This window comes from Dendrobates tinctorius, unplaced genomic scaffold, assembly GCF_039654945.1.
Source record: "Dendrobates tinctorius isolate UK_male_01 unplaced genomic scaffold, ASM3965494v1 ptg000513l, whole genome shotgun sequence".
Classification (NCBI taxonomy): domain Eukaryota; kingdom Metazoa; phylum Chordata; class Amphibia; order Anura; family Dendrobatidae; genus Dendrobates; species Dendrobates tinctorius.
The window spans coordinates 277,525-349,613 of record NW_027362172.1 but is presented as its reverse complement, the minus strand read 5'-3'; the positions used below and the strand labels follow the sequence as shown (position 1 = coordinate 349,613).

General features: G+C 44.3%; 1 protein-coding gene across 1 annotated transcript; it reads right to left on the bottom strand.

Annotated features, from left to right (window-relative positions):
* Positions 1–58,850: 58,850 nt before the first annotated feature.
* Positions 58,851–66,245, bottom strand: LOC141078149 (uncharacterized). The gene is made up of 6 exons (XM_073564978.1): positions 65,894–66,245; positions 65,731–65,817; positions 65,406–65,601; positions 64,679–64,838; positions 64,106–64,568; positions 58,851–58,991 (listed from the first exon to the last, which is right to left on the bottom strand). Exons 1-6 carry the CDS (start codon positions 65,990–65,992, stop codon positions 58,851–58,853), a joined length of 1,146 nt encoding a protein of 381 aa, XP_073421079.1. The 5' UTR covers positions 65,993–66,245.
* Between the last annotated feature and the right edge of the window lie 5,844 nt (positions 66,246–72,089).

Sequence of the window (72,089 nt, the reverse complement as noted above, 5' to 3'; positions counted from 1 at the left end):
GCGGGGCCTCACCCATCGGGCCTGGTCACTGTGGCGAACACTGCCATTACAGCCCTGGCTGCACTCTGATGTCGTCTGGGTGCTGCATGTGACCTATATATGACTTATATGGGTGATTTTGATCCATGACCACTATAAGGCTGGAGTCACACTAGCATATAAAAAATCATCCTGATGTTAATCCAGAAGGAGTAGGAAGATTGATATGTGAGTACAATGTGATTTTTCTCACCTAGCATCCATATGACATCAGCATGACATGCGTATGCGGCACTTTTTTAACTTCAGCTTTTACATACTGTAATTCTCTGTCATTTAAAACTAGTTTACAAACTAATAAAGCAATCTTATATACAGATATAGATAGATAGATTTTAATGTCACAAGCCCCCTACATATAATAAATTATCAACCTTTTAGTGTCTTTCATTTGGCATTAAAGGGTGTTTTGCCTTATTTAACCTATTAAATAATTAATTAATTTAAAATAATGGCATGGTATCCCCTATTTTTAATAACCAGCTAAGGGAAATCAGACAGCTGTGAACTGGTGTTATTATTGTTTGAAGGCGGCAAAATGCATGGAGCTTTCCAACCTATTAATAACAGCTCACAGCTCTCTGCATAGCCTTTACTGGTTATTAAAAAGGAGGACCCCCCCAAAAAAAGACATGGGTCCCCCATGTCAGCTGCAGAGGACAGCGTGTGAGCCGGCCAGCTATGAACTGTTGCAATCTTACAGAGTTCACAGCTGGCAGCTAACACAGAGGTTAACATGAGAACTGATGGCTGTGACTTGTGGTAACCTTAATGACATCACCGCTCATCACTACCGCTGGTTCACAGGCTACTCTGTGTGTTCCGTCGGCCATGGTGAGTGTTGTCACGTTACTGATGTCACTGCTCATCACAGCCTGCGGATGCAGCAGAGTCGTGAGATGTCCATATTATGGATTTACGATGGACCTTGTGGATTTTTTTTTTTTTGCTAATAAATGGGTAAAAGAGGGTCATTGTCCTGGAGTGCTTTTTACAATTAAAGGACTTTTGTATGCATGCGTGTTTCTTTCTTTTGACTTAGAGACTAATAATGGGGGTGTCTGACAGGCACCTCTCCATTACTAATACCTGGGCTGGATGTCAGCTGACATCAACCCCAAAACCATTAGCCCGATTGCCACCGTACCAGGACAATCTGGAAGAGCCGAGGCTAATCACCAGAATTGATGTATCCAAAGGATGTTATTAATAGGCTGGGAAGTTCCATGGAAATTGGTACCTTCCCAGAATAATAACACCAGCTCCCAGCCGTCTGCTTTCACTCAGTTGGTTATTAAAAATACAGGGGAACCTCATGCCATTTTCGCTCAGCTGGTTATTAAAAATAAGGGGGGTCCCCTGACCATTTTTCTCATTTATTTATTCCATTATTAGCTAACAACAAGTACAGAAATCTACACACACAAAGCACTGAATATATGTATCTCACTGACATACAGTATTTCTATCTATTCTGACAGTTTGGGTTGTGAATTTATTACATGGCTGATGAAATGTTGGGTTTCCTTTGAGATGCGACGATAAAAATCATACGGCACAAGCATGGTCCGTGTGCTGTGTAAATTTTCTCTCTCACCCATTGACTTGCATTGGCGAGTGCGATCTGATTCTCATTCTGATTCTAATCACAACATTTTTTTTCTCAGTCCTATCCAAGCTCAGAAAAACTTGCAGATGAGCACCAACTCATTTACTAACATTGGTCACAGTGCAATGCAATGTTTTCTCGCATTCTACTTGTCCATTTTATTCGCCAGTTTGAGCGAACTCTAATAGGTACATGTTCCATTCTTGAAAATCATAGATAGAACGCATGCTTGAAAATGGTCTTAATGGGGCCTAATATAGCTTCTAAACAGTAAAGACTGCAGAAATGATATAATGACAGCAAGAACTGAAGGCAGACAGTAGTTTCATGGGAACAATTAAGCCAGAAGTCAAATTAGTAAGGTAGGTTAAGAAAACCAGATAATGGATGTTCATCTACAGCAGGTGGCAGCAGCAGATTTTGTCAAACGTTCGCAGCATTCTCGGACAGTGCATATACATAGGGTTGTTTCACATCGGCTGTAGTGCCAGAAGATGCTGATCCCTGAACTAGAAGGTGCCTGAGTCCTGACCTGGATGGGGGCAATCTAACACCTTCTAATAGAAAAATTGCAGTAGTAATAAATGTGTAAAGAAATGGGGGGGTAATAATGGTAGTATGAGTAGTAATTCTTGTGATCATTTTGACCCCATGGGGGGAGATCTTGCGTGGAGCCCCAGATCGAGGGAGATTATCAGTGGTCTTGTATGTCTTCCATTTTCTTATTATTGCTCCCACAGTTGATTTCACCACACCAAGCTGCTTGCCTATCGCAGATTCAGTCTTCTCAGCCTGGTGCAGGGCTACAATTTTGTTTCTGGTGTCCTTCAACAGCTCTTTGGTCTTCATCATAGTGGAGTTTGGAGTGTGACTGTTTGAGGTTGTTGACAGGTGTCTTTTATACTGATAACAAGTTCAAACAGGTGCCATTACTACAGGTAATGAGTGGAGGACAGAGGAGACTCTTAAAGAAGAAGTTACAGGTCTGTGAGAGCCAGAAATCTTGCATCTTTTTAGGTGACCAAATACTTGGTTTACACCATAATTTGCAAAATAAACCTTTCCAAATCAGACAAGGTGATTTTCTGGATTTGTTTTCTCATTTTGACTCTCATGGTTGTGGTCGACCTATGATGTCAATTACAGTCCTCTCTTATCTTTTTAAGTGGGAGAACTTGCACAATTGGTGGCTGACTAAATACTTTTTTCACCACTGTATGTCTTTAGTTTCAAAATAGTTTTATTGAAATGTATAACTTTAGAGAACAGTATACTTTAAGACGTATTCCCTAGCAGGGGAATTTTTAACTTATTATGACAAACCTATTTCCAATAAAGGGAAAAACAAGACAATTACAACAAGAGGGTAAAACAGTAGGGAAAGGAAGCATTAATTCCACAGTGTACCACTGTATGTCTTTAATCTGTGGCAGTACATTTCCTTGGCCCACCACTGCATCTATTGTCCCCAACTGTGACCATTTGTTGGTGCGTCTCCAAAAGCACTTGAACAGCGCATCCTTAAATCCAAGTCTGCTTTAAATCTTTTATACAAATCAGGTTTCACAATACAAATACACATAAATAATAATAATAGGGGTTAAACGCCAAAATTATAAATATCCATTTAAACCAAAGAGCATGAGAAAAAAACACGCCTAAACAAAAGAGTATATTATGCCCAAAATAACTTTATTGTATAAAATAGTATAATGACCTAAACATATTAATTTAAAAACATGATGCTGCCATGACATGTGGGGACATATAATCAAATACACCAAACAAGTCTTATGCAGGATGTACTAATATGAAGCAGAAGGGCAATGTGTGTTCCAAATAAATCAGAGATGATACTTCCCCAAAAGTTAAAGTGAACCAATTGCCTAAAGGGCTGATACTAAATATAAGGTAAAGCAATTATATACATTGCTGTAGGTATTAAGATATCCAACATGTTTCGCCCTTCTTCATCAGGGGGTGTGATGAAGAAGGGCGAAACGTGCATTGAGGAGCTGAACAATGCCAGTCATAAGTCTCTTACAAAGCCATTGGCTACATTTCTGTTCTTGAGAAACACCAATAAAGATACAATGGCCGATTCACAAACATTACTGCTAGAATGAGCCAAACAATAGAACAAACTGCTGTTTGGTAGCATTGCTTGATGTCACTGGGTTAAACGAGGTGGATATCATCAAATAGCTTAGGTCTTACTTCGGGCTTCTAAGGGTATGTTCACACTGAATTTTTTAATTGGATTTTGATATCAAAATGCACATCAAAAAGTATTTTAGAGAACATTGGAAGCAGTTTTTGATTTTTGAAATGGATTTCCTTAAAATATATGACAAAAAACTCAGTATGAACATGTCATAAATGTTTCTTTCTCCGGCCTAAGAGCAATGAAAAACAAGTATGTACTTGACTTTATGCTCACTAATGAGACAAACAGTACTACTCCCATTCTTTACCAACACAACAAACGTAGTCAGAGTAGAAACATTACATGCAGAAATGTTATTATATTCTAAACCATTTCTAAAATGAAATTAGAACCATGCGTCACATTTTCCTGGCTTTTTATGGCTTTGGGATGGATATACCCTGGACTGCATCAAACTGTAGCCAATGTAAATTGTGCAGAATTGCCTTTCTCTGCACAATACTCATGTGTGAATATGAGGAAAGGAATTCAATAATTGTCTGAGTGATTGTCTCAAACTGTAAACAATTATCAGAATGGAGCCAGAGAACACAACAATGAGTCTGCTTGTGAACCGAGCAGACAGGTTCCTGTGGATGGCACATTGTAACACACAGATGTTCGTTCACACAGACACGTTCCTGCATAAAAATGACATTGTCTAGACTTTTATACTTTGGTTTTTTGCTAGGGCAGCTGTTTGAGGGAAACCCGGCAAAAGCCAAAGCTGAGAGATCACTTCTTATTTCTGACCACCACAGCTGCAATGGAGAACACACTGGCTTAGTGTTTTTTTTTTTAATTTTGCTTCTGACCACAAAACGTACTAATAATAGGAGCTGACATCTGAGCAGGAGAAGTGCAGCTAAAATATGTTTTCGGATGTGAAAAAGCAGTGGCATAGCTAAAGGCCTCTGGATCTGGTTCAAAATCTGAATGAGACCTTTCCTCTCTAAACATTTCACATCCCTCACATCACACAGAAGATTTCTGAGTTGAATTTTGCAATTGCAGTCAACGTTAGACAAAGAGGGTTCTAAGCAACTGGAATATAGTCTCATTAATGGATTTATATTTCTCAGTTTTTTCTTCTCACTAAGGCTAGTTTCACACTAGCATTCGGCACGGCTGTGGAGGGCTGCGTACTTCCTCCTTTCTTCCTCCGTGAAGCCCCGCCCACTGCCACACCTCTTCCATTCAGCTCCGCCTACGTCGGCATGCGTCCTGCGTTCCTATCTTTAACTTTGGGTATGCAGGCCATGAGGATGTATGCGGCTGCCTGCGCATGGGTCGTTTTGACTCTGCGCCAATCACAACAAAATGCAACATGATGCATTCGGCGCAACTCAGAGCACCGTCAAAGCGACACATGCACAGGTATCCGCATACATTCGTATGGCCTGCGTACCCAATGTTAAAGATAGGTACGCAGGTCGCATGCCGACGTAGGCGGAGCTGAATGGAAGAGGTGTGGCAGTGGGCGGGGGTTTACAGAGGAAGAAAGGAGGAAGTACGCAGCCCTCTGCAAGCCTGCCGAACACTAGTGTGAAGCTAGCCTAACTTTCTCTTTCTTTGAAATGAATAATTAGGAGAAGGTGTTTGCAATGGCAAGAATGGCACATATACAAAAAGAATTATCCAACATATATGGTGAAGGTAATCCTCAAAGCCTTTGGTTCAGAAGAGCAGATGGAATGCAGCATAGACAGATGATGGATGGTGATACTGGGAGGTTAACCGGTGGGAGCAACCCATGTTGTAGAGGCTTGGAGACACAGTCAATATTGGAAGACCATTGAGGCAGAGTTGATTGACCAGCACAACAGAGATGTGGCAGAGCTGAAGAGATCAGGAAACTCACTGGTTTGGCATCATCACCATAGCGAGTCTCCTAATCTATTCAACTCCGCTATATCACTTCAGAATTCAATGTAGCAGAATTGGTTATATCAGGATGCACACTGTGGCAGTGTAGCTGAGCTCAGGAACATAGCAAAGCTTGGTAAGTCAGGAGCCACCACAGTATGGGTTAATGGAGATACTTAGGTGGCCTGAGTATTCAGGTAGCTGAGAGCCACGCCACTACTAAGCTAGCCATTAAGGCCTAGAAGTGTGATCTCAGAGGTGTGCACCAGGTTATCATGGTAACCCGACACGCACAGGAACAGAGAGACAAATGTTGGAGGAGGAACCATGAATGGCAGGTACTGGAGCTGTGATAGGTGAGTAACATTTACAAATACAAAAGAACCCCATTTAATAAATATGAAAATATATAGTAAAAAGTAAAATAATATAAAACAAAACAGGAATCATATTGTTGCAAGGAAGCTTTATCTATTAACTAGTACAGCAATGACCAAATTAAGACTGAACCTCATTTTAGAAATATTCATTGTAAAGGACAAAAAATAGAAGACAAAAAGGAAATGACTGGCTGCAATCACTTAAATCAGGAACACAACTTCACTGAAGACCCCAATAAGATCTTTGCAGCAGCACTGTTCATATGGTCTCCATGAGCGGCAATCCGACTTGTTGGTACTTAACAATAATATTAGATATTTGAGGTCCTGATTAAACAACTGCCTAGCCTAAAGCAGAGTTTATATGAGAGCTAAATATAACTAGTGCTAAGAAAAGTAAAATTACCGCACTATAAATGAAAGCTTGTTTTCAATTTACTTTTCAATTAATGTTTTCTGTAACATTTGGTATAAATTAATGCACAAAAAGTTCTCAGCATATTTGTATTTATTAACATGAACCAAAACTACAAGAGCTCAACTGCACTAGTAAAATGATCTGCAGAACAGCACATGGCTTATAGTCATGCCACACAGCTAGGTCAACCAATGTGTGGATGAAGGACCACCACATCAAATCCCTGTCATGTCCAGCCCAATCTCCAGATCTGAACCCCATTGAAAACCTCCGGAATGTGATCAAGAGGAAGATGGATACTCACAAGCCATCAAACAAAGAAGAACTGCTTACATTTTTGTACCAGGAGTGGCATAAGGTCACCCAAAAGCAGTGTGAAAGACTGGTGGAAAGCATGCCAAGACGCATTAAAGCTGGGATTAAAAACCATGGTTATTCCACAAAATATTGATTTCTGATCTCTTCCTGAGTTAAAACATTAGTATTGTTGTTTCTAAATGATTATGAACGTGTTTTCTTAGCATTATTTGAGGTCTGCAAGCACTGCATTTTTGTTATTTTGACCATTTCTCATTTTCTGAAAATAAATACAAAATTTAGTGCTTGGAAATTCAGACACATGTTGTCAGTAGTTTATAGAATAAAAGAACAATTTATGTTTTCCTCAAAAATCTAATATATAAAGCTCAATGTGGGTATGTATATATGTATGTCCGGGATTGGCATCCGCACCATCGCAGCTACAGCCACAAAATTTGGCACAGTCACACGTCTGGACCCCGAGAGCATCATAAGCTATGTTGTGAGGCAAAATTTTAACCCTGCATGCTCCAATTCACCAAACAATTTTGCCCATATCTACATAATGGGGAAAAAGTGTATGTGTCACGATCCATGCTGGATTGTGACAGATAAAAGCACATGTTACTTTTTTTTTTCCTTTAAGCTGTTTGCTTAAAGTTAGTTTTGCCCCCGGTGGCCATTAGGGTCATTACACAGTGGTGTCTTTAGTTCTAGTTTTGCCCCCCGGTGGTGGCTAGTATTATTACATGGGAATCACTAGCAGGTGTGATTGCTCTGGCTCTTGCCTATAAATGAGAGTCAGGTGGTCTCACTCACTGTTGGTGATATTGGTCATTTCCAACCATCCTTGGTGGAGGAAGGATCTAGAGAAGAGTTCCTTGCAGCTCAGTCAGAGTCCTAGTGTGGAAGAAGCTACAGTGAGAAGTTCCTTGCAGCTCTGACAAAGCTTTGGTGATGTAGCAGCTATTCAGGAGGAAAGCTGCACTCAGGTGCTGGACTCTGTTGCTGGGAGCAATAGCAACAGAGCAAGGCTAAGTGGTTTTTCCCTGTTTGTAACTTTCCTTATGTGTGTTTTAGTGGTGGGATTAGTTTCTGCACCGTCCAATTCATTAGAAAGGGATAGGTGCAGGGCGAGCTAGGGTTTTTAGGTATCCTGCTTGTCGCCAGGCGCGGAACCTGCCTAGGGACCGTCAGGAGTGTAGAGACACTGACTCAGGAGAGTGCAGGAGGTCTCCATGTCCCCGTTCCCTATTGCAGGGCCCTCCATTGTATCGGTTTCCCTGGTGTTTCCCTTATCTCTGTAAATTTGCCCTGCTGGAGGTGGAGGATCCAGATACACGTGTAAATATTGAAATTCGCCTGCTGGAGGCGGTGTATCCGGCTGCACGTTTCATTGTTTAAATTCGCCCTGCTGGAGGCGGTGTATCCAGGGTCATGGGTGTCATAGAAATTCGCCCTGCTGGAGGCGGAGTATCTTGTCACCCGTGACATCACAGTATGTATGTATTGACATCTGCACCGTCGTAGCTACAGCCAAAAAAATTTTGCACAGTCACACGTCTGGACCCTGAGAGCGTCATAAGCTATGTTGTGAGGCGAAATTTTAACCCCGCATGCTCCAATTCATCAAACAATTTTGCCCCTATCTACATAATGGGGGAAAAGTGAAAGGAAAAGTGTTGGAGGCAAATTGACAGCTGCCAGATGTGAACAAGGGGGACTTAAAGAATGAGAGCGATGGCGCCAAACAGTATATACCGTATAGTTGCTAAGGTGGGGCCCTGACATGGGATACTCACCACACACGGTGATATGAACACACACAAAATGCGCCACACACTACCATGTGCTTCAACACATATACCACCCTCAGCACACATTTCACCACACATACACCAACCTCGCCACATAAAAGTCGAAACCAAAAGTCGCCACTCAAAACTCGCCACGCTGTCCCAGAGCTGTTTAAAAGATGAAAAATGAGCTGTGGTTGGTTGCTATCAGCAACAGTTTTCTTTGTAGACAGTTGTGGTAATTGAGGCCTATTATTCTTATCATTTCTATGGTGTTATCGTCCTTCTGTAAAGTTGGAAATAACACAATTTATACAGGATAGGATTAGATACACGGCTCAGCAGTCAGTATCACAGAGGAGAGGATTAGACACATGGCTCAGCAGGCAGTACACAGGATAGGATTAGATACACAGCTCAGCAGACAGTATCACACAGGATAGGAATAGATACACGGCTCAGCAGTCAGTATCACACAGGATAGGATTAGATACACGGCTCAGCAGTCAGTATCACACAGGATAGGATTAGATGCACGGTTTTTATGTGCAATATAATCATTATAATTTGTTATAACTAACCACAGTTGGCTACTATGCCCAGGCAACACCGGGCTCTTCAGCTAGTATACTGTACCTATAAGGAGAAGAATCAGACAAACTGAAAATTTTGCAGTGGTTTCTTAGTTTTTGCCATATATATATATATATATACAGTCATGGCCAAAAGTATTGACACCCCTGCAATTCTGTCAGATAATATTCAGTTTCTTCCTGAAAATGATTGCAAACACAAATTCTTTGGTATTATTATCTTCATTTAATTTGTCTTAAATGAAAAAACACAAAAGAGAATGAAGCAAAAAGCAAAACATTGATCATTTTACACAAAACTCCAAAAATGGGCCGGACAAAAGTATTGGCACCCTCAGCCTAATACTTGGTTGCACAACCTTTAGCCAAAATAACTGCGACCAACCGCTTCCAGTAACCATCAATGAGTTTCTTACAATGCTCTGCTGGAATTTTAGACCATTCTTCTTTGGCAAACTACTCCAGGTCCCCGATATTTGAAGGGTGCCTTCTCCAAACTGCCATTTTTAGATTTCTCCACAGGTGTTCTATGGGATTCAGGTCTGGACTCATTGCTGGCCACCTTAGAAGTCTCCAGTGCTTTCTCTCAAACCATTTTCTAGTGCTTTTTGAAGTGTGTTTTGGGTCATTGTCCTGCTGGAAGACCCATGACCTCTGAGGGAGATCCAGCTTTCTCACACTGGGCCCTAAATTATGCTGCAAAATTTGTTGGTAGTCTTGACTTCATAATGCCATGCACACGGTCAAGCAGTCCAGTGCCAGAGGCAGCAAAGCAACCCCAAAACATCAGGGAACCTCCGCCATGTTTGACTGTAGGGACCGTGTACTTTTCTTTGAATGCCTCTTTTTTCTCCTGTAAACTCTATGTTGATGCTTTTGCCCTTAAAGCTCTACTTTTGTCTCATCTGACCAGAGAACATTCTTCCAAAATGTTTTAGGCTTTTTCAGGTAAGTTTTGCCAAACTCCAGCCTGGCTTTTTTATGTCTCGGGGTAAGAAGTGGGGTCTTCCTGGGTCTCCTACCATACAGTCACTTTTCATTCAGACGCCGACGGATAGCACGGGTTGACACCGTTGTACCCTCGGACTGCAGGGCAGCTTGAACTTGTTTGGATGTTAGTGGAGGTTCTTTATCCAACATCCGCACAATCTTGCGTTGAAATCTCTTGTCAGTTTTTCTTTTCCGGCCACATCTAGGGAGGTTAGCCACAGTGCCATGGGCTTTAAACTTCTTGATGACACTGCACACGGTAGACACAGGAACATTCAGGTCTTTGGAGATGGACTTGTAGCCTTGAGATTGCTCATGCTTCCTCACAATTTGGTTTCTCAAGTCCTCAGACAGTTCTTTGGTCTTCTTTCTTTTCTCCATGCTCAATGTGGTACACACAAGGACACAGGACAGAGGTTGAGTCAACTTTAATCCATGTCAACTGGCTGCAAGTGTGATTTAGTTATTGCCAACACCTGTTAGGTGCCACAGGTAAGTTACAGGTGATGTTAATTACACAAATTAGAGAAGCATCACATGATTTTTCGAACAGTGCCAATACTTTTGTCCACCCTCTTTGTTATGTTTGGTGTGGAATTATATCCAATTTTGGCTTTAGGACAATTCTTTGTGTTTTTTCATTTAAGACAAATTAATTGAAGATAATAATACCAAAGAATTTGTGTTTGCAATCATTTTCAGGAAGAAACTGAGTATTATCTGACAGAATTGCAGGGGTGTCAATACTTTTGGCCATGACTGTATATATATATATATATATATATATATATATATATCCACACACACACACATACATATATATGTACAGCTCTGGCAAAAATTGAAAAATTGAGAGACCACCACATCAAAACCCTATCATGGGCAGCCCAGCCCATTCTTCATACCTGAACCCCATTGAAAACCCCTGGAATGTAATCAAGAGGATGATGATTAATCTAAAGCCATCAAACAAAGAACTGCTTAAATTTTTGCACCATAATCAGTGTGAAAGACTGGTGGCAAGCATGCCAAGATGCATGAAAGCAGTTTTAAAAAATCATGGTTATTCCACAAATTATTGATTTCTGAACTCTTCCTGAGTTAAAACATTAGTATACTTGTTTCTAAATGTGATTGTGAACTTGTTTTCTTTGCATTATTTGCGGTCTGTCTTTTTAATTTTTTTAATTTTGGCTATTTTTCCTTTTCAAGAAAAAAAATGTATTGCTTGGAAATTCGGAGACATGTCAGACGTTTGTAGACTAAAAAAAATTTACATTTCACTCAAAAATATACCTATAAAGAGAAAAATCAGACAAACTGAACACTTGGAAGTGGTCTCTTAATTTTTGCCAGAGCTGTGTGTGTGTGTGTATATATATATATATATATATATATATATATATATATATATGTACAGCAGGTGACATAAGTATTGGACACTTCACCAATTTTCTAAGTAAATATATTTCTAAAGTTGCTATTGACATGAAATTCTCACCAGATGGGGTCCTGGATTCAAATCCCACCAAGGACAACATCTGCAAGGAGTTTGTATGTTCTCCCCATGTTTACGTGGGTTTCCTCTGGGTTCTCCGGTTTCCTCCTACATTTCAAAGACATAATGATAGGGAATCTAGATTGTGAGCCCCAGTGGGGACAATGTCAATAATGTTTGTAAAGCGCTGTGGAATTAATGGTGTTATATAAGTGAGTAAAATAAATAAATAAATAAAATAAAATGTGTAATAATGAGAAATGACACAGGAAAAATTACTGAACACATGAAGCAAGAGAGATGCAGAAAGTTATGGAAAGTCATGACACTAGCTGAAATCAATAATTAGAAGGCAATCCTCACACTCAGTGAAAAATAATATCAGCTGGCTTAACTGATGGCCTACAGAAAAGCGTCTCACAAGAAATATCTCATGATTAGAGATGGGTGAACCTGAACAGTAAAGTTCGGCATCTATAACGAATACCTAGGGCGGCTCACTAGTTAGCGCTGCAGCCTTGCAGTGCTGGGGTCCTGGGTTCGAATCCCACCAAGGACAACATCTGCAAGGAGTTTGTATGTTCTCCCCGTGTTTGTGTGGGTTTCCTCTGGGTACTCTGGTTTCCTCCCACATTCTAAAGACATACTAATAGGGAATTTAGATTGTGAGCCCCATCTGGAACAGCGATGATAATGTGTGCAAACTGTAAAGCGCTGCAGAATATGTTAGCGCTATATAAAAATAAAGATTATTAATACCTACTGTTTGAACATGGACTTCACCACAATGTCCGTGTTACTGTTTGAGTTCGGCGCATTTGTTGCAGCGCGGCAAGCACTGTTTCTGATCGTCGGTGAAATCATCCCTGCCGCTCAGAGCCGCGGTTCCCACGTTCTCAAAAAAACAGCATGAGCTCTCAGCTCAGTATAAAGTTTACCTCCGGTCACTGGTTTCAGCTGATGGAACTACAGCTCCCATCATCCGACACCTGCTGCCGCTAATAAAAGCAAGAGCAGGAACGGCAGCTGTTCCTGCGCTGTAAATAATTAATTTTTCTAAAAAAAAATCGGCTTGGGTTCCCCTGTATTTTTGATATAGGGGAACCCAAATAGCATACAATGAGGCTCTGCTGTATACATCTCATAGGAAATAGTGAGACTGTTGCAGGTACGGACTGGGGGTGAAATTCAGCCCTGGCATTTGAAATCACACAGGCCTATGCTGTCCCGGTCCCCAAGCACCAGATGGGATATTTCACTAATATTACCCTGGAAATGGAAAAAAAGGCACTACTGCAAACAAATGCACACCACAACATAAATTTAGTTAAAAAATTGTAATGATACAAGCTTTATTGGAACAAAAGGTATTAAAACACACTTAAAACCAAAAACCACATCTGCTCAGGAAAATGACTTTCCCTGATGAAGCCCTGCTTGTCAGGGCGATACGCGTGGGGCGACAGTCTCATTCTGCTCAGAGCTCTGATTCAAGGGGTCTGGGCCCTCTTTTTTACACGGCATGTTTGGCAACTAAACCTTTATTTCTTGCAGGCATCATGGGGCGGCTATTTTCCCTCTTTCATCTCCAGCTATTATGCTGGTATGTTGTTCTCTTTTTTGGGGGGGGTTTGCTCTTTTTTGTGAGGGGTTTCCCTGTTGATTATATGGATTAATCTAGATGTACTTTATATTACAATTTTCCTGTGTTTTGGACATATTATATGCCTCATGAGCCATTAGGTTTAGGATTTATTTCCCCTTGTGGGTATATGTCATGCATTTTGTATATATTGGGCCTTTTGCTATTTTCCTGAGCAGATGTGGTTTTTGGTTTTAAGTGTGTTTTAATACCTTTTGTGCCAATAAAGCTATCTTTACAATTTTTTAACTAAATTTATGTTGTGGTGTGCATTTGTTTGCAGTAGTGCCTTTTTTTCCAATACTATTATTCCTTTTACTACTGTATTGCAACCCAAGCTGTAGTATATAGCTGTGCGCCTAGTATTTTTTGTTTTGCATAATATTACCCTGGATGGAAGAAAGCAAGCTTTACTACAAGACCAATATTTATAATGATACCTGTGGCCTGCTGGGGTAAGTGACGGAGTCAGCGACTTCAAGCTCCGTCACAACTCTTAACAGTATGGGTGTCTTGATAACACCGATTCTATTTACTAAGTAGCAGACAAGGTGGGCCACGACCAGTCATGCCCTTCTGGCATTTGCTAGAATTGCCAGATGGTCTGTCTGGCGCTGGACTGTTGTGTACATCACATAGGATACTCTCAGACTGCACATCACATAGAGTACATTGGGGACAGAGGCCCCTAAACATGTATAGGAAATAATTGGCATTACACACTAAGGTACAGTGAAAGAATATTAGATACATATAAGACATGGGTGGACATAACGCCAGTTCATCCAGTGCGGCTGCACCGGGGCCCAGAGGCTCCAGGGGGCCCCTGCAGGGCGGGTAATAATGAGGGCAATCTGGCTGGTTTCTCCAGGCCCGAGGCGCCGGGGGGGCCCCTGGCCAGATTGCCCTCATGTGCGGTGGGCAGGAAGCAATCCCAGCAGCTCCGCTGCCTGTAAGAGAAAATAGCAGGAGCGGAGCTGCAAGGATCCATCCTGCTTCCTGACCAGCACCCGTGCTTCCTGTCTGACACAGAGAGCAGCGTCGCTGGATGACGTCATTCAGTGGCCAGCTAGCTTCTGTGCCAGATCGAGGAAGCGCACGCGCTAGTGATGCTGTGGCTGCGGACAGGTGAGAGGTGCTGTGTGTGTTTTGTATGTATGTATATGTGTGTGCGCTTTGTATGTATGTATGTATGTGCATGTGTTTTGTATGATGTATGTGTGTCTTGTACAGTGGGGGAAAAAAAGTATTTAGTCAGTCAGCAATAGTGCAAGTTCCACCACTTAAAAAGATGAGAGGCGTCTGTAATTTACATCATAGGTAGACCTCAACTATGGGAGACAAACTGAGAAAAAAAAATCCAGAAAATCACATTGTCTGTTTTTTTTCATTTTATTTGCATATTATGGTGGAAAATAAGTATTTGGTCAGAAACAAAATTTCATCTCAATACTTTGTGATATATCCTTTGTTGGCAATGACAGAGGTCAAACGTTTTCTGTAAGTCTTCACAAGGTTGCCACACACTGTTGTTGGTATGTTGGCCCATTCCTCCATGCAGATCTCCTCTAGAGCAGTGATGTTTTTGGCTTTTCGCTTGGCAACACGGACTTTCAACTCCCTCCAAAGGTTTTCTATAGGGTTGAGATCTGGAGACTGGCTAGGCCACTCCAGGACCTTGAAATGCTTCTTACGAAGCCACTCCTTCGTTGCCCTGGCGGTGTGCTTTGGATCATTGTCATGTTGAAAGACCCAGCCACGTTTCATCTTCAATGCCCTTGCTGATGGAAGGAGGTTTGCACTCAAAATCTCACGATACATGGCCCCATTCATTCTTTCATGTACCCGGATCAGTCGTCCTGGCCCCTTTGCAGAGAAACAGCCCCAAAGCATGATGTTTCCACCACCATGCTTTACAGTAGGTATGGTGTTTGATGGATGCAACTCAGTATTCTTTTTCCTCCAAACACGACAAGTTGTGTTTCTACCAAACAGTTCCAGTTTGGTTTCATCAGACCATAGGACATTCTCCCAAAACTCCTCTGGATCATCCAAATGCTCTCTAGCAAACTTCAGACGGGCCCGGACATGTACAGGCTTAAGCAGTGGGACACGTCTGGCACTGCAGGATCTGAGTCCATGGTGGCGTAGTGTGTTACTTATGGTAGGCCTTGTTACATTGGTCCCAGCTCTCTGCAGTTCATTCACTAGGTCCCCCCGCGTGGTTCTGGGATTTTTGCTCACCGTTCTTGTGATCATTCTGACCCCACGGGGTGGGATTTTGCGTGGAGCACCAGATCGAGGAAGATTATCAGTGGTCTTGTATGTCTTCCATTTTCTAATTATTGCTCCCACAGTTGATTTCTTCACTCCAAGCTGGTTGGCTATTGCAGATTCAGTCTTCCCAGCCTGGTGCAGGGCTTCAATTTTGTTTCTGGTGTCCTTTGACAGCTCTTTGGTCTTCACCATAGTGGAGTTTGGAGTCAGACTGTTTGAGGGTGTGCACAGGTGTCTTTTTATACTGATAACAAGTTTAAACAAGTGCCATTACTACAGGTAATGAGTGGAGGAAAGAGGAGGCTCTTAAAGAAGAAGTTACAGGTCTGTGAGAGCCAGAAATCTTGATTACTTGTTTCTGACCAAAGACTTATTTTCCACCATAATATGGAAATAAAATGAAAAAAAAAAACAGACAATGTGATTTTCTGGATTTTTTTTTCTCAGTTTGTCTCCCATAGTTGAGGTCTACCTATGATGTAAATTACAGACGCCTCTCATCTTTGTAAGTGGTGGAACTTGCACTATTGCTGACTGACTAAATACTTTTTTTCCCCACTGTATGTATGTACAGTGCATTGCAAAAGAATACGGCCCCCTGGAACTTTTCAACCTTTTCCCACATATCATGCTTCAAACATAAAGATACCAAATGTAAATTTTTGGTGAGTAATCAACAACAAGTGGGGCTCAATTGTGAAGTTGGACGAAATTTATAGCTTATTTCAAATGTTTGGGTAACTTCAAAAACTGAAAAGTGGGGCGTGCAATATTATTCGGCCCCTTTACTTTCAGTGCAGCAAACTCACTCCAGAAGTTCATTGTGGATCTCTGAATGATCCAAAGTTGTCCTAAGTGACTAATGATGATAAATATAATCCACCTGTGTGTAATCAAGTCTCTGTATAAATGCACTTGCTCTGTGATAGTCTCAGAGTTCTGTTTGAAGCACAGAGAGCATCATGAAGACCAAGGCACACCACAGGCAGGTCCGTGATACTGTTGTGGAGAAGTTTAGAGCCGGATTTGGATACAAAATGATCTCCCAAACTTTAAACACCCCAAGGAGCACTGTGCAAGCGATCATATTGAAATGGAAGGCGTATCATGCCACTGCAAATCTACCAAGACCCGGCCGTCCCTCTAAACTTTCATTTCAAACAAGGAGAAGACTGATCAGAGATGCAGCCAAGAGGCCCATGATCACTCTGGATGAACTGCAGAGATCTACAGCTGAGGTGGGACAGTCTGTCCATAGGACAACAATCAGTCATACACTGCACAAATCTGGCCTTTATGGAAGAGTGGGAAGAAGAAAGCCATTTCTCAAAGATATCCATAAAAAGTGTTGTTTAAAGTTTGCAACAAGCCACCTGGGAGACACACCAAACGTGGAAGAAGGTGCTCTGATCAGATGAAACCAAAATCGAACTTTTTGGCAACAATGCCAAATGATATATTTGGCATAAAGGCAACACAGCTCATCACTCTGAACACACCATCCCATCTGTCAAACATGGTGGTGGCAGCATCATGGTTTGGGCCTGCTTTTCCTCAGCAGGGACAGGGAAGATGGTTAAAATTGATGGGAAGGTGGATGGAGCCAAATACAGGATCATTTTTGAAGAAAACCTGTTGGAGTCTGCAAAAGACCTGAGACTGGGACCAAGATTTGTCTTCCAACAAGACAATGATCCCGAACATAAAGCAAAATCTACAATGGAATGGTTCACAAATAAACGTATCCAGGTGTTAGAATGGCCAAGGCAAAATCCAGATCTGAATCCAATCGAGAATCTGTGGAAAGAGCTGAAAACTGCTGTTCACAAACGGTCTCCATCAAACCTCAATGAGCTCGAGCTGTTTGCCAAGGAAGAATGAGCAAGAATTTCAGTCTCTCGATGTACAAAACTGATAGAGAAATACCCCAAGCGACTTGCAGCTGTAATCGCAGAAAAAGGTGGCGCAACAAAGTATTATGTTAAAGGGGCCGAATAATAATGCACACCCCACTTTTCAGTTTTTGAATTTAACCAAAAATTTAAAATAACCAATAAATTTCGTTCAACTTTAGAATCGTGTCCTACTTGTTGTTGATTCTTCACCAAAAATTTACATTTGGTATCTTTATGTTTGAAGCATGATATGTGGGAAAAGGTTGAAAAGTTCCAGGGGGCCGAATACTTTCGCAAGGCACTGTATGTATGTGTGTGTTTTGTATGTGTGTGTGTTTTGTATGTATGTATGCATGTGTGTGTGTAGAGATGAGCGGTGGTGTGTGTGTGTGCTTGCATGCATGCATAGCGCTGCGTTGGAATATGCAGAGAGGTCAATGGTGCTGTGTGTGTGTTTGTGCGTGTATGTGTAGGAGAGGGGAATGATGGGGGTGATGTGGAGAAGGCAATGATGGGAGTGATGGAGAAGGCAATGATGGGGGTGATGGGAAGAAGGCAATGATGGGAGTGATGGAGAGAAGGCAATGATGGGTGATGGAGACGGCAATGATGGGGTGGTAGGGGAGAAGGCAATGATGGAGGTGGTGTAAAGGGCAATGATGGGGTCGTGGGGAAAATAGAAATGATGATGGGATGGTGGGGGAGAATGCAATGATGGTGGTGGTGGAAAGGGCAATAATGGGGTGGTGGGGGAGGAGGAACTGATGGAGGTGGTGGAATGGGCAATGATGGGAGTGGTGGGGAGAAGGCAATGATGGAGGTGGTGAAGAGGGCAATGATGAGGTGGGGGAGAGGACAATAATGGTATGCGGGGGAGAAGGACAATGAGGGTGTGGGGGATTGGGATGGGAGGAAGGGGGACTTATAATGGCCTTGGGAACAGGTGGCGGTGGAGGAAGACATTATCGCTTATTATGTCTAACACAGTCCCTTAGTATATAGTGTACTCACTTATTATGTCTAACACAGTCCCTTAGTATATAGTGTACGTACTTATTATGTATAACACAGTGCCTTAGCATATATTGTACTCACTAATTCTGTATAACACCATCCTTAGTTACATAGTTTCCTCTTTTATTATGTATAACGCCGTCCCTTATTACATACCATCCTCTCTAGTTATATATGGTGCAGTCCCTTATTATATAGCTTCCTCTGCTGTTATGTATAGTGCTGTCTCTTCCATAGTGTATTCTTGCTAATTTTGTTATTCACAGCGCCCTCTTTTATTACATAATCCCCTCTCTTTTTAGATATAAAATGACTGCTGATCGAGGAGCCTGTGACCAGACGACCAGTCCATCAGCTCCTCCACTAGAAAGGAAGCTTTCCCATGCTCCATTATCCATCATCGCATTATACAGCCAACAAGACAAGACGATATCTAATAAAAAACCAGGGCTCTATATAATCCAATATGTAAGGGATGGTACTGTACATAACAAGAGAGGGCACTGTAAAAGGGACAGCAATATACATAATAAAGGAGACTATGTAATATATACATGTATGTGTGGCTATATATATATATATATATATATATATATATATATATATGTGGCTTTGTCACCATAAAAGGAAGGGGGCCCAGACACATTTCTTGCACAGGGGCCCCAAGCTGTCAGTGTCCGCCCCGATATAAGGAATTAGAGTGGTTATGAAGAAAGACTAAACAAGTGACGTACGGGGGGGGGGGGCAAGATTTATTTGTACATACACATAAATGGCCCATACACTTAAGACGCATGTTCAAAAGCTGTTTCATGTGAAATCCCCTCCAAATACTATGGGGCATTCCCTCTGTCTAGACAAAGATAGGTTCAGTCTCCAGAGGAGGCAAGGCTTCTTTACCATAATAACTAATAATCTGTGGAATTGTCTCCCTCAAGGGCTGAATAGAAAAAATAAAGACGTGCACTCGTGCTGTAGGAGGAGGTGCTGACTGAACGTGGATATACCACAGGTAAAAGTCAACGGGTAGACAGTCGCACTCAAAATTGAATGTCACTTGCATCAGAGTCATTAAAGGAATTATTATGATTTTTATTAATTTTTTTTTTTTTCAATAAATCAAGAAAAGTGAAGAAACACCACAAACAGAGATCAGATTCCAAACATGAGTATTACACGGTTACGTTTCGACCTATACCTAGGTCTTTCTCAAACCATACTCAATAGGAGTGTCAAGGTATATGGAAAGAGGACAATTTTTCAGAGTCCCAAAGTAAGGGCTGTGGCAAGAGAGCGGCAGGGATCTGCAGTGTTGTCCCTCAAGGGCTGGTCACAATAGGAACCATTGATGGTTTAAAAAAACAAAAGCAAATGCTTAATTAGAAAAAAATGATTATGTGAAGTTCTTTTCTGAACGTTTAGTCCAGTGGATCGACAATTGATATCAGGAGGAAAAATTAGCTTTCTTAGGATAGACTGGACCATGCATTATGGCGGTACATAAATCCATCTCGTTTATTTCCCAACCCTAGGTTGCTTGAAGAACATGGTCTTTTTTTCAACTGTATTAACAATGTAAAGAGAATCCGTTGCTGTTTTAAGTCACATGTATGCCTAGTAATAATAAAATAACGCCTATCTATAATTTATGGGGAAAGTGCAGCACCAAAAGGATGTTGGTAAAATGAATGGACACGTTGGATTCTTTATAGACAGAATAACTATATGCAGCCTCTCTCAACCTCAGCTTATAGATTGAGGTCCTGAAAGGTAGGACATTGTTTCCATGAACATTATATTCTATATTAGGATGTTTGAAAATTTTTGTTTAAACCAGAAAACCTGCTCTGAAAGTATCAATGTATGTTAATTGATTTATTAATTAATTACCTTTTGATGGCATCACTTTGTAATGTCCGCAGTGATATGAGTGGGGATGGCTTTGATGTAGATGATAACATAATAGGATACACTGTGCTAAATCACATAGACTGGGCCAGTAACCTACACAGCATAAGTCTTCCCCAACTGTCTATTGTAGTGATGGGCAGTCCGGCTCTTCTTGGTGATCTGGCTCTCCTTGCTCTGCTCACCAAAAAGAACAGGCTCTTTTTGGATCCTAAAAGGATCCCTATTAAATATGCTTTCACAATAGGTGAACACATATTTAAGCAGACGTTAATGCGGCTGAAACCCCACCAACGTCCGAAACTCCGACCACTTGCTGGTATCAAATTAATTTGATGAGTGGGCGGAGTTATGTCTGCCGAACACCAGAACTTTACGCCCAGTGAGAACCATTCAGAGAACTGAGTCTATGGAAAGTGCTTTTTGTATGGTATAGCCAACAAAATCAGGCACCTTTATCAGGCAGAGCACATAGCCTGATAACATCATATCTGCTGTCAACATGCCATTATATTTTAAAGATTAAGGTGTTGGCAGTTTCACCAAAACTGTGTCCCTGTTGTAGGGTTCGAGCAGGCTCGCAGGATGCAGTGACGAAACACGAGACTGAATGTGGTGTGTGAAATAAACTTTTATAAATTTCAAGCCGCTGAGGCTAAACTGAATCAACAAAAGGGGTATCAACTATTTGTCCTCGCAGGGACTCAAAAACAATGTAACAATAAAATAATACTCTTATCTTAACTGGAAACAACCCGGCTAGTCTGGGTGTCAGAGACCACGATTGAACAAAATAGGAGTCCTTATTTTCTATAGCGCACTTAACCTTCCAGGCGTCGCTCGGGTTCGCAGATGCGACCGCTCAGGGATCGCTGATGTGGCTGCCTTGTAATCCTCGATTTCCCGGGTGGATTTGGGCTCGTCCGGCCCTGAAGAATCGGTGCAGGTGGGGCACAACAGGCCCTGAAGAACTGTGACGGTGGGGCGCAACAGGCCCTGTAGAAACTGGGATGGTGGGGCACCACAGACCCTGAAGAAACTGGGACGGTGGGGTGCAACAGGCCCTGAAGGCACTGGGACGGTGGGGCGCAACAGGCCCCGAAGAAACTGGAACGGTGGGGCACAGCAGGCCCTGAAGAAACTGGAACGGTGGGGCGCAACAGGCCCTGAAGAAACTGGAACAGTGGGGCACAGCAGGCCCTGAAGAAACTGGGACAGTGGGGCGCAACAGGCGTCCTTTTAGAGGCTCTCGTCCCTCAGCCTGGTCATGACGCAGTTCAAAAACATAACCGTTACCAGACTCCGCTCAGTGCCCCCTCAGTGACCGGGACGGGGGCTCTACGGCCGCCTATAGCGAGGTGGCGCTCCCTGTAGCCGGTGATGACAGGGCCGCAGCTGTGGGCGAAGGCCGGGGGGCAGTGTCCTGGCTGCTGTACCGAATTGAAGTTTCGTCGCAGCGGTCGCCTGAGGTCCCGGGCCTGTCACACCACAGAGAGAATCAGCAGGCGTCACCTTATCTGAATGTATGCGGGGAGGGACTGCCGGAGAGAGTCTTTTACGTGTCGCTTGTCGGTGAGTCTGAAGTTTTCCCTTCACAGTCTCCTGCCTGTCTCTCTTCAACACACCGTCAGTTACCTCAGTCCTCTCTCCGTCACACGGCTTCCTCTCTCCTGTCAGGCTCTCTGCCAACTGCCACCTGAGCGCGCCCCCTGCTCCTTTTGTCCTAGCCCCGCCCCTGTTGCCCTGACAACTTCAGTCGCATGTCTCCCTTTGTAATCCCCCTGGTGTGGTTCCTTCAATAACCCTGATGGCGGTCTCCTTGGTTCCGGCCCAATCACTATATGGGGGTCCTCCTCCCCACACTGTCACCATTTAATCACCAGGCTTCCTTGATGGTCCAGAACTTTATGCTATTAAGCTGCTTAGGTCTACAAGCTGCTTACAGATTTAAGCTTTGGAGAATATCCTATTTACAAGGGAGACCTAAGGACAGTGGTTGTTTTAATAGGTGAAATGTAGCTGATAGACATTTCTACTAGTGCTATTGGAGGGAAGAGAATAGAGCTCAATTCTCACTGGCAATAAAGTGCTCTTTCCTTAGTCATTATTTTTGGTGAATAATGTTGGAAAGGAGAACAGATTTCTATAATATCAGCACTGCAGTAACCTGGTTCCCATAAATGTATTGTGGTCATGCTGCGAAGATACATATAATGACGGCCTGCTCTGCTCTCACTGCAGAGTGATTACAAGTTCATGTGAGCACAATAGACATAAGTGTGATACTGACACCTTGGAGCTCTTATTTCCGAACAGGCAGTGTGGAGGAATGGGCAATATGGCAGAGATAACAGTGCTATGAGAGGATAGAAGAGTTTGTAATGTAACATAGCGATTCTCAGCTGCTCTTTGCCTCCCTCAACACTGACTGATGCAACCTTATCTAAAAGGTATTAGTCATCTGTGCTCTACTCCTAGCTCTTTCTAATTGGGCAGGTTAGAGCAGGAGATCACGGCTGCATTATTACATCTCACACACTGAGAAACCTGCTCTAAGTTATTGTGGGAATGAGTTCTTCTTTCTCCTGTGTGTTGCTGCCTGCTTATGATTGGACAATGTCATAGAGTGGGAAATAGTAAATGTCCCCAGTGAAAACCAGACTAAACTAAGACTATATACTCACAGATGTAATACTAATATGGTACCAACCAGCAAATATTTTAGCACCTACAGTTTAATAAATGAATTAAGTGCTATAGGTTTAGATAGTAAAGTCTGTAATTGTATCGAAAACTGGCTCAAAGATCGCACCCAGAGAGTTGTGGTGAAATATCGCTAACTCTCTAAACAACTCTCTGAATCTGTTGGCCCTCACTGAAACCTGGGTTCAGGATTCTGACACTGTCTCCCCTGCTGCCATTTCCCATGGTGCCAGCACACTCCTACCTAGCACACAGTCAGAAATCTACAAGCCATTAACCCTCAGACACTTTCAGACTGCTAATAATCTTCCCTGTCCCCAGTCTCCTCTTTTGCCTGTCCTGACCTGGCTGTTCATCACTACGACACTCTTAGAAGAACCCTTGACAAAGTAGCGCCCCTCACCCTCAGAACCTCCAAACACAGAGTAAAACAGCCCTGGCTCATATCGAAAACTCGACTTCTCCAGCAATGCTCTAGGAGTGCTGAACACCGATGGAGAAAAACCCGCACACCAGAAGACTTCATCCACTTCAAATTTATGTTATAAACCTATAACTCTGCCCTTCACCTCGCCAAACAGACCTACTTCACTACCCTGATCTCCTCACTAGCCAACAACCCCAATAAACTTTTTGACACCTTTCACTCCCTCCTCAGGCCAAAAGCACAAGCACCTATCACAGACATTTGTGCGGATGACCTGGCCTCCCACTTTATAGAGAAAATAGATAATATCTGTCAGGAAATCCACTCCCAACCACCAAGTGCTGTGACTTCCATCCCTCCTTGCATTTCCCCTGGCTCACTTTCCACATTTGATCCCATCACAGAAGAAGAAGTCTCCAGACTCCTCTCTTATTCTCGCCAAAAGACGAAAAGGGACCAGCATCCACTCCAGGTGAAGAGGTGAATATCTTTTATTCTTTTTGGCAGAATAAAAGATATTCACCTCTTCACCTGGAGTGGATGCTGTTCCCTTTTCGTTTTTTGGCTATACGTTGGTTCCTTTGGGTCCTGGGACCTTTTGAACGTGCATCCTTCTCAATTCGTGTGCTGTTGGCTGTTTCTTTTTTCCTCTCTTCTTCTCGTCTGACTACATGCACTACTGACCCCATTCACTCACATCTCCTCCAGTCATCACAACTCACCTAACTACAATCTTTAATCTCTCCCTCTCCTCAGGCATTTTTACATCCTCCTTCTAACACTATTGTTACTCCATTACTAAAGAAACCTGCTCTCGACCCATCCTGCACAAACTACAGACCAGTCTCCAATCTCCCCTTCATCTCTAAACTTTTGGAGCGCCTAGTCTACTCCCGCCTTACCCGTTACCTCTCCATTCCCTCCCTCCTAGACCCTTTGCAGTACAGCTTCCGCCCCGTACTTTCGACTGAAACTGCACTCAAAGTTACCAATGACCTTCTGACAGCAAAATGTAATGGTGACCACTCTCTGCTCATTCTTCTCGACCTTTCTGCAGCTTTCAACACTGTTGATCACTGTCTCCTACTCTCTAGGCTCCAGTCACTAGGCATTAAGGACACCGCTCTCTCCTGGTTCTCTTCCTATCTTTCTGACCGCTCCTTCAGTGTTTTGTTCGCTGGCTCCATGTCACATCCTCTTCTCCTCGCTGTCGGGGTACCTCATGGCTCAGTCCTTGGCCCCCTTCTCTTCTCTCTCTACGCGGCCCCAATTGAACAGACCATCAGCAGATTTGGCTTTCAGTACCATCTTTATGCTGATGACACAACTATATATGTCATCCCCCGACCTTACCCCTGCGGTACTACAGAACGCCAGTGACTGTCCGCAGTCTCCAACATCATTTCTGCTCTCTATCTGATAAACCAAAAACACCGTATGCACTACTTGGAAGGGTGCACAAGTAGGTATCAACACCTTGTGTAAAATATAAAGAAACTTGGCACTCAATTTCTGAACAAATGCTGATATATTTAATGCAGCCAAAATTAACAAACAAACCAAAATAAACAAACCACTATACGATCACGGCCTTGATCGTATAGTGGTTTGTTTATTTTGGATGCATTAAATATACCAGCATTTGTTCAGAAGTTGAGTGCCAAGTTTCTTTCTATTTAACTCTCTATCTGAAACTTAACCTCTTAAAAACTAAACTTCTTCTGCTCCCACCCTCTACTAACCTCCCTAAATCTGACATTTCCCTCTCCGTGGGTGGCACCATAATAACGCCCCAGCAGCAGGCGCGCTGACTGGGTGTTATGTTTGAGACCAATCTCTCTTTCACATCCCATATACAATCGCTTGCCCGCTCTTGCCGCTTACACCTAAAGAACATCTCTAGAATCCACCCTTTTCTCACCATGGAAACAACAAAAACCCTCACTGTTGCATTGATCCACTCCCGCCTGGACTACTGCAACGCTCTATTAATTGGCCTCCTCGTTATTCGACTTTCCCCTCTCAGTCCATACTTAATGCAGCAGCCACGGTCATTCATCTGGCTAATCAGTACTTGGACGCGTCCGCTCTTCGCCAGTCCTTACACTGGCTGCCCATTCATTATAGGATCCAATTCAAAGTACTTGTTCTCACCCACAAAGCTCTCCACAGTGCGGAACCTCCGTACATCTCCTCCCTCATTTCTATCAGCCTAACCAACCGCTGCCCTCTGCAAACGACTTTCGACTAACCTCTGTACTAATCCGCACCTCCCACTCCCAACTCCAAGACTTCTCCCGCGCTGCACCAATCCTCTGGAATGCTGTACCCCAAGAAATTAGGACTATCCACAATTTGCACAGTTTTAGGTGCTCCCTCAAAACGCATTTATTCGGAGTGTTTCCCCTCTCCATTCCATACTTATTGCAGCAGCCATGGTCATCCATCTGGCTAATCGGTACTCGGACGCGTCCGCTCTTTGCCAATCGATACACTGGCTGCCCATTCCTTATAGGATCCAATTCAAAGTACTTGTTCTCACCCACAAAGCTCTCCACAGTGCAGCACCCCCCTACATCTCCTCCCTCATTTCTGTCCATCGGCCTAACCGACCGCTGCGCTCTGCAAACAACTTTCGACTAACCTCTGCACTAATCCGTACCTCCCACTCCCGACTCCAAGACTTCTCCCACGCTGCGCCAATCCTCTGGAATGCTCCACCCCAAGAAATTAGGACTATGCACAATTTGCACAGTTTTAGGCGCTCCCTCAAAACGCATTTGCTCAGAGTGGCCTATCGCGTTCACTAATCAAAGTCATTTTATGGGTAAGTGTGGGTGTGTAGCCCATTCACTCTCTCCATCTATCCCTCACTCCCTCAAGATGGCTGGACCATCATTGTAAATGCACACCTGTACTTTGTATCTCCCCCACCTCATTGTAGTTTGTAAGCTCTCACGTGCATGGTCGACTTATTTTGCTTTAATTATTGTATTGTTAACGTTGTTACTTATGACTTGTGTTTTGAAACTGTTAAACTGTAAAGCACTGCGGAATATATTGGCGCTATATAAAGATTATTATTATTATCATTATTATTATTACACTAAATGGTCTCCAGATCTAAGTGGTGTACCCAGAGGTTAAGTGCTGGGTCCACTATTATTCAATTTGTTGATTAAAGATAAAGAAGACTGGATTAATAGTTTAGTTCTATTTTTCTACCTGACACCTAGCTATGTAGTATAGAGCAGACTATGGAAGATGTTCATAAGTTACAAGTTAATGTGGACAAATTGAGTGTTTGGGGATTCACTTGGCAAATGAGGTTCAATGTGGATAAATGAAGAGTTATTCATTCGGGGTACTTATAATTTATATAGGCGTCACACATTCTAGGGGGAAATAAAACTAGGAGAGTCACTTGTAGAGAAGAATTGCGGTATATTTGTAGATCACAGTCTAAACAAGAGCAATCAATGTCAATCAGACGCTTCTAAGGCCAGCACTGTATTGTAATGTATTAAATGAGTTATGGACCCAGGGAACTGGGACCAAATACTAACACTTTACACAACCTTAGTGCAACTCCATCTGGTATTTGCAATTCTGTTTTGGACACAAGTTCAGAGACAGAATGTACTGGTCCTAGAAAAGGTAAGAATAACCACCAAACTGATAAATGGTATGGAGGATTTTGGTTATTAGGAATAATAAATTACATTTATTTAGTTAGATATGTTCAATCTCCAGAGGAGTCAAGGCTTCTTTACGATATAGTTTATTTTTTTCCATCCCTCAGTTGCTTGATGGACATTAGTCTTTTTTCAGCCGTGTTAGATTCAATTCCCCACCTCGCCCCACATCTGTTTATATCATGTTGCTTCCCAATAGAAAATGTCATCTATATCTTTACTGATGCAATCTCTTGCTGCCTAAGGGTACTGTTACACATAACGATGTCCCAGCAATCCCACCAACGATCCGACGTGGATGGGATCGCTGGGACATTGTTAGCTGATCGCAGGTGAGCTGTCACATAGACAGCCCCTCCAGCAATCAGGACCAGCGAACACGCTGGTTACCAACGTAAGCATCGGATTTCTAAGGGCTGCGGGGCCCTTAGAAACCCGATGTTTACCCTAGATACCAGCGTGCACTGCAGGCAGGGCGGGAAGTGGAGGCAGAGCGGCGCAGACAGACCGGCGTAGCTCTGCTATCTGCTACTCTGGTCTGACAGACTGGAGTAGCAGATAGCAGAGCTACTCCGGTCTGTGTGCCTCCACCTCCCGCCCTGCCTGCAGTGCACGCTGGTATCTAGGGTAAACATCGGGTTTCTAAGGGCCCCGCAGCCCTTAGATACCCGATGTTTACGTTGGTAACCAGCGTGCAGCGTCGCTCATCGCTGGCTTCCGCTGCCACACACAGCGATGCGCGCTGGCCAGCGGGAGACCAGCGATGAAAAAACTTGCCAGGACGATCCAGCACGATCAGCAATACCCCGCGCGGGGGGGGGGGCGATCGCTGCTGGGTGTCACACACAGCGATCTTGCTGGACAGATTGCTGATGTGTCACAAAATCAGTGATCTCGCCAGCGAGATCGCTGTTTGTAATGGGCCCTTAACTGTAAAGGTACTGACACACTTAGCGATATACCAGCGATCCCGACAACGATATGACCCGGTCAGGATCACTGATGCATCGCTAAGTGGTCGCTAGTGAGCTGACACACAGGCAGATCTCACCAGCGACATAGCAGCGGTCGGCGGTCGCTACTTACCTGTCAGACGAGGCGATGAAGACGTCCTCCTGCCCGCGTCCACGCCCAGGCCGTTCTCGCGCGATCAGGGATAACCAGCGGGGGAGCCGGTCGGAGGTAAGTATCACACATAGCGATATCGCTAGCAATATCACTGCTGCGTCACAAAACCAGTGACGTTATAGTGATATTGCTAGCGATATCTCTTAGTGTGACAGGCCCTTTAGCCTCGGCCTCCCTAGCTCCATTCTCTGCCTATCCGCAGTTTTCTCAGATTGACAAACTGATAGTTTGGTCAAGCAGAGGAAGGTGGAGATGGCCCGGGAATAGAATCGGGGAGTCAAAGGCTTGAGATGCTCTTAGACACTCACAGAGCACTTAAGTCTCATTTGCATATGAATTAAAAATACAATGTTTCAATTAGGGAGCATCAGATTGCAACAGTAAAGGTATAGATCATAGATGGCATTTTACAGAGAGAAAAATGACCATACCATATACATTTTTTTTTTTGAGGGGTTAGCTGTGGATCAATTCAAACAACTACAAATCATGTGGGGGGCAACAAATCAAGAAATAGACAAAACTATTTTACTTTAAAGACAGAGGTGTTGTCACTTGTGTCATAGGTACTGCAGAATATTTGGTGCATGAATCGGTTATACTTCGGTTTGCTTTTCGTAACACTTTCAAAATGTTAGCGCACCCTTGTGGCTTTTTGTGGTATTAGAAAAAGAATACTACATAATTGTAATGACCAAGCTGAAAAAACAACAGAGTGTAGCAGCAATAGTATACACTGCATGGACAAAAGCATTGGGACACTTTCACATTACATATACATCTTTTATGACATTCCATTCTAAATCTATAGGCATTAAAGTGGTATTCCACTACTAGACAACCCAACTTAATCAATTTAGGACCCAAATTAATATAACAACCGTGTATATTCAACTCCTGTAGTGGTGCTGTTCCTGACACTCATCAGCTGCAACCTTTTCTATTTTGTCAAAGTAGACATCTGCCATAATGGAATGTGGATGAACTGCAGCTTATTGGATACTATCAGCTCATCTCACAATGTCACATCACCACTGTGATTGGCGCTGCTGCAGGTTGTTAGTATAAACTGGTTTTATTTTAATTCAAGTCCTTAATAAATTAAGCTGGGGATGTACAACCTCTTTAACCCCTTTCCGACATCGGGCATAACAGTACACTGATGTCGGACTCCCTCCTTTTAATGTGGGCTCCGGCGGTGAGCCCACATCTTTCCCGTGACATGTCAGCTGTTTTAAACAGCTGACATGTGCCTGCAATAGCCACGGGTGGAATCGCGATCCACCCGCGACTATTAACTAGTTAAATGCCGCTGTCAAACGCTGACAGCGTCATTTAAATGGCGCTTCCGGCAATAACGCCGGAAATACGCACACCGGTGACCAGCATCACGTGATCACGAGTCACCGGTGTATCGGCATTACAACCCGAGGTCTCCTGGAGACCTCTATGGTCGTCAGTGCCGAATTGCTGTGAGCGCCACCCAGTGGTCGGCGCTCATAGCAAGTCATCAATCCTATTGAAGTATGCCAAAATTAAAAAAAAAAAAAAGTGTTTAAAAATATAAAAAAAATAAAAAATATAAATGTTCAAATCACCCCCTTTTGCCCCATTCAAAATAAAACAAAAATAAAATCAAACATACAGATATTTGTTATCACCGCATTCAGAATTGCCCAATCAATAAAAAAAAGGATTAACCTGATTGCTGAATTACGTTTTTTTTGTTTGCCGCGACACCGCATTAAAATGCAATAACGGGCGATCAAAAGATCATATCTGCACCAAGTTTGTATAATTAAAAACATCAACCTTGCATGCAAAAAATATGCCCTCACCCAACCCGAGATCACGAAAAATGTAGATGCTACGAGTATCGGAATATGATGCCACTTTGTTTTTGCTTTTTTTTTTAGCAAAGTTTGGAATTTTATTTCACCTCTTAGATAAAATAGAACCTAGACATGTTTGGAACCTAGACATGAACTCGTAATGACCTGGAGAATCATAATGGCAGGTCAGTTTTAGCATTTGTTGAACCTAGCAAAAAAGCCAAACAAAAAACAAGTGTGGGATTGCACTTTGTTTGCAATTTCACCGCACTTGGAATTTTTTCGTTTTCTAGTACACGAAATGGTAAAACCAATGGTGTCATTCAAAAGTACAACTCGTCCAGCAAAAGATAAACCCTCACATGGCCATATTGACGGAAAAATAAAGTTATGGCTCTGGAAATGAGGGGAGTGAAAAATGAAAACGCAAAACCAAAAAAAGCTCCAGTCATGAAGGGGTTAAAGGGAATGTGTCACCAAATTAGTTTTTTTTTTTAATGCTTTGAGTTTAAAAAAATGTATTTATAAATCTATAAAATTAAATTATATAATTCTTTTTCTTTGTTTTTTTAACTTTTTAACTTTTTCACTGAGTTGCTGGGAGTTGCCAACTTTATTTGCTAGTGTGTGTCAGAGCACAATACCTATACACTGCAAATAAAGTAGTTCCAAGCGATAAGAGACTGAGGTTGGCATCTTACCCCATTCCCATACTGCGACCATCCGCTATGAACAATTCCCTATATTTTCCCTTGGTTTCCTGTAATTGCTTTGATCTGAGTGGAGCTATTGTTATTGCAATGCTCAAATTGTAGTAATGAGTGATAAGTGCTTACCAGGACCGGGCACTAGCACTGTGGCAATTTTATCCATTGACTTGTACTCTCCACTGCATAAGGTCACCTCCAACTCTTGGTGCCTGGACATGATGAGCACTCACCTGTAATGACTGATCTCAGCAGAGCAGTCATGTCATTGTGGTGCTCAGATCACAGTAATAACAAGTGAGTGCTCATCAGATCCAAAGTACCAGGACTGCGGCAGTGACATTATCCAACAGTGAGTACACGTCACTAGAAGACATCGCTGCCTCAGTGCTTGTGCCCGAACCTGTGCTTATCGGTAGTTACTCTGATCTGAGCACTGCAGCCTGAATTACAGCACTGTTCCACTAACATAATAGTAATTGTCACCTGAGCCGTGTAACTAATCCTAATGTGTGATACAGTCCTCTTAACCCCTTAATTTCCAACATCAGTTCCCACACCATGATGGCTATGCCCATCATGACTTTCAACTATGAATGCTCAAACACGCAATGACAGTTCAGTGCCGACAGTGGTTAGTGGCAACTGAGCAGCACGGGAAGAGGTACGCACCGACAAGAATAAAGTAATCCAATCACTTATACACTGCTCCAGGAATGGCGTAAAAAAATAAATAAAACCAATTCTTGACCTGCTGTTAAATTGTTCATTTTGCGTCCCAAAGATCATAGCAAGGCTTGGCTCGCATTTATCATGTGCTCTATGCTGAGCTCTTTACACTAGGGTTTCACTGTAAATCTCTGAAAAATGTGATTCAGACGGAATCCCCAGCGGAAGATTCCCTAAAATAAGGCAGATAGAGGTACTGTGGATACCGTCTGGCCTATTATCCGGCGGTGTCTGTCTTTTTAGGCATTCATAAAAGTGCAGTTTACCACAGTTTTGTGCACTTCTGAATAAAAGGACACTGCTGAACAGAGGCCAGAAAGAGTCCAGAGTAACCCTGATGCCTCATGGATCCCTCAGGGGTTTCATCTGAATCACATAGTTCGGAGATTTGGATGGAAACCCCAAATTTAAGTGCTCAACGTAGAGCGCAGGATAAATGTGATTCAAAGTGTTATGTAAAAGGTTTTCAACCAAAGCTCCAACTTGATCCACAAAAAAAGCATGCTTCACTCAGGTCTGTCGGTCTGTCATCTGTCAATGAAAATATAGGGGGCTTCCACGTTACTGAGAGTAAAAAAGGCTCTGGAAAAGTGCTATGGTTTCTTCGCCCTCTCAAAAGAAATTCAGCAAATTCTGCACTTGCAAATTGAAATGCCACCCTTCCTTTTGAGCCCAGTGTGCCTAAACCACATTTATAGTTCCACACGTTTGGCAGGGGTATAATTTCCAAAATGCGGTCACTTGAGGGTGGTAGTCTGCTCTTCTTACCCTATGGGAAAATCAGCGCTTAAGGAGGCAAACAGCGCTTCGTACCTCCCGAGTCTCGCCATATGGCTAATTGCCACGTGCAGCACAAATTGTGACAAATTTTGGTGCCATGTTTACCCATTTCCCTGTGTGAAAATGTAAAATCTGGAGCAAAATCAAAATTCGTGGTAAAAATGTAATTATTATTTTTTCACTGCCCAATGGTATAAAATTCTGCGACACACCTGTGGTGTAAATATGAACACTGAATCTCGAGATTAATTCATTGAGAGGTCTAGTTTGTAAAATGGGGGATTCTGTTGTTCAAAAAGAAACGCAAAGAATTAGTGCATATACACACAGCCTATACAGAAATTGAAAAAGGCTTTATTGAGACAAAAATGCCAAGCAGACAGACAATAAACAGTTTAAAACACAATTAAAATCATGTGCAAAAAACATGCAAGGACATTAATGAACAGACATATGAAAAAACTAATTCCATATGTATTCAATATTTAACAATACATACATGTGCATATAAATGGAAACACCACTGGATAGACATAATAAGAAAACTTGCAGCAGAGAATGGTGCACAAAAAATACTCATCAAAAATATGATGCAATGTAAAATACACAAATTGCAAACATCAAAAAAATAATTTATGTCTATGTATCAAGGATTCATGCATAGCATAAAGCAATCCAATTTCTCCTGGAAGTCATAATATATAAGGTCTCCAGAAGTGAGACATCCATGCGCTACAAAAGAAGCCCCAAGCTTGCTTATCAAAAATCACCAATACCGATAGTCAGGCATGAGGTCATAATTACCAGTGGTGATTCATACAGTCTCCTCTGTCCAGTCCAACGCGTGTCGCTGCCCTAATGACAGCTTCATCAGGGAAGTTTGTCATGGTACAGCCCACATCCCTATAAATAGCCCACAAGAGCTCTTGTGAATCACCCGGGAGGCGCCGTCACCTGTGTGCGGCACCCGCCGGGTATTTCCACTCTAGTGGAGCTCCAGAGGTCAAGGTAACTCAAGTATAATATTGTGCGTTCCACCCAAACAGGAAAAGACACATCTGCGTCTCAAATACAGGAAGTGATCTATCCCTGTGTTGGGTAATCACTATGCATGCGTGGGCCCCACCATGTGCGTTCCACAAGAGCAGATACAGCGCGCTTGTGTTTCAATGACAGGAAATGATGCCAGAGGTCCAGATAACTACTGCGCATGCACAAGTATAGTATTATGCGTTCCACCCAAACAAAAAAAGATGCGTCTGCGTCTCTTTAACGGGGTCTTCTGGGCTGTAATAGCTCTTACATTACCACCCCGTGTTTCAGGAGGTCCACTCTGCTTTTCCTCGCTTCTGAATGAAGGGTGCTGGCTCGAAAGGCTTTGTAACATGGGAACATATAAAAGACATTGCTACTCCATGTATTTCCAGTATGACAACATTTTACTCATTGGTCTCAGAATATATATACATACAGAGGGCAGGACAATCAATGTGTGTCGTGCCAGTAGATAACAGGCTCCAATTAAGATGCCAGACATACATTACAATAGCCGTTTGATTTACAAAGGTGGGGGGAGATCAGAAGTGGGATATCTTGTTTACCTCTGCCCAGGGGGTCGCAGCCGGTCAGTTGCTGCATTAAGGGCATGCATCTCCTATTCGGGGTGCTGGGGGAGTTCTGTAACACTGCTCCCCCTTTTCAGCAACGCGATCGGCATACACAGTCTGATCCTTAATGGATCGACTTGGGGATGACCGAAGTCTATGGGGTTGGTACAAGTTCCGTTTGTCGACTTAGTCCATCAGCAATACCATTTTGTTTGCCGGGTCTGTAGTGGATGGTGAAGTCTAGGGGTTGTAGGGCTAAACTCCACCGTTGTAATCTGACGTTGTCTCCAGAGACCCGATTAAGCCACACTAGGGGACTATGGTCCGTTAGGAGGGAAAACTGTCGTCCATACAAATATGGTTGTAACTTCTTGAGTACCCATACTACTGCCAGGCACTCCTTCTCGATGACCGCATAGCTTACTTCGCAGGGCAATAGTTTCTGACTCATGTAAGCTACTGGGTGGTCTTGACCGTCCGGCCCGACTTGGCTCAGCACTGCCCCCAATCCAAACATAGAAGCGTCTGTGTGAACCAGGAAACGTTTAGTTGGATCGGGTGTGGCCAATACCAGGGTATTTGTGAGGGCGTCCTTTAGCTGGCGGAAGGCTTTCTCACACTCGGGGGTCCAGGTTACCTAGCGGGGGAGGTTCTTACGGGTCAAATCAGTGAGTGGCTTGGCTACGCTGCTGTAATTGGGGACAAATTTCCTATAATACCCTGCTGTCCCTAGAAACGCCATGACCTGGGTTTTAGTGCGTGGGGTGGGCCATTTGGCTATAGCCTCAATCTTGGCTGGTTCTGGTCGTTGTTTCCCACTTCTCACCCAATGTCCTAAATACTGAACCTCTGCTTTGCCCACGTGACTCTTGTTTGGGTTCAAGGTGATTCTGGCCTTGTGGATCCTGTCCAATACGGTCTCTAGGTGATTTAGATGCTCATCCCATGTCGCGCTGTAGATGGCGATGTCATCCAGGTAGGCACAAGCATAGTCCTGGAGACCATCCAGAAGCCGGTCAGCCAGCCTCTGGAAGGTCGCAGGGGCATTCTTCATTCCGAATGGCATAACTCGAAACTGGAATAAGCCGAACGGGGTGACAAATGCAGACATGGGAATAGCATCAGGACTTAGGGGGATCTGCCAATAGCCTTTGCATAGATCGATGGTGGTCAAATACATTGCCCACGCCAGCCGGTCTAACAACTCATCCACACGCGGCATGGGATGCGCATCTGTCACCGTTTTCTCATTTAGCTTGCGATAGTCTACACAAAACCGGGTATGCACAACATAGAAAAAGATTTTCCAGCGTCTCCAGGAGATAAAATAACAATTGCTTTATTGAAAATATAAAATCTTCTTACCATCAAGTAAAAACAACATAAAGAGGCGTATGGAGGGGAGCACTTTCCTACGCGTTTCACCCTGAAAGGGCTTAATCATGGTTAAGCCCTTTCAGGGTGAAACGCGTAGGAAAGTGCTCCCCTCCATACGCCTCTTTATGTTGTTTTTACTTGATGGTAAGAAGATTTTATATTTTCAATAAAGCAATTGTTATTTTATCTCCTGGAGACGCTGGAAAATCTTTTTCTATGTTGTGCATGCACTATACATCCGGGTCAGGGTGTTTCCGTGCGTCGGAGGTGTGATAAGGAGTGAAGAGGGGTGAGCAGAAAATTTCCTTTTGTACACAAAACCGGGTAGTCCCATCCTTCTTGGGCACTAACACTACGGGGGATGCCCAGGGACTGACTCTTCAATGACCCCTAAACGCAACATCTCTTGTATCTCTTGTGGCATCCCTTCTCATACAGACTCAGGGACGCGGAAGGGGGGGGTCTGATCCTGGGTCTCAACCTTGTGTTGTGCCAGGCGGGTGTACCCCGGTCTCTCTGAAAACATCCTCTGTCGCTGCCTCAACAACGCCTCCGCCTGCTGTCTCTCCCGGGGCCCTAGGTTTTCTCCCAAGTGTACCTGGTCCCATGTTTTAGACTGAGTCCTCTCCCCTAAGACATCAGGCAAGGGGAGTCCTGCTAAATCCTCTGCTTCGGGTGCATAGATGGCCACTACCTTTTTAGGGCGCTCCTGGTAGGGCTTCAGCATATTCACGTGGAACATGCGGATAACCCTTTGGTCATCACAATCGGCGACATTGTAGGTGGTGTCAGCTATTTTCCCCACTACCTGGTAGGGCCCCTGCCATGCAGCGTTGAACTTGTTCTGCCTAGTTGGTTCTGACACCAGGACCTTCTGTCCTATCTCAAAGGTGCGTTCTCTGGCCCTCCGATCGTACCACACGCGCTGGCGCCGCTGGGCCACCTGCATGTTGCCACGTACAGCCTGAGTCAGCTCCTGTAGGCGATCCCGGAATTCCAGCACATAGGGCACAATAGGTATCCCTTCTATGGTTCCTTCCCCTTCCCAGTGTTCTCCCACTAAGTCTAGGGGTCCCCTTACTCGCCTCCCATATAACAGTTCGAACGGGGATTCTTGGGGCACCTCCCGATAGGCAAACAGGAGGTGTGGCAAGAATTTCTCCCAGTCCCTGTAGGTCCTGGTAAAAGTCCCAATGAGTTGTTTTAATGTTCCGTTAAGGGTATGTGCACACATAGTTTTTCGTCTCTGCAGATTTTGTAGAGAAAACCGCAGGTAAATCTCCAGGACAAAGACCTGCGGTTTATCTGCGGTTTTGCCCTGCGGTTTTACACCTCATAATGGATGAGGTGTAAAACTGCAGCGTTTCTGCACCAAACAATTGACATGCTGCGTTTTGAAAACCGCAGCAAAACCGAGCGGAAAAAACGCAGCATGTGCACAGCTTTTTTTTATTTCCATAGGAAATAAAGGTACTGTACAACGCAGCAGAATCTGCTGCGTTTCTGCAGAGCCAAAAACGCTGTGGAAACGCAGCAGAAACCGCAAAGTGTGCACATACCCTAAAATGTTAACACAACCCATTGGCTTGTGGGTGGTACGGGGCGCTACTAATGGACTTTACGCCGCACAGCTTCCACAGTTGGTCACCTCTGCTGTAAACTGGGTACCCTGGTCTGACATAACCTCCCGGGGAAATCGAACCCGTGAGAAAACCTGGAGCAGGGCAGCCGCCACTATCTCTGCTAGTATGTTAGGTAATGCAACCGCCTCTGGATACCGTGTGGCATAATCTACCACTGTCAATATATACTTTTTCCCTGACGGACTGGGTTTGGCTAACGGCCTTATCAGATCAACCGCTACTCGGCAAAATGGCTCCTCCACAATGGGGAGGGGGTATAGTTTGGCCTTGCAGTGATCTCCCCTCTTGCCAAAGCACTGTCAACTGTCACAAGTCTGGCAGTACTGACGAACATCATAGGTTACCCCCGGCCAAAAGAAGCTTTGTGTCAGACGGTGCCCGGTGCGACTGACGCGAGGTGCCCAGCCAAGGGTATGTCATGAGAGATTCGCAGTAGCTCCTGCCTATACTTCTTGGGAACTACCAGCTGTCGTTTTATAGTGAGGCTCGTCCCTGTGTGGCGCTGCTCTGTAACCCGGTAGAGGAGTCCCTGATGCCATACAAACTGTTCCCCTTCCAGTACTCCTCTCCCCTCCTGTGCCTTCCCACGATACCCCTGTAATGAGGGATCCTCAAGTACCTCCCTTTTACACTCAGCTGGGGTGGCCCAAGAAATGTGTCTGGCTATGGGGATACGTGTAGGGCTGGGGTGTCTTACCTGGGCCTCTTCTGAGTGTGATTCTGCCTCCGCAGCTCGAGCTTGTCTCCGGGTGGTCACAGGATAGATCTCAGCCAGAGGGGCGACTGAGAATGCACACAACATGGGCCCCAAGTAATTTCCCAGCAAGACGTCTGCAGGCAAATCCTCCATCAGGCCGACCTCAACAAGGCCAACACCGACTCCCCAGTTCAGGTGAATCCTGGCAGTGGGTAGTTGATGTATGGCTCCCCCTGCTACACGGACGGCCACTGTCCGGTCCGTCTTCTCTTGGTCACGGACGAGATGAGGCTTCACAAGGGTCAAAGTTGCTCTGAAATCTCTTAGTCCCTGCATACATTTCCCATTAACCCACACCGCCTGTCGATGCTGTTGTCGATTATCTGCCCAGGCTGCCTACACGGGGTCTACTTCATGAAGCACTTCCTCCATCTCTTTCATCCCCGGATTAGTCATAGCCCCCAATGCCGGGTCAGTTTTGCCCTGGTAGTAGTGTACAGCAGCCCGGTTGATGGTAGCCGTTCCTGTTATGAATGAGTCACCGTAGGAGGCAAAAACAGAAATACTAGCTAAGTCCAGAAAACCAGAGAAGTTGGCAGCTATCGGATTACAGACCCCTGAACCTATCAACAAAAACTAGCAGTAGCCGTGGGGGGTTCCTACGGTGCCCTAGACCCCTCGATCACAGCCGGAGAACTACATAGGCCTAAAGACAGAAAGTGAAATCTAAACTGCCCCAGAGCAGACCACAAAGCAATAGGCAGCCCCCAACATATAATGACGGTGAAGCAAGATGAAAAAACACTCACACAGATAGAAATATAGGCTGAGCAAATGATGGGGCCCAAGCTAACTACATAGGACAGGATAGAAAAGCTGCTGTCTGTAATCCGCCAAAACCCTATCAAAACAAGAGCCAACAGCTGATAGGGAAAAAAGCCCTGAAGACGCTAGGCTTCAAAAAGACTATATCAGCACTCAGGTATCTTCTGAAGACAGATCAAAAAGGAATTCAGCACACCCCAGCAGGGGATGGCAGAAATCCAGAAAAACAAGGAAAAACAAAACCAAAACACAAATGCAAAAGGCAGAGCAGAAAACTTAGCTTTTGAGGAGCAGGAATCAGATTGGTCTCCTAGAATCCCTGAGAGAGATCACCAGGAAGGCAGAAGGGCGTCGGCTGCCTTATATCCAGTCAGCAATTCCCGTCACCCAGTCATCATCATCCTGCCCAGATGCTTGGTAATCAGCCTCACTACCTTCCTTCACCAGAAGAGTGAGTTCATCAGCCCTCAATGGTGAAGGGGAAAATGAACTCACAACAGTACCTCCCCCTTGAGGAGGGGTCACCGAACCCTCATCCACGCCACCAGGGCGATCAGGGTGAGCCCGATGAAAGGCACACACCAATCTTTTGGCATGAATATCAGAGGCAGAGACCCAGGAATTATCCTCCTGACCATAACCCTTCCACTTAACCAAATACTGGAGTCTCCGTCTAGCCAGACGGGAATCCAGTATCTTCTCTACCTCATATTCCATGTTACCTTCAACCAATACAGGGTCCGGAGGTGCCACCCCAGGAACTACTGGTTCAACAAACCTCTTCAACAAGGACTTATGAAACACATTATGGATTTTAAATGTGACAGGAAGAGCCAAACGAAAACAGACCGGATTAATAATCTCCAAAATCTTGTAAGGTCCAATAAATCTAGGCTTAAACTTAAGAGAAGCCACCTTCATAGCGATATTTTTTGATGACAACCAAACCATATCACCAACCTTAAACTGGGGACCAATGGTCCTATGTCGGTTGGAAAACCGCTGGGCCTTTTCCTGGGAGAGAGATAACTTATCCACCACTTGGTCCCAGATCTGGTGCATTCTCTCCACCACAGTGTCAACACCTGGGCAGGCCGAAGGCTCCACCTGCCCTGAAGAAAATCGATGATGAAACCCAAAGTTACAAAAAAAAGGTGACATCAAAGTGGCAGAACTAGCTCTATTATTTAAAGCAAATTCAGCCAAGGGCAAAAATGAAACCCAATCATCCTGATCAGCAGAATTAAAACATCTCAAATACGACTCCAAGGTCTGGTTTGTTCTCTCCGTCTGCCCATTGGTCTGAGGGTGAAAAGCAGAGAAGGACAACAGAATTCCCAGCTTGGAACAGAAAGTCCTCCAAAATCTAGACACAAACTGAACTCCTCTGTCAGATACAATGTTCTCAGGAATCCCGTGCAAGCGAACCACCTGTTGCAAAAACTGGGGCACCAACTCAGAGGAAGATGGCAACTTAGGGAGTGGTACAAGATGAACCATCTTAGAGAACCTATCACAAATCACCCAAATAACAGTCATTCTCTGAGAGACAGGCATATCAGAGATGGAATCCATTGAAATATGGGTCCATGGCCTCCTGGGGACCGGCAAAGGCATCAACAACCCACTAGAGCGAGAACAAGGTTTAGACCGGGAGCAAGTCCCACAGGACTGCACAAAATTCCTGACATCACGAGACAAGGCGGGCCACCAAAAAGACCGACTCACCAGATCTCTAGTACCAAAAATACCTGGATGACCAGCCAATGCAGAGCAATGAACTTCAGACATCACTCTCTTCTTCCACTGGTCAGGCACATACAACTTCCCACTGGGACAACGCTCAGGTTTGTCCTCCTGGAACTCTTCCAGAGCACGTCTCAAATCGGGCGAGATGGCAGAAAGAACTACCCCTTCGCCTAATATGGTAGGAGGCTTGGTCACCACAGGAGAATCAGCAAAGAAGCTCCTAGAGAGAGCGTCAGCCTTGACATTCTTAGTGCCAGGAAGAAAAGAGACCACAAAATCAAAACGTGTAAAAAACAAGGCCCACCTAGCCTGTCTAGGGTTCAAGCGTTTGGCCGACTCCAGGTAAATCAAATTCTTGTGGTCAGTGAGGACCACGACTTGATGTTTAGCTCCCTCCAACCAATGTCTCCACTCCTCAAATGCCCATTTCATGGCTAACAGTTCCCGATTCCCCACATCATAGTTACGTTCAGATGGAGAGAACTTTCGGGAAAAGAAAGCACAGGGATTCATTTTAGATGTTACAGGATCCTTTTGGGACAAAACAGCTCCTGCACCAATCTCAGAAGCGTCCACCTCTACCTGGAACGGGAGTGAGACATCAGGTTGCCGCAAAACCGGGGCAGAAGTAAATCTTCACTTCAGCTCCTGAAAGGAAGAAACAGCCTCCGGAGACCAATTCAACACATCAGCACCCTTCTTAGTCAGATCAGTCAATGGCATGGCAATACTAGAAAATTTTGCTATAAATTTCCGATAGAAATTAGCAAAACCCAAAAACGTCTGGAGGGCCTTCAAAGAAGTGGGCTGAACCCAATCATAAATGGCCTGTACCTTGGCCGGGTCCATTTCAATAGTTGACGGAGACAAAATAAATCCCAAAAATTAAATCCTCTGTACCCCAAAAAGGCATTTCGATACTTTGACATACAGGGAATTCTCCCTCAAGATCCGGAACACAGTCCGAACATGTTCCACATGAGAATCCCAATCCTTGGAGAAGATCAAAATATCATCCAGATAGATAATCAAAAATTTATCCACAAAGTCTCGGAAAATGTCGTTCATGAAGCACTGGAAGACAGAAGTGGCATTAGTGAGCCCAAAAGGCATCACCAGGTACTCAAAATGTCCCTCCGGAGTATTAAACGCCGTCTTCCATTCATCCCCATGCTTAATGCGGATAAGATTATACGCCCCCTGAGGTCAAGCTTGGTAAACCAGCAAGCACCTTTAACTCTGGAGAATAGATCCGAAATCAGGGGTAACGGATACTGATATTTAATAGTAATTTTGTTGAGGGCACGATAATCAATACAAGGCCTTAATGAACCATCCTTTTTGGCCACGAAAAAAAAACCGGCACCTAAGGGTGAAGAGGATGGTCTAATATGACCCTTCTCCAATGCCTCCTTAATATAGGATCGCATAGCCTCGTGCTCGGGTACAGATAAATTGAAGAGCCGACCCTTGGGAAATTTACACCCTGGGCTCAGTTCAATTGCACAGTCATAACTCCTATGAGGAGGCAAAGACGCAGACTCATTCTCACTAAATACATCATAAAAATCCGCCAAATAGTCAGGAACATCATGCGACTGAGGTGAGGTGGAAAAAAACGGAGCCTCACTAAGGGCACACCGACAACCCCAACTCACCACAGACACAGATTTCCAATCCAAAACTGGATTATGAATTTGCAACTAGGGAAACCCCAGAACAATGGTATCATGCAAATTATGCAACCCCAAAAATCTACAATTTTCTTGATGGTCTGGGGGCGACTCGCTTTACCACCTGGGTCCAAAACTGAGGTTTATTTTTCGCCAAAGGAGTAGCATCAACCCCCCTCAAAGGGATAGGCGTCCGCAGAGGTGTCATCGGAAATCCACAACGTTTAGCAAAATCCAAGTCCATTAGGTTCAGGGCTGCTCCCGAATTCACAAAAGCCTTGGCGGAAAATGTGGACAGGGAGCAGATCAGAGTAATTGCCAGAAGAAACTTAGGTTGAACACCACCCACAGAAAACGTGTGTGCAAAACAGAAATAATATGCGAGGCATCTCCACAAAAAAAACACAGCTTATTACGCCTTCTGAACTCCTGACGTTGCTCCCTGGACAAAACTCTATCACATTGCATAGGTTCAGACACTTGTTCAACAGGTGGCAACACCTCTCGTGCAGTCCTGCGTTAACGTAAACGCAGATCAACCTGAATGGCTAATGGCATGGAATCGTCAAGACCAGAGGGAACAGGAAATCCCACCATAGTATCTTTTACGGCTTCTGACAAACCCTTCCGAAAGAGAGCTGCCAAGGCATTATCATTCCAGGTAGTAAGGACCGCCCACTTTCGGAATTTGACAGTACAATTCTGCAGAATCTCGACCCTGGCTCAATGCCAACAGGGTCTTTTCAGCCTGATCAATAGCATTAGGTTCGTCATACAACAACCCCAAGGCTTGAAAAAAATGCGTTCACATTAGTCAGAATAGGATCATCTGGTTTCAAAGAAAACGCCCAATCCTGGGGATCGCCACGCAGCAAAGAGATGACAATTTTAACCTGCTGCGCGGAGCTCCCTGACGAGTTAGGCTTCAAGGCAAAAAATAATTTACAATTATTTTTGAAATTCAAAAATTTAGACCGATCCCCAAAAAACACATCAGGAGTAGGGATCTTTGGTTCAGCAGCATGTGAATGAGCAAGGTAGGCGGAAATTCCCCGCACTTCTGCAGCGAGCTGCTCCACTCAGACAATTGCTTTATCTCCATTGAGAGAAAAAAAATTCCCCCTACGGCCTCAGAGATATAGAGGAAAAAATATACACACTTTTTTTTTACAATTCTTTCCTGCTATTGAGTACCCTAGGATCTGCGGTATGGCTGGTGATTCTGTTATGAATGAGTCACCGTAGGAGGCAAAAACAGAAATACTAGCTAAGTCCAGAAAACCAGAGAAGTTGGCAGCTATCGGATTACAGACCCCTGAACCTATCAATAACAACTAGCAGTAGCCGTGGGGGGTTCCTACAGTGCCCTAGACCCCTCAATCACAGCCGGAGAACTACATAGGCCTAAAGACAGAAAGGGAAATCTAAACTGCCCCAGAGCAGACCCCAAAGCAATAGGCAGCCCCCAACATATAATGACGGTGAAGCAAGATGAAAAAACACTCACACAGATAGAAAGATAGGCTGAGCAAAAGATGGGGCCCAAGCTAACTACATAGGACAGGATAGAAAAGCTGCTGTCTGTAATCCGCCAAAACCCTATCAAAACAAGAGCCAACAGCTGATAGGGAAAAAAGCCCTGAAGACGCTAGGCTTCAAAAAGACTATATCAGCACTCAGGTATCTTCTGAAGACAGAGCAAAAAGGAATTCAGCACACCCCAGCAGGGGATGGCAGAAATCCAGAAAAACAAAACCAAAACACAAATGCAAAAGGCAGAGCAGAAAACTTAGCTTTTGTGGAGCAGGAATCAGACTGGTCTCCTAGAATCCCTCAGAGAGATCACCAGCAAGGCAGAAGGGCGTCGGCTGCCTTATATCCAGTCAGCAATTCCCGTCACCCAGTCATCATCCTGCCCAGATGCTTGGTAATCAGCCTCACTACCTTCCTTCACCAGAAGAGGGAGTTCATAAGCCCTCAATGGTGAAGGGGAAACTGAACTCACAACACGTTCCCGCCTTTGGCCACTGGGTACGCTGAGTCCGGTTGGGACATTGTCTTTGCAGGTGGCCCAGCTGATGGCAGGTGTGGCATCGCACCCCAGGGGGACTCTGGTAAGCCAGGGTTTTAGCTGGTCCCCCGACAATCTTCTGTGGTTTAGGGGCCTCCAGACCCATGGGAGGGCCCCTAGTGACAGTCTTTGATCCTGACAACTGAGACCTCCTGGCATCATGATGTTCATCAGCCAGACAAGCGGCCTCCTGAAGAGTCATTGGCCATCTGTCCTGAAGCCATTCTTGTCTCGGGGTTTAGTCCAGGAAAGAATCGCTTTAACAAGAAGAGCTGGAGGACGTCCTCCTTAGTGGTTGCTTGGCTCCCTTGTACCCACTGTAGCAGTGACTGCCATAGTTTACAGGCCCATTCAGTGTGGGTATTTGTTACCTGTTTTATAAGTCCACTGAACTTTTGGCGGTATGCCTCTGGTGTCAGCGCATACCGGGCCAAGATCACTTCTTTGACCTGCTCATAGTCCATACAGTTCTCATCAGGTACCGTGCGATAGGCGTCCGCTGCCCGGCCTGTCAGCTTGCTGGCCAGAGCCTGAACCCAATCCTCTGGCTTCACTTGATGAAGGGCACACTGCCGCTCAAAGTCCTGCAGAAAGCCATCAATGTCTTCCTCTGCCTCCTCCAACTGTCGGAAGGCATTATACTGGATTTTTTTGTGGCTTACTGCTGACGGTACCTGGGCGGAGGCCAGAGCTCCCTGTTATGAATGAGTCACCGTAGGAGGCAAAAACAGAAATACTAGCTAAGTCCAGAAAACCAGAGAAGTTGGCAGCTATCAGATTGCAGACCCCCTGAACCTAACAACAACAACAACTAGCAGTAGCCGTGGGGGGTTCCTACGGTGCCCTAGACCCCTCGATCACAGCCGGAGAACTACATAGCCTAAAGACAGAAAGTGAAATCTAAACTGCCCCAGAGCAGACCCCAAAGCAATAGGCAGCCCCCAACATATAATGACGGTGAAGCAAGATGAAAAAACACTCACACAGATAGAAAGATAGGCTGAGCAAATGATGGGGCCCAAGCTAACTAAATGGGACAGAATAGAAAAGCTGCTGTCTGCAATCCGCCAAAACCCTCTCAAAAACAAGAGCCAACAGACTGATAGGGAAAAAAGCCCCGAAGACGCTAGGCTTCAAAAAGACTATATCAGTACTCAGGTATTTTCTGAAGACAGAGCAAAAAGGAATTCAGCTCACCCAGCAGGGGAAGGCAGAAATCCAGAAAAACAAGACAAAACAAAACCAAAACACAAAAGCAAAAAACAGAGTAGAAAACTTAGCTTTTGAGGAGCAGGAATCAGACTGGTCTCCTAGAATCCCTCAGAGAAATCACCCGCAAAGCAGAAGGGTGTCGTCTGCCTTATATCCAGTCAGCAATTCCAGTCACCCAGTCATCATCATTCTGCTCAGGTGCTTTGTAATCAGCCTCACTACCTTCCTTCACCAGAAGAGGGAGTTCATCAGACCTCAATGGTGAAGGGGGAAAATGAACTCACAACAGCTCCCCCTGCTCGATGACTCTCCTCTCTCCGCTCTGCCATCTCCATCTTGGCTAGCTCTACTTTGGTCCGCTCTGCCATCTCCATCTTGGCTAGCTCTATCCTGGTCCGCTCTGCCATCTTTTCCTTCAGATCAGTACGCACATCAGCCATCACCTCTCGTACGATCTCTACTGCAGGGTTTGGGCCATAGAACGCCAGTCTGCTCTTTACCTCCCTCTGGAATTCAGTCTCTTCCACGTTCACATCGGGAAGCGCTGCACTATCATGTTCTATGATGGCTGCTATCAAATCTGCTTTTGTTTTGTTGCTGGCGATTAATCCTCGAGCTTCCACCAGGTCTTATAATGTATTCCTCTTTAACTTCTGGTAGTTATTTTCCATTCAGTCCTTTACTCCTATAGACGGGGTATCATATCCCGCTGTCTGCCACCAGTGTAACGGGGTCTTCTGTGTTGTACACTCCCTGACAGAAGTTATGTCGCTTATCCATGTTATGTAAATAAAAGCTTATAACCTGACGTTAAATTCATCCATTGGTTGTATAAATTACTCTTTTGAAAGCTGAAACCCTCCGAAATGTGGTTTAGGTTAAGAAAATAAATTGGCATCAATGCAGAAATATTGATCATTTAATGAACACAGAATGGTCAGAATTTAGCAAGACAAAAGTTTTGTCGCCTGGTCATAATGCACCCAATCCTAGTTTCCATCCTCACCTGTGCTCAGTAAATGATCGGTTAATTAGTGGGTGTGTATAAAAAGAAACCTAGCACACGAGACCTTCAACTACAACTTGAGCTCAGATAACATGCCAAAAATCCACCCTGCGACCAAAGCCTGGATTATCAAGAGGCTGAAGACCAGATCCACTGCAGAGGTGGCTGGCACCTTTAATGTGTCTCAGCGTCAAGTACAAACATTTAAAAAAAGATTTGAAGAGACTGGAGATGTGTTTGACAAGCCCAGGTCCGGCAGACCCCGCAAGACAACTGCTCAGGAGGAACGTTTGTTGGTTAGAAAATCCAAAGCAAGCCCTTCTTCCACTGCAGCAGAGCTCCAACAAGCCTGGTCACCTCAAGTCCCTTTGTCAACTAGAACAGTTTCTAGGATTCTGTCTCAAAATGGCCTCCATCGTCGAATCAGTGCCCAGAAGCCATCACTAAACAAAAGGCAAATAAAAAACCGTGTGGCATTTGCAAAGTCCCACAGCCTGCTAAACAGATGGACGCTGGAAAAGTGGCAGAAGGTGGATTTCTCTGATGAATCTTCAGTAGAATTACACCACAGCCGCAGCAAATACTACTGGAGACCTACTGGAGCCCGTATGGATCCAAAATACACACAGAAAACAGTTAAACTTGGTGGTGGAAAGATCATTGTCTGGGGTTACATTCAGTATGGGGGTGTGCAAAACATTTGCAAGGTGGAAGGCAATATCAATAGCCTAAAATATCAAGAAGTATTAGCTACCTCTTATATTCCAAATCATAAAAGGGGTCAAATTCTGCAGCACGATGGTGCTCCATCTCATACATCCATCTCTACAACAAAGTTCCTCCAGGCAAAAAAGATCATGGTGCTCAAGGACTGGCCAGCCCAGTCACCAAACATGAACAGCATTGAGCATGTTTGGGGTAGGATGAAAGAGGAAGTTTGGAAGACAAAACCAAAGAATCTAGATGAACTCTGGGAGGCATGTAAGACTGCATTATTTGCTATTCCTGATGACTTTATTCGTAAATTGTATGAATCATTGTTGAACCGTATGGATGCAGTCCTTCAAGCTCATGGAAGTCACGCAAAATATTAAATATGACTCTAATAGCACCACAACTTCATTCACCAATGTTATGCAACATATAATGGTATTTTCAGTTAATTATTTGATTGAATATCACATTACTTTCTGTGGGCGACAAACATTTTGTCTAGCCAAAATCTGATCATTCTGTGTTCATTAAATGATCAATATTTCTGCATTGATGCCAATTTATTTTCTTAACCTAAACCACATTTTGGAGGGTTTCAGCTTTCAAAAGGAAAATTTATACAACCATTGGATGAATTTAACTTCAGGTTATAAGCTTTTATTTACATAACATGGATAAGCGACATAACTTCTGTCAGGGAGTGTAATACCTCTTACATTACCACCCCGTGTTTCAGGAGGTCCACTCTGCTTTTCCTCGCTTCTGAATGAAGGGTGCTGGCTCGAAAGGCTTTGTAACATCGAAAGACACTGCTACTCCATGTATTTCCAGTATGACAACATTTTACTCATTGGTCTCAGAATATATATACATACAGAGGGCAGGACAATCAATGTGTGTCGTGCCAGTAGTTAACAGGCTAAGACGCCAGACATACATTACAATGGCCGTGGGATTTACAAAGGTGGGGGGAGATCAGAAGTGGGATATCTTGTTTACCCTTGCCCAGGGGGTCACAGCTGGTCAGTTCCTGCATTAAGGGCATACATCTCCTATTCGGTGTGCTGGGGGTTCTATAAAAGTCTCAAATACAGGAAATACTCTAACCCTGTGTAGGGTAATCACAGCGCATGCGTGGGCCCATCATATGCATTCCATACGAATAAATGCAGCGTACTTGTGTTTGAATAACAGGAAATGATGCCTAATCCATAAGAGATGACAACCGTGCCTGAATGGTCCCTTCCATAAGCGTTGTAAACAATAACAGCTAACAGACCCACGGTATAATCAATCTAATGGGGCACCAAAAATCCTAATAGCTAATACGCATGCGCAAACATTCCACCTAAGCAGAAAAAAGACGCATCCGTGTCCTAAATGTAGGAAATAGTTTATTCCTGTGTGGGGTAATCAATATGCATGCATGGGTCCCAACATATACATTCAACACATTCAGACACAACACACTTACTGTACATTCCAATGCCAGGCAAAAATGCCTAATCACGTGAAAGATGACAACTGCTCCCAGATGGCACCTGCCATATGCATTTTTTGAAACAGTAAAGTCTAATAAGTTTGCATTCAAACTCAAGACAGTACATATCCAGTCAAAATCAAATCAAAACCAGTGGAGAAGCTGAAACATCAACCTCCAGTCTTGTGCTATATCAGACCAACAGGGGCCAAAATCTAAGCATATGAAACTGGCAAGGCATCCCACCTATTAAAATCATGTTCATAATGAAACTCATGTTTATCCACGTATATGAACTTATTTTTGCTGAATTCACAAACAATAAACCATTCGATCACACAAAGATACAATAAACATTGCCAAAAAATGACCAAAAACAGACCTAAGGGTATGTGCACACTAGGGTGACCGCAAAAAATCGATGTTGGAATTTTGTCCGTCTGGACCCCACAAAACGATTCCCCTTTCCAGATATTGAGATAGCCAAAATTTGAGCTCGATCAAACGACGTTAACCCGTGCCGCTCGTCGCTCAAAGTTTGAAAAAATCAAAATTGAGGTATTTTAAGATTTAGGTATTTTGCATAGTCTGTTAGACTATAAAGAATGTGACAACAACATTGCAGAAATAGCCCTGACCAAATTTTTGAACCATTTGTGGTATTTGAATGCAGAGTTGGTGGGATTATCGTTTTTTGATCCCACCATTACAGACAATGAAAAGTTGTTAATGGCTAATAAATTGCTCAGTAGCACAGATGAACCATCAGAGCACGCTAGGGTTGTAAATCCAAAAGTTAGGAAAGAAAAATTAAAAGAGGTAGGAAGTAACCGACTTTAACGACCTTCTGACAAAAGATGAAGAACAAAAGCAATATGTCCTGCAAGTTGTAAGCAAATGCCGAGCATTATATTCTGATGTTTCAAAAACTACTTTAACAAAAGCTCTAGAATAGATTAGATAACTATGTAAAATTATCAACTCATGTAGGTTAGCGTGCTCTGATGGTTCATCTGTGCTACTGAGCAATTTATTAGCCATTAACAACTTTTCATTGTCTGTAATGGTGGGATCAAAAAACGATAATCCCACCAACTCTGCATTCAAATACCACAAATGGTTCGTAAATTTGGTCAGGGCTATTTCTGCAATGTTGTTGTCACATTCTTTATAGTCTAACAGACTATGCAAAATACCTAAATCTTAAAATACCTCAATTTGGATTTTTTCAAACTTTGAGCGACGAGCGGCACAGGTTAACGTCGTTTGATCGAGCTCAAATTTTGGCTATCTCAATATCTGGAAAGGGGAATCGTTTTGTGGGGTCCAGACGAACAAGATTCTGACATTTTTTCCCCCCCATATGAGATCCGGTCACCCTAGTGCACACGCTGCGGATTCCGCTGCGGTTCCGCAGCGGTTTTGGCCGCTGCGGACCCGCAGCAGTTTTAGCTGCAGTGTACAGTACCATTCAAATGAATGGTAAACAAAAACCGCTGTGTAGACGGTGCGGATAAATCCGCACGGATTTCCTGCGGTTTTGAAACCGCAGAAAGAATTGACATGTCAATTCTTTCTGCGGAATCCGCAGCAAGTTCCTATCTCCACCATTGTGGAGATGGTGAATCCGCAGGACCAAACCGCATGCTAAACCGCAGATAATCCGCAGGTCTTTTGACCTACGGTTTTATCTGCGGTTTTTGCAAAATCTGTGCGGATTAATCCGCAGCGGATTCCGCAGCGTCTGCACACACCCTAAGTGGACCGCACAAAAGACCCAAACAATATAGGCTCAGACAAATGCGTGTAAACACAAGCCTATAATTGAATAACCCCAGGTCTTGAGAAAACACAGGAAGCTGTAAAATAAGGCATAAGAAACAAGAACATCATGTGGCAAGAGAAAAAAAAATAGATGAATACATTTCCTTCACAAAAAGGGGGAAACCTCAAGTCATGAGGAACCCTGCAAAGGATAAATCCTCATTGATCCCCGTTGGCCTAACTGAATTGAGCTTATAAGTTCATCTAGATTCCAGTCTCAGAAGTTCACCCTGCCGATCTAGGAATGGGCAGACAAGTGCATAAACATTCTGCGTCTTAAGGCCCCGTCACACTAAGCGACTTACCAGCGATCCCGACAACGATATCAACGTGTCAGGATCGCTGGTGAATCACTATGTGATCACTGGTGAGCTGTCAAACAGACAGCTTCACCAGCGATTAGCACAGCGACGCCGCGCGTGCGGCATCGCTGTGTTCAGCGCTGATTCATGTCAAAAATAGAATTAAAATAAAAAATATTGTTATTCTCACCTTCCGACGTCCCGCGCAGCATTCCCGCCTCTCTCCACGCTCCGGTCCCAGTAATCCTTTGCGAGAATTACCGCGATGACGTCCGTTCTCACGGGATCACGAAGTCTCGCGGTCATTCTTGCAAAGGATTACTGGGACCGGAGTGTGGAGAGAGGCGGGAATGCTGCGCGGGACGTCGGAAGGTGAGAATAGTAATATTTTTTTTTTTATTATCTTATCGCTGATTGCTGGTCTCCCGCCTGTCACACATAGCGATGCATGCTGGCCAGCAGGAGATCAGCGACGAAAGAAATGTCCAGAGATTTCCCAGAGCGATCAGCGATACCGGCAGGGGGACCGGTCGCTGATCGCTGTCACACACAGCGATCTCGCTGGTGAGATCGCTGTTGTGTCACAAAACTTGTGGCTCAGCAGCGATCTCGCTAGCGAGATCGCTATGTGTGACGGGGCCTTTACAGTTGTAGTCTTTCAACTTGTACAATCGAGAGTCCACTGTTTAGAAAAAGAATTAGTACGTTCCATGAAACCACATATGTTACATTCGCCACAAGGATATGATCCCTGTAGACGACAACCTGAGTTGGTCCTTGCAGTGGGTCGAACAAAGTGACTCTTCATGAGAGAGTCACAAAGGTTCGGCGCTCTCCTAGAGGTAAGTACAGGATGTTCCGGTAGCAGGTCCGAGATACGTGTGTCAGTTTTTAATATCTGCCAATGTTTTTGAAAAAGATTCCACAGCCTATTCCACTGATTGTGAAATGTGGTGATGAATCTAATCCCATCATCCGAGAAACGTGGACTAAGTTTTAAAAAATCATCAGTTCTCGACATCGTTTTACGATAAGCCTGAGTAATCACAGTTCTTGGATGCCCTAGAGTATATGTGGGTCAAACGTCACAAGAATTGTGTAAACGTATACAGCAACATACATCTAATATTAATCTGGCCAAGTCGGATTTAGTTAACGGCAAAACCTTATCCCCTGTGGCGTCCCATTTTCTAGAACACCATGCTGGGCATACCCGTGGGTTAGGTGTAGTTGGACTTTAAAAGATCAAACCGAATATCCGTAAAACGGATTGGCAGGGTGAACTGCTGAGACTGGAATCTAGATGGATTTATAAGCTCAATTCAGTTAGGCCGTCGGGGATCAATGAGGATTTATCCTTTGCAGGGTTCCTCATGACTTGAGGTTTCCCCCTTTTTGTGAAGGAAATTTATTCATCTATTTTTTTTTCCTCTTGCCACATGATGATCTTGTTTCTTATGCCTTATTTTACAGCTTCCTGTGTTTTCTCAAGACCTGGGGTTATTCAATTATAGGCTTGTAATTTAACACAATCCAACATATTTATAAGCATCAATCCACACTCTCCAGTGAGAGATGCCAAATTACATGGGAACACCAGGACAGCTCCCATTATGCATAATCCTACAGAGAAAAATGGAGTGTAACGTCCAAAGGAAAATTTTTGAGTACTAAATATTATAAAAATTATCAATCTTTATTAAATACAACAAGACACGTAATGCGACATTAATTTTAAAAAAATTCAGTAATGTTGATCATAGGATAGTGATGACACATAGAACACGGATAGCAGTAATGTATCAAGCTATAACAGCATAAAACAAATAAACTCCCATATACATATAGGATATACCCACTGTGACCTATCTGTTTTATCCTGTCATGATACAAGATACCAGCCGGGAAATGCCCGGAATCAATTCAAAAGTCACTGGTGCATAGTCAGTCAGAAACAGCAGGAACCAATATGTATGACAAAGAGTTAAATTGCTAAGTGCAAAAAAGTCAAATGTTAATAGCCTCACGCTTACCGATGTGGGACATCTGGTACTGCACACCAAGTCCCTAGCCCCAACGCACGTTTCGCGCTGGGCTTCGTCGGGGGGAATGTGTGGATTGCTGCATAGTGTGGGGTTTTAAATCCTTCTGCCACAGCTGCCTCTAATTACGGCCGTTCCATTTGGGCGTATAGGGGGCGGATCACTGAGCTGCAACATTATCACATCCGGCCGTCCCAGCATTTGGAGGAGGTCTGACGTCAGTGACCGGCTCCCAGCTGATTGGACGCCTTCTGTGACCTGTGCAGACATCAGGATCTACCGCCCATACACACACCGCGGCCACCATCTTGGATTTGGGCAAACATAAGGACAAAAGGAAATAAAGACAGTGCAGTGCCCTACCACAACAAAACTATAAACTGTGCCACAAAGTTGCTTCAGTTAATGAGTAGGAACACATCTATAGGGGCAAAGAGAGGTACTAAAAATCCAGTGCCCTAACTCAAAGACCTCATTGGCGGCGCCACATAATTAATGCCATTAATATATAAGAACATCACCAGTACAATAAATATGGACAAATAATGTAAATAATACAAAAATATAATATATAAAAGTACATTCAACAATATCATCCAGTTTGATGTCCTTTATGGTGATGCTGCCAGAAGAAACAGGAAAAGATGCCATGCCAAGATTCCTTAAGCATGATCCTCTCCACAATCCAAAATCCAATGATTAGCACATGAATATACACTAAAAGCAAAAAGGGGGATAAAAACAGCAATATTAAAACAAGGAAAAATAAACAAAGAAGGACAAAAAGGGGAACAGGGAGCGTGTCACAGCAAGAGAGCAAAAGAGAGCTTCTCATTTAACCCATCGGGTGCTATTGTCCCAAGGGTGACTATCCAGCGGCACTCAAGCTGGGATAGTGTCTTCAATACCCCGGACTATTGTTTGGGTCTTTTGTGTGGTTCACTTAGGTCTGTTTTTGGTCATTTTTTGGCAATGTTTATTGTATCTTTGTGTGATCAAATGGTTTATTGTTTGTGAATTCAGCAAAAATAAGTTCATATACGTGGATAAACGTGAGTTTCATTATGAACATGATTTTAATAGGTGGGATGCCTTGTCAGTTTCATATGCTTAGAGTTTGGCCCCTGTTGGTCTGATATAGCACATAACTGGAGGTTGATGTTTCAGCTTCTCCATTGGTTTTGATTTGATTATGATTGGATATGTGCTGTCTTGAGTTTGAATGCAAACTTATTAGACTATACTGTTTAAAAAAATGCATATGGCAGGTGCCATCTGTGCGCAGTTGTCATCTTTCACGTGATTAGGCATCTTTGCCTGGCATTGGAATGTAAGTGTGTTGTATCTGAATGTGTTGAATGTATATGTTGGGAAACATGCATGCATATTGATTACTCCTCATCTGGATTAGGCTTCAATTCCTGTAACTGAAACGCAAGCATGGTGCATTTGCTCGCGTGGAACACACATGGTGGGGCTCACGCATGCACAGTGATTACCCAACACAGAGATAGATCATTTCCTGTTTTTGAGACGCAGACGCGTCTTTTCCTGTTTGGGTGGAACGCACAATATTATACTTGCGCATGCGCAGTAGTTATCTTGACCTCTGGAGCTCCACTAGATCGGAAATACCCGGCGGGTGCCGCACACAGGTACCGGCGCCTCCCGGGTGATTCACAAGTGCACTTGCGGGCTATTTATAGGGACGTGGGCTGTACCATGACAAACTTCCCAGATGAAGCTGCCTTTAGGGCAGCGACATGCATTGGACTGGACAGAGCAGACTGTATGAATCACCACTGGTAACTATGACCTCATGCCTGATTATCGGTATTGGTGATTTTTGATAAACAGGCTTGGGGCTTCATTTGTAGTGCATGGATGTCTCACTTCTGGAGACCTTATATATTATGACTTCCAGGAGAAATTGGATTGCTTTATGCTATGCATGAATCCTTGATAAATAGAAATAAATTATTTTTTTAATATTTCAATGTGTATTTTACATTGCATCATATTTTTGATGAGTATTTTTGTGCACCATTCTCTGCTGCAAGTTTTCTTCATATTATGTCTATCCAGTGGTGTTTCCATTTATATGCACATGTATGTATTGTTAAATATTGAATACATATGGAATTAGTTTTTTCATATGTCTGTTCATTAATGTCCTTGCATGTTTTTTGCACATGATTTTAATGGTGTTTTAAACTGTTTATTGTCTGTCTGCTTGGCATTTTTGGCTCAATAAAGCCTTTTTCAATTTCTGTATAGGCTGTGTGTGCGCTAATTCTTTGCGTGTCTTTTTTTTGGTTCTGTTTCACAATATAGCTGGCACATGAGCTGCACCCAGCTTTAGTGCAATATTCTCTTATACTCTTGTGGTGCCCACCTTTACACATTTGTTGGATTCTGTTGTTCTGGCACCTCAGGGGCTCTCCCAGTGAGTCATGGCAGTGGCAAACCATAACAATAAAATCTGCACTATGATATGACACTCATTCCCTTCTGAGTTTTGCACTGTGCCAGAAAAGCTTTTCCCAACTACATGTAGGGTATTGGCACAATCAGGAGAAATTGCACAAGAAATTGAGAGGTATTTTATTTCCAATTAACCCTTACAAAAATTTGGGGCTATAACATTTTAACTGTAAAAATGTAATTATTCTTTTTTCACCGCCCAATCCAATGGTCTAAATTTCCAAGAGGCACATGTGGTGTCCACATGCTCACTGCACCTCTAGATGAATTAATTGAGAGGTGTAATTTGTAAAATGATGTCACTTATGGGGGGTGGGGGTGTTCTGCTACTTCAGGGGTTCTGCCAATGTGACATAGCACCCTCAACCCATTCCAGTAAAATCTAAACACCAATATGGTGCTTCTTTCCTTATCAGCTTTGCACTGTGCCTAAAAAGTAGTTTTCAACCAAATATGGGGTTATTGGCGCACTCAGAAGAAATTGCACAAAAGAAAATGTATTGTGCATTTTCTCCAGTTACCCTTGTAAAAATAAAAAAATTGGGGCTTAAAACATTTTTTGTGGAAAAACGTGATATTTTTTATTTTCACAGCTCTACCTTTTAAAGGGAATCTGTCACCCTTTTTTTCGACTATGAGCTGCCACCACTGACAACAGGGGCTTATCTACAGCATTCTGTAATGCTGTAGATACGCCCCCCGGTGTAACCTGAAAGATAAGAAAAAAGTTAGAATATACTCACCCCGGCGTCCGGCGCCTCCCATCTTCATACGATGCTGTCCTCTTCTTTTCTTCCTGTCGCGCCTCCTGCGCAGGCGCACTGCTCTGCCCTGTTGAGGGCAGAGCAGAGTCCTGCAGTGCGCAGGCGCCGGGAGAGGTCCGGCGCCTGGGCACTGCAGTATTCTGCTCTACCCTCAACAGGGCAGAGCAGTGCGCCTGCGCCGGAGCCACGACAGGAAGGAAGAGGACGTCACCGTTAGAAGATCGGAGACGCCGGACCGCAACAACCATCAGATCAAGACCTGACCGCCCCCCGATTAGTATAATCTAACTTTTTTCTTATCTTTCAGGTTACATCAGGGGCTTATCTACAGCATTACAGAAAGCTGTAGATAAGCCCCTGATGTCAATGGTGGCAGCTCATAGTAAAAAAAAAAAATAAAAAAAGGGTGAGATTCCCTTAAGGCTGTGTGCACACGCTGCGGATTTTGCTGCGGTTTTGGCCGCTGCGGACCCGCAGCAGTTTCTGCTGCGGTGTACAGTACCATGATTCCCTATGGGAATCAAAAACCGCAGTGCAGACGGTGCGGAATTTTCCGCACGGATTATCTGCGGTTTTCAATCCGCAGAAAGAATTGACATGTCAATTCTTTCTGCGGATTCTCCTGCGGTTTGCCATCTCCTCTATTGAGGAGATGATAAACCGCAGGGCAAAACCGCAGAGCAATCCGCAGGTAAAACCGCAGGTCTTTTGACCTGCGGTTTCACCTGCGGATTTTACAAAATCCGCGCGGATGAATCCGCACCTAATCCGCAGCGTGTGCACACAGCCTTAAACCTCTGTGAAGCACATGGGGGTTTCAAGGGGCTCACCACACATTTAGTTTCCAAAATGGGATCACTTGTAGGGGGCTTCCACTGTACAGGCACATCAGGGGCTCTACAAACGAGACATGGCATCTGCTTAGTCCAGCAAATTTCGACCTCCAAAAGTAAAATGGTGCTACTTTCTCTTCCAAGCCCTGCCGTGCGCACAAACAATAGTTTTCCCCCATATATATATGGGGTATCGGCGTACTCAGGAGAAATTGCACAATAAATTTTTAGGTCAATTTTCTCCTGTTGCCCTTATGAAAATAAAAATATGTTGGAAATTCACCAAAAAAACACCCAACTTAAATTTAGATATATTAAAATACAACTTTTTTTACTTAATTAAAATTGCACTTGAAGTGAATTTAACACATACCACCACCAAAGTATCATATAGACGGGGGGGCGTGGCTATGCCGTGAAGAGAGCTCCGCAACATCCTGGTAAATCCTGAGCCTGAGACCCTCTTCGTGTGGCTTACCTGCGCCTAGCTGGACCCTCTGAGACACCGAGACCCCCGAAGTACCCCGCGGCAGGTCTGGAGGCAGCCTGTGAGAGCGGGCGGCGGGGGAGACGGGAGCGGGCGGCCGGCTTCCCCACGAGGCGGCGGCCATCTTGGGCACGCGGCTCAGACACAGAGAGCTGCAGCGCCGGGTCACGTAGCTCCACCGCCGCCGGGCACTGAAGAAACCGGCAGACAACTGGAGGAAACGCGCAGTGAGTGCCCTGAAAAAGTGGGCCCTGCGCGATATTCCCTCCCTACACTCGCTCACTGCGCCGGCTGGCGCCATCACTAGGGAGGGCCCAGTGCACCCTCTCCTACTACAGCTGCTTTGGTGGGGCCCTCCTCTCTTTCCCCTGGCCATAAAGATTAGCGCTGTACCTAGCCGCTGTCCCCATATTCTCTGAGGCATCCTGCTACAGTCTGCTATATAATTGACTGTTTCCAGCCCTGCTGCACCATCTTTGGTGGGCGACACTTAGACCGCACATTTTGGCTGCTCCATCTGACTACGCTGCAGACAATCATGAGCTGACTAAAAGGGTCAGGAACGGCAGCGGAGAAATTAAAGTAGTTTGCTAGACCGGAAACTGCACAACATAATAGGAGCACCTCCTCTCAAGCTCAGCGCAAAAATTGCCATTCTGGGGGTGAGGAGGAGACGGAACAGGAGGAACTGACCCTTAAACAAGCGTCTGAGCAATTGATGCAGGCTATCACCTTGACTAGGACATCCCTGACGGAGAAAATTGAGGATGTTTATACGGAGGTGGGGAGACTTCGTCAGGATATGCAGGCCATGAAGGGGCGCATTACGGAGGTGGAGACAAGAGTGTCCAGGGTAGAAGATACCATTACACCCATGGAAGCTAAATTAACAAAGGTGGCGGGCTCCATGAATGCTTGGAAGCAAAAGGCGGATGATTTGGAAAACAGAATGCGCCGGAATAATATCCGTATCGTTGGTCTGCCTGAGCGCTCGGAAGGTCAGCATCATGAGCAGTTTTTGGAGGATTGGCTTAAGACCTCCCTGGGGGATGAGTTCTCCTCTATGTTCGCCGTTGAAAGCGCTCACAGGGTCCCTACAAGACCACTGCCTCCGGGGGCCCCACCTCGACCTTTCCTGGCACGCTTGCTCAATTGTAAGGACAGGGATACCATTCTGCGACTTGCACGGCAGAAAAGCCCTATTAAGTTTGATAGTGCTGTCATTTCCATCTTCCCGGATTTCTCCATGGAACTGCAGAAACAACAGGCACAATTCACCGAGGTCAAGAAACAGCTGAGAGACAGGAACATATACTCGATGATATATCCGGCCCGACTTCGGGTCGCTCATGAAGGTTCCTCTGTATTTTTTACAGATCCGGCAGAAGCGGCTGAGTGGCTGTAGTCTCACGGGGGTTTCCCTGCGAAAGAATCCTAATGTGGCGGTTGCTACTTCAGACCCACTCACTTAACGGTCTAATTGGAGCTCTCTCGGTGAGTTCCCAGATACCAACTGTACCGGACACTGAGCTCAGTGATGGTATCCCCTTGTTTATTTTTTGATGGGGGCATAAGACTGTACGCCTATGTTACTAGGTTCCTGTTTTGCCTTTTCTTTTTCAAAAGTTTTAATTTTTATAGTTGTTTAGTTGGAGGCCGCAGCCAACGTCAAATTCTGCTATCTGTGTGGGGTCTCTGCATCTGGATTGGGCACCTCTATGATTCATATCCAGACGGAAGGGAATTGGTTCTGAGCTGACTTGTATGACCTGGAATGTAAGAGGTATAAAAACCCCTCAAAAGAAAATTAAGGTGTTCTCACAAATTAGACATTACCGTCCTAACATTGTGGCTTTGGTAGAGACGCACCTGACCAGGGATACGGTTCGGTGGGTATAGAAACCGTGGGTGCAATGGTTTCTACATGCTTTTCACACCAGCTACTCAAGGGGAGTTTCACTGTTGATTCATAAAGATGTTCGGTGGGAGGTCAGGGCGGCCTGGAAGGACCCTGAGGGACAATTTGTATTCATACAAGCGCTGATTAACTCTCAGAAATATGTCATTCTTTGTATTTATAATCCCCCTCCGGCCAATATATCAATTATCCAGAAGGCATTGAGCTTTGCTTTAAATTACCCAGACGCACATGTCATCTGCATGGGAGATTTTAACTTGGTCATGAATGGCCATCTTGATAAATTGAGACTGGGCGATGGAATACAGGGTGGGGTCCCCCCATCGGGCACATCTCAACTGTCACAGTTCATGGCGGGTAGTGGGTGGCTAGATCTATGGAGGGTGCGCCATCCAGAGACGAGGGAATATACTTGCCACTCCTCCACTAAACGCTCTTTGTCTCGCATTGACTACATTTTTGGGTCCATTAGTTTGGCAGCATGGGTGGATGATATTAAACATGGAAGCAGGGGGATTTCAGATCATAGTCCAGTTATTCTCAAGCTTAAATATGGGCCACTGACTAATAGGATAGCATGGAAGCTGAACCCTTTTTGGTTGAAGTTGATAACATCCCCTGATAGAACGATAGATCAGTTACGTTGCTTCGTCTCGTCCCACCCCGAACCCTGAAATATCAATGTATTTTGGGATGCTCTTAAAGCCTATTTACGTGGTTGTCTATCCTCTACGATTTCTCACATTAAGCAGGTGACATCGGAAGAGGATGGCGAGATGGAGCGACGTCTGAAAGACTCGCAGGCAGCCTATATATCGGATCAAACTAACAGTAATAGGGTAGAATGGCTGACCGCTCAAAGGTTATATACTCAATACACTGACACCAAGACAAAACGTAAATTATTTTTTGCCCGGCAATCTTATTTTGAAATGGGGAATCAGGCAAGTAGATTTCTGGCCTACTTAGTACGACAGCATAATGCAACTAACACAATTTTGCAGATTCGTGATTCAGGAGGTACTTTGGTTTCCTCAACCGAGGAGATACTAAAATGCTTTTCTGACTATTATGGCTCAGTATACAATTCTAAGGCTAGTTTCACACTTGCTTTTTTTTGCAGCGCGTTTTTCCCGCAAAAAAACGCATTGAAAAAACGCATACAAATGCATACAAACGCTGCGTTTTTTTCAAGCATTTTTATGCGCATGCAGGAAAAAAACGCAGCGTTTTTGTGCGTTTGTATGCGTTTTTTGTGCGTTTGCGTTTTTTTACAGATTTTGGAAAAACCCCACAAAAAAGAAAAAACAACCATTCAACAACACACAAGACCAATGGGACTTCATTGTGGGTGTGGTATGTTAATATATAGACCCTGTCTACAGTATTCTTCACATTTGCTTGATTCTTCTCATGACCATGGATCTACGCTGGAAGAGTTTTCACTTCAACTTGGATTTGGACATCGCGATGGCTCAGGCGTATGCAGTTGCTTGCCATGAACAAAGGAAGAGAGAGAGGCAGCGAAGACGGCGGCGTATGTGGATACATCCGATTGTTGAACTCCGGGAGAGCCGTGGGGCATACCACACCCTCTACAGCGAGCTCCAGTCAAACCCGGAGAAATTTACAGATTATATCCGGATGTCCCACGAAAGTTTCATGGATTTGCTTGCTCGTGTCCAACAATCCATCCGGAGACAGGACACACAGCTCCGTCGTGCGATTCCTCCTGAGGAACGGCTACTGGTGACATTACGGTATGTTTTAAAAACCAAGGGGTGCGGTCTGATGGTTTTTTTTAAATTTAGTATTCAAAACCTTGGGTAATTAGTTTTCGTGAATGTACTAATATTTTATTTTATAGTTTTTTAAAATAATATACATAAATATTAATTTTACTTCTTTGTCTGTTCACAGATTCCTGGCGACTGGTGAAACCCTATCTTCACTACACTTCCAGTACCGTATTGGAATCTCTACCTTGTCTGGAATTGTTGCTGACACCTGCCGGGCTCTCTGGAATGTTCTTTGTCCAGAATTTATGCCCCTGCCCACCGCTGAAAAGTGGATGGAAATTGCTGACAAATTCTGGACAGTATGCAATTTTCCCAACTGTTTGGGAGCTGTTGATGGTAAACACATACGGATCATCAAACCCCAAAGAACGGGATCTGAGTACTATAATTACAAAAAGTACTTTTCAATAGTACTCATGGCCATTGCGGATGCCGGATGTATGTTTGTAGCAGTGGACATTGGAGCATTTGGCCGTGGTAATGACTCACAGGCTTTTAAAAACTCAGACATGGGCCGGAGGTTGTATGGCAACCAATTTAATTTCCCTATGCCACGGCCTCTTCCTCACACCGAAGCTCCGCCACTGCCCTTTGTAATGGTTGGCGATGAGGCTTTTCAAATGTGCGGAAACTTACTGAAACCCTACTCCAGCCGGGACTTGGACCACACCAAAAAAATATTTATTTACAGGCTGACCAGGGCCAGAAGAACTGTCGAGTGTGCTTTTGGGATTCTTGTCTCCAGATGGCGAATTCTGGGCACGGCCATTAATCTTAAACTTGAAACAGTCGATGAGGTGGTGAAGGCCTGTGTGGTTCTACATAACTTTGTGATGGCTAAAGAGCACCCGACCTTTGAACTGGACGATGATGCTCCTAACCCATTGCCTGAATTCACTCAGCACACTCTCAGGTCATCCGTTGAAGTTGGCCAAATGAGGGACCAATTTGCGGCCTACTTTATTTCTGATGTAGGACGGGTGCACTGGCAAGATGAAATGGTGTAATGTTTTTGTTTGTTTATGGTAATAAAAAACCTTATTTGATACCATTACTGAGTGCACTATATTTTTTAAACTCCAATTAAATAAAAAACTTCCCATGTATAACTGAATTTTTTGATGTTCACACACCTGGGCAGGTAAATACACATATGAGTTAAAATGCAGCATTGCTAGTCTGCGTGAAATATATTGGAACGAGCAAAGCTGCAGGCCATGAATCAGGAAACCAATTTTTTTCAAGAGAAAATTGTCCAACTAGTTGAAACCCAACCCCAATGAAAGTCCATGGGGAATACAAGTCAGCATTGAGTGGATGAATGTAATCTGCTCAATTCCAACTTACAAGTTATTACACTAGGCCTTGGAATGACTATACTAGGCCGTGGTATTTCAAATATGAGTATAGTAGGCCTTGGGGCTAGTAGTATAGTCATATGTGAAATACCACGGCCTAGTATAGTCATACCAAGGCCTACTCGATTTTTACCAACTAGGATCTTGTTTCACGAAAAACAAACTGGTGAAACTTGACAAGTTTCAACAGTTTGTTTTTCATGAAACCAGATTCTAGTTGGTAAAACTAGAGTTATTACACTAGGCCTTGGAATGACTACACTAGGCCGTGGTATTTCAAATATGAGTATAGTAGGCCTTGGGGCTAGTAGTATAGTCATATGTGAAATACCACGGCCTAGTATAGTCATACCAAGGCCTACTCGATTTTTACCAACTAGGATCTTGTTTCACGAAAAACAAACTGGTGAAACTTGACAAGTTTCAACAGTTTGTTTTTCATGAAACCAGATTCTAGTTGGTAAAACTAGAGTTATTACACTAGGCCTTGGAATGACTACACTAGGCCGTGGCATTTCAAATATGAGTATAGTAGGCCTTGGGGCTAGTAGTATAGTCATATGTGAAATACCACGGCCTAGTATAGTCATACCAAGGCCTACTCGATTTTTACCAACTAGGATCTTGTTTCACGAAAAACAAACTGGTGAAACTTGACAAGTTTCAACAGTTTGTTTTTCATGAAACCAGATCCAAGTTGGTAAAACTCGAGTTATTACACTAGGCCTTGGTATGACTATACTAGTCCGTGTTATTTCACATATGACTATACTAGGCCTTGGGTTGGTTTTTAACATGTATTTACCCATCAGTGTGTGTGAGCGGCGCAAACAACATTAATGAAACTTTGTAATGGTGAACCACAAATGTAAATTTATTTTTAATCACAAAAATAAACCAAAAAATTATTTTTTCCGGCGTTTGGGGGCAGATGGTTTCAATTTGGGGGTGTGCAGGGAATATGCAACACTTGCAGTTGAAGACGGTGTTTGAGGGGAAGGGGCAACAAAACTTGTGGGGGAAGGTAGTCCAGTTAAGGGAATTAAACAAGGAACACTTGGAGGAGAGGAAATCTGTTCAGGTACATTAGTTGTAATGGCATGTCGCCGTAGGCTTGTGTGCCTGGACCGACTTTGGCCCAATGCCCGCCTTGATAGATTTCGCCTTGAACTAGGGGCAAATATTGAGTGTAGGTCCCCCGTCTGCTGGTGTGGCTGCTGCTGCTGCTGAGGTGGCTGCTGCTGCTGCTGAGGTGGCGGCTGCTGCTGAGGTGGCTGCTGCTGCTGCTGAGGTGGCTGCTGCTGCTGCTGAGGTGGTTGCTGCTGCTGCTGAGGTGGCTGCTGCTGCTGCTGAGGTGGCTGCTGCTGCTGCTGAGGTGGCTGCTGCTGCTGCTCTTCGTTGGCAGTGCTCGTCCTTGCAGGAGGACTGGTGGCGGCAGTGATGGTCCAGGTTTGCGGAGTGGTGGTGGCAGAGCTACTACATGTTGTTGTAGCGGCAGGGCTGTTCCATGTTTGCCTAGTGGTGGCTGAGCTCCACGCATGCATGGGAGTGGCGGTGGTGCTCCAGACAAGAGCAGCGCTTGCCATGGTGGTGTCGGTGAAGTGACCAGCTGCACTCAGACTTGTGGTGGTGTAACGGTGGGTGTCCTGGCTTTGAATAGAGGTGTCCGTGCAGTGGTATGCAGCACAAGTCGGTAGTGAGGTGAAGCGAGTCAATGGTGGCACAGGTGGAAATGACACCACTGACTGCTGACCGTACCGATTATGCTGCATAGCCTGCAAGAAAGCATTGTTGCAGGCCTGCAGCACATTCAGCTGTTGCTCAGGACTAAGGTGTTCCGCCATGCCCTTTTCAATCTTACTAAAAAAATGGTGTGCTGGTCTGTTGAGGTCGGCCTCCAGACGGTCAAGGCGCTGTTCTACAGAATTGAAGCGGTGTTCAAAGTGGTTAAAACCACGTTCCATGAGTGCAAAACCGCTTTCAACTCTGTCGGACAGTGACTTGAGGCTGGAATTAAAGGCCTCGCTCAAATGCATAAACTCGGGCAAGACATTCCTGTCCAAGGCCCTCTGCCGCTGGCGGGTAGTGCCCGCATAACCAGTGGCAGAGACCTGGGACAGGGGAACACCTGATGGCCCAGCTTCCTGGTCACCAGCTGTGTGTGTGGCTGACCTGCAAGGTGCTTGCTGGCTGTCGGATGGCTGGGACGGGTCAGAGGACGTCCGAGGAAGGACCGCTCCAGGGCCAGGTTGCAGGGTGCTGCTCCAGGTGCTGTGGAAGAAAGGAAAATCATTACTACCATGCCTTTACAAGAAGCATCAGCTGTGGATTAGAAAAACACAGATTAATAAAAATAAAAACCCAAAATTTATAATACTTACGATCTCGTGGCAAGGACCGGTCTTAGGAACTGCAACGCGTGATAGTGACGGTATCTAGTTCTGGTCCTTGACGCAGATCCACTGCGAACCTGGCCCTCAGCACGAACATCACTGTTGAAGCGGTCCTTGATCGAACGCCAACGTGTTCGGACTTTGTCCACTGTTGGTAAAAAAAAAACAGTGCCGTCAAGGACAACAGTCACTGCGGCACAATATAGCAATACAATACTCAAAGCAGTCACTGTAGAGCCCGATGACACTGTTGGGTTTCCTGCTAGAATATACCTAGCACGAAACCCAACAGTGCCGTCAAGGACAACAGTCACTGCGGCACAATGTAGCAATACAATACTCAAAGCAGTCACTGTAGACCCCGATGACACTGTTGGGTTTCCTGCTAGAATACACCTAGCACGAAACCCAACAGTGCCGTCAAGGACAACAGTCACTGCGGCACAATGTAGCAATACAATACTCAAAGCAGTCACTGTAGACCCCGATGACACTGTTGGGTTTCCTGCTAGAATACACCTAGCACGAAACCCAACAGTGCCGTCAAGGACAACAGTCACTGCGGCACAATGTAGCAATACAATACTCAAAGCAGTCACTGTAGACCCCGATGACACTGTTGGGTTTCCTGCTAGAATATGCCTAGCACGAAACCCAACAGTGCCATCAAGGACAACAGTCACTGCGGCACAATACAGAGCAGGGAAATACTCACTAAACGCCTTTTTGGAGGATGCTGTGGCGCTGTCCCAGCCATCCATCAACGCTGCGGCCACCTCATTCCATAGCCGCCGGGTCACCACAATGTCCTTGTACAGCCGGTCACGGCTGTCCCACAACGGCGAACGCTCCTGGACCAGGCTGATGAGCTGCTCATTATCCAGGTAGACGTCTTCATCCCGTTGTGGAACCTAGACAAAACACATTCATTAGAATAATCAAATTTAAATTGAATAAAAAGTTACAAAAAAAAGAAACATAAAAAAGAGTAAAAATAGAAGATAAAAAATAAAGAACATTACAAATCATTTGATACATACATTCCGTATCACCACCGGGACTTGGCTTCGCTGCTCCTGCTCTTCGCCCTCACTAGTCCCGTCCGCAGAAGATGATGATGACGATGTCTTAAAAAAGTTGAAAAAAACGTAAGAGATTTGGAGAAGCAGCAGATATACTTACCAGATGCACGAAAATAATCACCTCACGGTCTGCTTGCGCCAATTCCTGCCGCGATGGGGAATACTCGGATTCTGAAGACATACTGCATGTAAAAATAATAAAAATCATTAGTACATACATAATTTAAAAGGACAGGCATATAATGTAATATACTCACATTCTTCGCTGATAGAAGATGGGTTCCTTGTTGACTGTCTGCTCTCCAATCTGTCAGTGTAGTAGTGGCAGAGTTTTGGCAGGCACCTCCTTTATATAGACTTTTTTTTTTTGACTTTAGAAGATTATAACTAGTACAACAAGTGGACACCACCAAAAAAACGCAGCGCTAAAAAAACGCATACATGCGCATGCCAGTGCGCACGTATGCGCATCCATAGGCTATAATGGCCATTTTTAGCGCAAAACGTGCGCATACGTGCGAATGCGCTTTTTTGCAGGACCAAAAAATGCAACATGCTGCGTCTGTAAAATACAAACGCACACCCCAAAAAAACGCAGCGCATGAAAATCGCATACGTGCGCATGCCAGCGCGCAGGTATGCGCACCCATGTTAAATATAGGGGAAAAAACGCATGTGCACGTATGCGTTTTTTTCCAGCACAAAAAAACGCAAATGTGAAACCAGCCTAAGACTGATGTGGGTGACCCGGAGTGTCTAAATTACTTGTTAGATACATTGTTTCCTGTACTGAGTCCATCCCAACGGGCCTTTATGGATGCTGAGTTTACTTTGGAGGAGGTAGAGGATGCCATAAAAGACATGGCCTCCGGGAAGGCCCCTGGGCTGGATGGATTTCCTGTGGAGTTATATAGGAAATATCAGGATATACTGGCACCCCTTTTGTTGGCAGTGTTTCGAGGGATTTGGGGGAGGGGATGCATGCCGGAGTCCTTTTATGAGGCCAATATAATAGTTCTTAAAAAAGAGGGGAAGGACCCATTAGATTGTGGATCTTACAGGCCTATATCACTAGTAAATGTGGATTATAAAATGTTTACAAAAATTTTGGCCAAAAGAGTGAATTCAGTTATATTAGATCTTGTACACCCTGATCAGACAGGTTTTATGCCGGGGAAGAGCACCTCCATAAACATCAGATGTGTCCAATCAGTGGTCCAATATAGCTCTCTGGTACCGGATAATGAATGGGCACTGGCATCGCTGGATGCGGCCAAGGCCTTTGACTAGCTTGAATGGCCTTTTCTCCGTGCATGTTTGCAGAGGTATGGATTTGGTGATAGATTTCAAAAATGGGTTAATATTTTATACATGAAGCCCAAGGCCCGGGTCATCGTAAATAACTCCATATCTGAATCATTTTCACTGTACAGGGGAACTCAACAGGGGTGTCCCCTTTTCCCGGCCCTTTTTGCTCTTGCTATTGAGGCGCTGGCAATCCGTATAAGATCTTCCCCTAATATTGCTGGTATAGAAATAGCGGGTCGGACGGATACCATAGGCCTATATGCTGACATATGGTGATATTTATGGACAAAGCGGAGGAGACCCTGACAAGAGTGATCACTACTATAGATGAATTCAGTAAATATTCTTGCCTATACATAAATTGGGAGAAATCTGCTTTGATGCCTCTCTCCCATGCTCCAGTGCCACGACTTGAGACTCTCTCCTCACTGCCCATTGTAACCAATTTTAAATATTTGGGTGTTCATATTTCTCAGGGTAGTAAATTTGACCTGCAGCTCAATATACAACCATTGCTGGACACGGTCAAGGGTAAATTTGCGATTTGGGGTAAACTTCCACTGTCTGTAGCCGGACGTATTAATTTAATTAAAATGATATTACTCCCTAAACTTAGTTACTCTCTTCAACATGCGGTGGTGGTACCCAAATTTTTCTTTGCTAATTTGAATTCCAAAATCACATCCTTTATTTGGGGGAAAGCCAGGCCTAAACTTAAACTAGCCACTCTACAGAGGCCCAAGAGGGGAGGAGGGGAAGCGTTACCCAATTTCTTTTTATATTATTTAGCTGGACAGGCCAAGGCCATAAGTACATGGATGCCTGGAGGTCATCTCCCGAATTCTGAGAGTCATCTACTTCATGCTACAGGGATCGGTTGCCCACTGTGTTATGAATGAGTCACCGTAGGAGGCAAAAACAGAAATACTAGCTAAGTTCAGAAAACCAGAGAAGTTGGCAGCTATCGGATTGCAGACCCTGAACCTATCAACAACAACTAGCAGTAGCCGTGGGGGGTTCCTACGGTGCCCTAGACCCCTCGATCACAGCCGGAGAACTAAATAGCCTAAAGACAGAAAGGGAAATCTAAACTGCCCCAGAGCAGACCCCAAAGCAATAGGCAGCCCCCAACATATAATGACGGTGAAGCAAGATGAAAAAACACTCACACAGATAGAAAGATAGGCTGAGCAAATGATGGGGCCCAAGCTAACTAAATAGGAAAGAATAGAAAAGCTGCTGTCTGCAATCAGCCAAAACCCTATCAAAACAAGAGCCAACAGACTGATAGGGGAAAAAAGCCCTGAAGACGCTAGGCTTCAAAAAGACTATATCAGTACTCAGGTATTTTCTGAAGACAGAGCAAGAAGTCCAGAAAAACAAGGCAAAACAAAACCAAAACGCAAATGCAAAAAGCAGAGCAGAAAACTTAGCTTTTGAGGAGCAGGAATCAGACTGGTGTCCTAGAATCCCTCTGAGAGATCACCAGCAAGGCAGAAGGGCGTCGGCTGCCTTATATCCAGTCAGCAATTCCAGTCACCCAGTCATCATCATCCAGCTCAGGTGCTTGGTAATCAGCCTCACTACCTTAATTCACCAGAAGAGGGAGTTCATCAGACCTCAATGGTGAAGGGGAAAATGAACTCACAACAGTACCTCCCCCTTGAGGAGGGGTCACCGAACCCTCATCAACGCCACCAGGGCGATCAGGGTGAGCCCGATGAAAGGCACGCACCAATCTTTTGGCATGAATATCAGAGGCAGAGACCCAGGAATTATCCTCCTGACCATAACCCTTCCACTTAACCAAATACTGGAGTCTCTGTCTAGCCAGATGGGAATCCAGTATCTTCTCTAATTCATATTCCATGTTACTTTCAACCAATACAGGGTCCGGAGGTGCCACCCCAGGAACAACTGGTTCAACAAACCTCTTCAACAAGGACTTATGAAACACATTATGGATTTTAAATGTGACAGGAAGAGCCAAACGAAAAGAGACCGGATTAATAATCTCCAAAATCTTGTAAGGTCCAATAAATCTAGGCTTAAACTTAGGAGAAGCCACCTTCATAGCAATATTTTTTGATGATAACCAAACCATATCACCAACCTTAAACTGGGGACCAATGGTCCTATGTCGGTTGGAAAACCGCTGGGCCTTTTCCTGTGAGAGAGATAACTTATCCACCACTTGGTCCCAGATCTGGTGCATTCTCTCCACCACAGTGTCAACACCTGGGCAGGCAGAAGGCTCCACCTGCCCTGAAGAAAATCGAGGATGAAACCCAAAGTTGCAAAAAAAAGGTGACATCAAAGTGGCAGAACTAGCTCTATTATTTAAAGCAAATTCGGCCAAGGGCAAAAATGAAACCCAATCATCCTGATCAGTGGAAATAAAACATCTCAAATACGACTCCAAGGTCTGGTTTGTTCTCTCCGTCTGCCCATTGGTCTGAGGGTGAAAAGCAGAGAAGGACAACTGAATTCCCAGCTTGGAACAGAAAGTCCTCCAAAATCTAGACACAAACTGAACTCCTCTGTCAGATACAATGTTCTCAGGAATCCCGTGCAAGCGAACCACCTGTTGCAAAAACAGGGGCACCACCTCAGAGGAAGATGGCAACTTAGGGAGTGGTACAAGATGAACCATCTTAGAGAACCTATCACAAATCACCCAAATAACAGTCATTCTCTGAGAGACAGGCATATCAGAGATAAAATCCATTGAAATATGGGTCCATGGCCTCCTGGGGACCGGCAAAGGCATCAACAACCCACTAGAGCGAGAACAAGGTTTAGACCAGGAGCAAGTCCCACAGGGCTGCACAAAATTCCTGACATCACGAGACAAGGCGGGCCACCAAAAAGACCGACTCACCAGATCTCTAGTACCAAAAATACCTGGATGACCAGCCAATGCAGAGCAATGAACTTCAGACATCACTCTCTTCTTCCACTGGTCAGGAACATACAACTTTCCACTGGGACAATGCTCAGGTTTGTCCTCCTGGAACTCTTCCAGAGCACGTCTCAAATCGGGCGAGATGGCAGAAAGAACTACCCCTTCGCCTAAGATGGTAGCAGGCTTGGTCACCACAGGAGAATCAGCAAGGAAGCTCCTAGAAAGAGCATCAGCCTTGAAATTCTTAGTGCCAGGAAGAAAAGAGACCACAAAATCAAAACATGTAAAAAACAAGGCCCACCTAGCCTGTCTAGGGTTCAAGCGTTTGGCCGACTCCAGGTAAATCAAATTCTTGTGGTCAGTGAGGACCACGACTTGATGTTTAGCTCCCTCCAACCAATGTCTCCACTCCTCAAATGCCCATTTCATGGATAACAGTTCCCGATTCCCCACATCATAGTTACGTTCAGATGGAGAGAACTTTCAGGAAAAGAAAGCACAGGGATTCATTTTAGATGTTACAGGATCCTTTTGGGACAAAACAGCTCCTGCACCAATCTCAGAAGCGTCCACCTCTACCTGGAACGGGAGTGAGACATCAGGTTGTCGCAAAACCGGGGCAGAAGTGAATCTTCGCTTCAGCTCCTGAAAGGAAGAAACAGCCTCCGGAGACCAATTCAACACATCAGCACCCTTCTTAGTCAGATCAGTCAATGGCTTGGCAATACTAGAAAATTTTGCTATAAATTTCCGATAAAAATTAGCAAAACCCAAAAACTTCTGGAGGGCCTTCAAAGAAGTGGGCTGAACCCAATCATAAATGGCCTGTACCTTGGCCGGGTCCATTTCAATAGTTGACGGAGACAAAATAAATCCCAAAAATGAAATCCTCTGTACCCCAAAAAGGCATTTTGATCCTTTGACATACAGGGAATTCTCCCTCAAGATCCGGAACACAGTCCGAACATGTTCCACATGAGAATCCCAATCCTTGGAGAAGATCAAAATATCATCCAGATAGATAATCAAAAATTTATCCACAAAGTCTCGGAAAATGTCGTTCATGAAGCACTGGAAGACAGAAGGGGCATTAGTGAGCCCAAAAGGCATCACCAGGTACTCAAAATGTCCCTCTGGAGTATTAAACGCCGTCTTCCATTCATCCCATGCTTAATGCGGATAAGATTATACGCCCCCCTGAGGTCAAGCTTGGTAAACCAGCAAGCACCTTTAACTCTGGAAATCAGGGGTAACGGATACTGATATTTAATAGTAATTTTGTTGAGGGCACGATAATCAATACAAGGCCTTAATGAACCATCCTTTTTGGCCACGAAAAAAAAAACGGCACCTAAGGGTGAAGAGGATGGTCTAATATGACCCTTCTCCAACGCCTCCTTAATATAGGATCGCATAGCCTCGTGCTCGGGTACAGATAAATTGAAGAGCCGACCCTTGGGAAATTTACACCCTGGGCTCAGTTCAATTGCACAGTCATAACTCCTATGAGGAGGCAAAAACGCAGACTCATTCTCACTAAATACATCATAAAAGTCCACCAAATAGTCAGGAACATCATGCGACTGAGGAGAGGTGGAAAAAACCGGAGCCTCACTAAGGGCACACCGACAACCCCAACTCACCACAGACACAGATTTCCAATCCAAAACTGAATTATGAATTTGCAACCAGGGAAACCCCAGAACAATGGTATCATGCAAATTATGCAACACCAAAAATCTACAATTTTCTTGATGGTCTGGGGCGACCCGCATTACCACCTGGGTCCAAAACTGAGGTTTATTTTTCGCCAAAGGAGTAGCATCAATCCCCCTCAACGGGATAGGCGTCCGCAGAGGTGTCATCGGAAATCCACAACGTTTAGCAAAATCCAAGTCCATTAGGTTCAGGGCTGCTCCCGAATCCACAAAAGCCTTGGCGGAAAATGTGGACAGGGAGCAGATCAGAGTAATTGCCAGAAGAAACTTAGGTTGAACACCACCCACAGAAAACGTGTGTGCAAAACGTTTCTCTCATTTAGGACAGACAGAAATAATATGCGAGGCATCTCCACAAAAAAAAACACAGCTTATTACGCCTTCTG

Excerpts from the sequence above, each read along its gene's own strand:
- LOC141078149 (XM_073564978.1), bottom strand. The coding sequence starts at position 65,992 with ATGTATGTACTAATGATTTTTATTATTTTTACATGCAGTATGTCTTCA. Across the intron at positions 64,839-65,405 it reads ATCCTCCAAAAAGGCGTTTA|TGGACAAAGTCCGAACACGT; the intron begins GTGAGTATTTCC and ends TTTTACCAACAG. Across the intron at positions 58,992-64,105 it reads GTCCTGAGCAACAGCTGAAT|GTCATACAAGTCAGCTCAGA; the intron begins GTGCTGCAGGCC and ends CTTACATTCCAG.